The sequence below is a fragment of the Triticum aestivum genome, chromosome 4B (assembly GCF_018294505.1).
Source record: "Triticum aestivum cultivar Chinese Spring chromosome 4B, IWGSC CS RefSeq v2.1, whole genome shotgun sequence".
NCBI lineage: Eukaryota > Viridiplantae > Streptophyta > Magnoliopsida > Poales > Poaceae > Triticum > Triticum aestivum.
Window position 1 is genome coordinate 538,426,150 of NC_057804.1, and position 72,089 is coordinate 538,498,238.

Below are 72,089 nucleotides of genomic sequence, written 5' to 3' on the forward strand. Positions count from 1 at the left end.
ATGGGCCTCCTTTTATATGTTCAAGGGGTCACCGACAGGTGGCAACGCAGAGAAGGGTAAAAATGGAAAAGGGGTTGCGGTTGGTACAACCACCTACACAGTGCATCCTACCTAACCCTGACGGCAGGGGACAAAGGCATTAAATGCCCGTCTGTGTCGCCCAAACAATGCAGAAAAGGGACCGTCAGGGGTGCCACCACTCGCCATGATGGCAGTCTTGTCAGCTTCGCATGCCACCGCACACCGCTGGCTGCACAGCCTCTCGCCACGCGCGCCTGGAAAGGCCCCCAGAGCGACACGTTGGTGGATGTGCTGGAGTGTGGGTACAGAGTGGTAGCCTGCCGCGGCAAGCGTCTTGCCGCGGCCATTGTCTTGTCGGGTCTGGAAGCTTGTCGCTCACCGGGCCTTGCCGGGACGCACGGCGCGTCGCGGCAAGTTCCTTGAAATGCCTTGGTTGGCCTTCCCGGCAAGCTCCTCTTGCCGGGGCCTTGTCTCCTGACCTTAAATACTTTGTTCTTGAATGGCTCCAAAGGAACCACGGAGGACCTTGGCGGTCACCCGGCAAGCCTTGCCGCGGGGCGCTGCAACTGCCCGTGCACAAGTTTGGGATACTAGGGTACCCCTACTCTAGTACACCGACAGGAGCCCCCGGGCCTGGGCCACACACGGTGCCGAGGCAGGGCACGGGCACACGCGGCCTGGGTCACGCCGTATCTTGCTCCGTATCCACCGCGCCCTCCCCGAACGGCACGCGTTGAATGCGGCATCGTGGGAGAGATCGTGGGTGGTTTCTTTATTCGGAAGGGCGAAACGTCCGCCCCCTCCCTCTTTATAAGCAGGGGAAACAGGGGCAGTTTCCCCACTTCGCCAGTTGTTACTACATTCTCGAAAATATCCGCCGCTCCCCCCTTCTTCCCGAAGCTGAAAGAGAGCAGCGCTCCGCCCCCCATTGCCACCAGCACCACCAATGCCGTCGATCTCCCCCACCACTTCCGCCATGGCTCCGAAAGCCGACAAGGGGAAGGGCATGAAGTCGGCCGAGGCGCAGCGGCTCGCGGCGCTGCGAAAGGAGCGGGCCATCTTGCCCCCTCAGCTCGACGCAAAGGAGCTGAGGGAGTACTACTACCTCTTCTGGTCGACGGAGACACTAGCGCATCCGCGCACGAAGGTACTCCCGGCTACCGCTTCGAGACTGGCTCCGAACGGGTATCCCTTCTTCGTGCTGTTCTTCTACTGCGGGCTATGCCCGCCCTATTCTGAATTTTTCTGTGACATCATGAACACCTACGGGTTCCGCCTCCTTGACTTCACCCCTAATGTTGTCCTGACCATGGCAGTTTTCGCACATCTGTGCAAGATCTTTGTCGGAGTCCATCCAAACGTAGCCCTCTTCCGCCACTTATTTATGCCCCGGGTTGAGAGAGGAGAGCCCCTTGCCGGCGGAATCGCTTGGATCTCGAGAGTCGGCAAGAAGGAAGCCTATCTGGAGGGAGAGCTCCGTAGCAAGTGGGATGAATGGAGAGCAGAGTGGTGCTGGGTCGTCGAGGAGAACCCGCAGCCATTCACTGCCCTGTGCCAAGCCCCAATAGTACGCGACAACAATTGGAGCAACGTGGCCCCGGAAGACGACAGGCTGAAGATCGCCGTCACCCGGATCCTACGCCTCAGGCTTGCCGGGCTCACTGTAGGCGCAGTTGGCGCAGATTTCCTTCGCCGCTGCATCGCCCCCCTGTAGGAGAGGAGGAGACCCGCCTAGGAGTTCTAGAACTCGGCGGATATCATGAGGCTGCACCCGGGCCTGAACTTTAACTTCACTGTTCTGGAGCTGGACGCGATGCTCCTGGAGCTGTTCAAGCGCGATCCCCAGCATCCGTTCATGTTGCCGCGGGATGTCGTTCCGCTGTGCAACAATTCTTCGCTTGACCGCATCCGTGCAATGATGCCGTTGTGTGACTCTCATGGAATCGTTCCAACCTGGCAAGAGCCGGTAGACGCCATCGTGCAGGAGTTCTTCGACGGCCTGGTAGAGGTGCCGGTCCGCGCCGATGAGTAGAAGAGCCTCACCCGCAACACCAACCCAATGCGGAGATGCAGCGCATCGCCACCAGGCTGGAAGAGGCGGCAGCAGCCGCTGCCGCGGGCGTGTTTGGGTTCACCGTGGAGGAGGCAGAGGCAGCAGAGGCGGCAAGCCTTGCCGAGCGAGAGGAGTTCACCGGCGAGGAAGGGCTTGCCGGGCCTGAAGCTGAGCCGAGCGAGCCCGGCGAGGAAGAGCTTATCGGGCCCGAGCCTTCAGACAGTTTGCCGCAGGCGGAGCCCCCGACCCCATCAAGAAGGCGTCTCCGCAAGGCCGCGGACGTAGTGGGGCGGCAGACGGGTCAACAGCCGCCGAGCCGCGCGACACGCTCTACCGCGGCAAGCACCGTTGCCGCGGGAGCGCCTCACGCCGCTGCGGCAACTGGAGCGGGGTCTTCCCAGTCCACCGCCACTGCTCCTGCCAAGCGGGCGAGGGAGTCTACTCCTCCGCCTCGTCGCACCGGAGGCGAGCCGGACTTCGATCTCTCCGCGCTCAGCTCCGACGAGGAAGAAGAAGAGTAAGATCCCTTGCTGTTCTTGTTGTTCTTCAATCTTTGTAGTTTTGTCTTGTGACTGATTTGCTTTACTCTGAACCTGTTCCTTTCCAGAACTCTGGCCCAGAGAGCCGCGAAGAGAGCCAAGGCCCCGGTGATTGTTATCGAGGACGACCCCACCACGACGGCAGAGGACATGTCCGAGACCACCTTGTCGGACCCAGCAACCATTCCTCAAAGCAGCCCCCAGCGCAGCCCCCCACGTAAGTATATGGTTTACTTCATGCTGCCAGGCACGCATGGGTGCTCTTCTTTTGCTGATATCTGTCTGTTGGTTTGTGTAGGAGCAGAGCAGCCTCACCAGGAGGACCCGGAGGCCGCTCCCGAAGTGCTATCTGCTTCGACTACACCGCCAAGGGAGGCTTCCCCGGCAAGGGAGCGTTCTCCGGCAAGGGACAACTCTCCGGCAAGGGGCACTTCTCCGGCAAGGGACAGCGCCAGTGATCCTCCGGTGGTTGAGACCACGACTGTGGATCCTAGCACAGGTGACCCTTTTGCCCGAAAACTTCCCTTGGGTTCTTCTTCTTCTGATTTTCTTTTTGAGTGTTTGCTTGACCTTTCTGCCTTCTTCGGTCGTCAGATCCACCTGCCACGGAGCCGAAGGAAACCGAGGCCGCCGGCGAGGAGAACGTGCGTGGCAACAACGACGACGCCGCCGCCACCGAAGAAGAGGCTGGTGCTGATGATCCCGCCGGCGAAGAGGCCGCCAAGGCTGCCGCCGCAGAAGCAGGCGAGGGATCCAGCGATCGCACTGACGGCCCCGAGGTCGCAGGAGCGCCAGGCGCTACGCCGACCGCCGATCCCTCCGCCGATGCTGCAGCGCCAGGCTCCGAAGAGCCTCAGTCCGGCGCCTACTTGAAGGCCGGCGACGGTATCTTCATCAAGCTCCCCAGGGCGTCAAGCTCCAGGGCGCCGGTCGAAGGAGAAATTTTGGACGGAAAAGTGCTCGCCTCCGCCGGGCTGACGCTGGTCGACGCGCCAAGCAGCAGCAGCAACGAGTCCGAGGAGGAGCGGCTGCTACGGAAGCTGCTGTCGCTCTACCGTGCCCGACAAGCCAAGCTGGCGTCCCGAGAAGCACTTGTCGCGAGGGCGGGAGTGGATATTGAGAAGCGCGCCGAGGAGCTCCGGGGTCTCAGGCAGGAAACTCTCCGGTCTCTGGCGGAGGAGCGGGAGCAACTTCTCGAGGAGCGGAAAGCCTTCCTCCTCGCGAAGGCTGAAGTTGAAGAGAAGCAACGGCTTGTCGCCGAAAATCTATTTGTGTAGGACGGAGAGTTGGCGCAGCGCAAGGTCAACCTTGACAGCCACGAGGAGGAGCTTGTCACGCGCGAGCAAGCAATTGGCGGGGCTCTCAAGGAAGCAAGGGATGCTGCCGAAGCTGCTGAGGCCGCCAAGAAGGAGCTGGAGATGAAGGTGGCGCAGCTGGAAGCCGATCTCAGGGCGAGCGGCGAGGAGCTTGCTGCGCTCAAGCGTGAGCGCGAGAAGGACGCTACCGCTCATGGTGAGATGCAGGGTCTTCTCGCTGAGAGGAGCAAGGAGCTCAGCGCCGCCAAGGATTCCAATGCGTATCTCGAGTTGAAGTTGGCTACTTTGGCTGAAACGCTGGACGGCACCAAGGAGCGGGAGGTGGCCTTGTCGGAGAAGATCAAGGCCGACGAGGCGCTGCTGGCGAATGCTGCTGCCGCCCACGACGCCTTCAGGGAGACTGTGGAGCACTAGACTGAGGGTCTTGTGAATGTTGCCGCAGCCATCGACGGGGAGCTGGCGCAGCTGGGGATGGAGGATCTCGGGTACTCCTCCGACGAGCACCTCCAACCCAGCGCCAAGCTCAGCTTGTTCTTCAAAGGTGTGGCGACGGCCCTCCAGCGACTCCGGGAGAAGATCCCAAAGCAGCTGGCCGACGAGTCGCGCAAGATCTGCACGGGGGTTCTTCAGAAGGTGCTGGTGAAGGTGGCCTTCCGCAATCCAGGCCTCAACCTCACCGACGTCCTCAAATCCTTGCCGCCGGATGCTGATCTGGATGCGCTCAAGGCCCTTGTCGCACCCATTGTGGACAAGGTGAGCGAGATCAAGAGGGTTGAGGGCAATCGCGTAGATTAGGCCGCCCGTTTTTTTTCTTTTTCTTGTCGCTGCTGGCCGTGTCATGAGAACAATCTGTTAGAGCTGCGACAAGCTATCTTGTAATATAACTCTATTTTGGGTAGAGATTGCTATGTTATTCCCTTTACTTGATTCCTTCCTTTGTATGTTTTTGCCCTACGCTTTTAGGGAACTTGCCGGCGCAGGCACCTTAGCCGCGAGTGCTGAGTGCAGGACGTCAGCAGCCTGCTGGCGGTGCCGCTACCGACAAGAAACCTTGTCGCAACTAGTCACAGCTCACTTAAGTTGTTGAGCGGACTCGAAACAAAGTAAGGGCGCAACTAGCTACGAGTTGGTTCCTCCGCGCACAGGTTTTCCATACAAAGTACGGTCGTTCAAGGAATATAACTTAAAAATTTAAAAACTGATTGCTCAAACTTTGGCAACTTAGCTTTTCTGTCGTTTGCTTTCCGGCAAGGCGAAACTTGCTTGAACGATGCCTGGTCCACATCATAATGTTCTCCTTTCCCCCGGCAAACTTGTGTGCGAGGGAACCTTGCTTTCCTTTATTAGAAAAAGAAAGAAGAGAAAATAAAGATATGGTGCCTTCTGGCTCGTTATTGCTTACCGGGGGTTGCGCTGCACAAAGTGTCAGATAATGCATGCAAATATAAGGTAGAAAGCATGAAATTGACAAGATGTGCGGAGCACATGAGTTTTACTTATGCACGGGATCTGCGCCCGGCTTTGTACAAAGGATTACATGCAACATCGACAAGACTTGTACAAAAGGTGGTTGCCTGAACTGGTTCCGGCAATAGCGCCCTACGGGTAAAACTTACGAAGATGCTCAATGTTCCAGGAGTTGCTCACCGGAGTGCCATCTTCGGTCTCAAGGCGGACTGCGCCAGGCCTAGTGACTCGTTTCACCCGGAAAGGGCCTTCCCACTTCGGCGTCAACTTGTTGGAATTCTTGGCGGACTGAACGCGCCGAAGAACAAGGTCACCTTCCTCGAAGCTTCTGGCATTAACTTTGCGGCTATGGTAGCGGCGCAAAGCTTGCTGGTATCGAGCAGCTCGTACAGCAGCCTGAAGACGGTCCTCCTCAAGGAGCAGCGCATCGTCTTGTCGCAGCTGCTCTTGCTCAAGCTCATCATAGGCGAGCACTCAAGGTGATCCGTATACGAGTTCCGTGGGGAGAACTGCCTCTGCTCTATAGACTAGAGCGAAAGGTGTCTGCCCAGTGGCTTGATTTGGCGTCGTCCTGATCGACCAAAGAACCACCGGCAGCTCCTCGATCCAGTTCCTTCCGCACTTGCGCAGCCTGTCGAAAGTCCTGGTCTTGAGCCCGCGCAACACTTCAGCATTTTCCCTCTCCGCTTGACCGTTGCTTCTCGGATGAGCAACAGAAGCGAAGCAGACCTTGGAGCCAAGATCTTGGACGTATTGCATGAAGGTCCGGCTCGTGAATTGCGTGCTGTTGTCGGTGATGATCCTGTTAGGGATCCCGAAACGGCAAACAATCGACCTGAAGAACTTGACTGCTGACTGTGCTGTCACCTTCCTCACTGGTTCCACTTCTGGCCACTTTGTGAACTTGTCGATTGTGACGTACAAGTACTCAAAGCCCCCGACAGCTCGGGGAAAGGGGCCAAGGATATCGAGCCCCCAGACCGAAAATGGCCAGGATAAAGGGATCGTTTGGAGAGCTTGAGCTGGCTGGTGTATCTGCTTGGAATGGAACTGGCACGCTTCACACTTAGTTACTTGTGCAGTTGCATCCTGGAGGGCTGTCGGCCAAAAGAAACCTTGCCGGAACGCTTTGTCGGCAAGTGCTCTTGCGCCAATGTGGTGACCACATATGCCTCCATGTATCTCTGCCAACAGCTTTTGTCCGTCTTCCCGGTGAATACACTTCAATTTCACACCATTGAGTCTTCTTATGTACAGTGTGTTGTCGACAAACTGGTACATACTTAACTGTCGGGCTACTCTTTCCGCTTCTTCTTGCTCTTCGGGAAGTTCTCCTATCTGAAGGAAACGGACAATCTGTTGTGCCCATGCTGGAGCTTGCGGCTCGACAACAAGGACTAAAGGCACATCTGGTGCTGCGGGAACATCCGCTTCTACGGCGAGAACCTGTGGCTCTGCCGGAGCTTGGTGTTCCCCGGCAAGCTTGCCGGAGAAAAACTTGTCGGGAGCGTCTGCTTCAACGGAACAAACCCTAAGGCTTGTTGGAGCAGACTGCTCCTCAGCATCCTTGGTGTTGATCTTGGGGACCTTCTTGGCGGCGGCTTTGGGGAGCTCCGCCGGAAAGTAGTCACCAGAAATCAACTTCCTCTTCTTGCTCTGTCCATTGGATGGTGTTACAGACGGTTGAGCCAGCTTGAGCACAAAGATCCCTGGTTCCACAGGTAACTTCAGTGCGGCGCACTTTGGCAGGCCATCGGCAATGTCGTTCTGAGCTCTTGGAACATGTTCCATCTGCAGGCCGTCAAAGTGCTCTTCTAGCTTTCTCACTTCATCAACATATGCTTCCATCAACAGACTCTGATAGTTCTTGTTCACTTGGCGGACGACAAGCTGTGAGTCACCACTGACAATGAGCTTCTTGATCCCAAGGTCTGCTGCGATCCTGAGACCGGCAAGCAATCCTTCATACTCGGCGGTATTGTTCGTTGCTTGCTCCTTGGGAAAGTGCATCTGGACTACGTACTTGAGGTGCTCTCCGGTGGGTGCAACAAGTAGTATGCCCGCACCGGCGCCTTGCAGCGAGAAGGCACCATCAAAGTACATCAGCCACTCTCTGCTCGCTTCCTTGACGGGGATGCTCGTCTCTGGAATTTCTTCATCTTGTGTTGGCGTCCACTCTGCTATGAACACTGCCAATGCTCTGCTTTGGATAGTTGAAGCGCTTTCAAACTTGAGGCCAAAGCTTGACAGTTCCAGCGCCCACTCGACAATCCTGCCTGTCGCTTCTGGATTTTGCAGTATCCTCTTCAGCGGAAAACGAGTGACGATTGTGATCTCATGTGCTTGGAAGTAATGGCGCAGCTTTCTCGAGGCCATGAGGAGGCTGAAAAGCAATTTCTGCACACTAGAGTACCTTGACCTAGCCCCCTGCAGAAGGGAGCTGACAAAGTAAACTGGGCACTGCACCATTCTCTTCTGCATCTTCTCATGCTCCTGCGCAGATCCGTCCTTGTCGGGACCGGAGCTTGCCGGTGAAGTCCTCTGCTTGTCGCTGGATGTGTCTGCCGTGGTTGGTGGCTCATCATCCGCCTCCCTCTCCGCTACTAACGCAGCACTAACCACTTGATTGGTCGCCGCTATATATAGCAGCAACTTCTCTTGTGGCTTAGGTGCGACAAGTGTTGGAGTGGAGGACAAGTATCTCTTCAAGTCCTGCAGCGCAGCCTCCGCTTCCGGAGTACATTTCATTGGACCTGCCTTTTTCAATATTTTGAAAAATGGCAGGGTGCGCTCAGCAGACCTAGAGATAAACCTGCTGAGAGCAGCCACGGAACCGGCAAGTCTTCGTACATCCTTGACGCGCTTTGGCGCTTCAATCTGCTCAATGGCCTTGATCTTGTCGGGATTGGCCTCGATTCCGCGTTGAGACACAAAGAACCCGAGAAGCTTGCCGGAGGGGACTCCAAACACGCACTTCTCGGGGTTAAGCTTGAGGTTGATCTTGCGCAGATTTGCAAAGGTTTCATCTAAATCTTGAATCAGAGTCGCTCTGTCCTTGCTCTTGACCACTATGTCATCCATGTAGGCTTCCACATTTCTGTGCATTTGCGGTTCAAAAGCGTCATGGACTACACTTGCAAATGTTGAACCAGCATTCTTCAAACCGAAAGGCATCCGCACGAAACAATATGTGCCACATGGGGTAATGAATGAGGTCTTCTCTTCATCCTCTTATGCCATGAAGATCTGATGATATCCTGAGTATGCATCAAGAAATGAAAGCAAGTCACATCCGGCCGTGGAGTCAACAATCTGGTCGATGCGCGGCAAGGGAAATGGGTCTTTGGGGCAAGCTTTATTAACATTGGTAAAGTCAATACAAAGCCTCCATTTCCCGTTTGCCTTGCGCATGACTACAGGATTGGCCAACCACGTAGGATGGAGCACTCCTCTGACAAGGCCTGCTGCTTCCAATTTCTTGATCTCTTCTACAATAAATTCTTGGCGCTCCAATGCCTGTTTCCTGACTTTCTGCTTGACGGGCCGCGCATGAGGGCAGACGGTGAGATGGTGCTTGATTACTTTCCTGGGAACACCGGGGATGTCAGACGGTTGCCATGCAAACACGTCGACGTTCGCCCGCAGGAAAGCAATGAGCGCGCTTTCCTATTTAGGGTCGAGAGTGGCACTGATGGTGAAGGTACCACCAGTGCCGTCCTCCTTGGCGGACACCTTCTTGGTTTCTGGTGGAGCTGCCATTGTCTTCTTACACTTGCCGGTGGAGCTCGATGGTGCATCCTCGATGGTAGCGCAGCACTCCGAAGAGGTGCGCTTGCCGGAGTGGGCATCAGAACTCTTGCCGGACTTGGTCTTCTTCTTCGCCCCGGGAGCTTCAGAGGCAAGTGACTTGCGGTCTGTTGCGGCTGCTGCTTCCCGGTAGATCTTGTCGGCGCAGATAAGGGCATCCTTCTTGTCGCCAGGGACAGAGATGACACTTATCGGGCCTGGCATCTTCAGTATGTCGTATGCATAGTGAGAGGCCGCCATGAACTTGGCCAGTGCTGGACGGCCAAGTATCCCATTGTAAGGCAATGGAAAGTCAGCAACGTCAAAAGTCACCCTCTTAGTCCTGAAGTTCAGCTTGCTGCCAAATGTCACTGGCAATGTGATCTTTCCCTTTGGCTTGCTCCTTCCCGGATTGATTCCTTGAAATGTGCCAGTCTCTTCGAGTTCGCCATCAGGGATCTAGAGTTTCTGGAGTACCACGGAGGAGATCAAGTTCAAGCCGGCCCCGCCATCAACTAGCATCTTGGTGACCTTGAGGTTGCGGATAGTTGGTGAAACCAACATCGGCAAGCACCCGACCGCAGTTATGCGATCAGGGTGATACTCAATATCAAAGATGATAGGCGTGCTGGACCATTTCAGAGGCTTGCGTGACTCGATGGGTGGTTCTGCTGCATTGACTTCCCGCACCCACTGCTTGAGCTGGCGGTGTGAAGTATGCAGAGAAGCACCACCGTCAACGCACAGGACCTTTGTGGCTTTCTGGAACTCCTGCTCACCGGTCTCATCTTCATCCATATCTTCATCGTCGTCGTCATCTTCATCCTTGTCGCGGCCGTGGGGAGGTCTGTCTCCTTGCCGCTGCTTGGCCTTGCCGCAGCGTCCTCCTCGGCCGGGACGTTTCTTGCCGGCTCCTCCAGCACCCTCCTGGGCTTTCTCCTTGTCGCGTCGCTCGTATTCAGCCTTTTGCTGCTCAACAAGCTGCTCGACCTTCTTGCAGCTCTGGAGGTCATGGCCCTTGGTGCGGTGGATCTTGCAATACTGCTTGTTGGTGCCGTCCTGCTTGTCGGCGACCGCCAAAGCTGCGGCAACCTCCTTGCCAGAGCTACCAGCTTCAGCTTTCTTGCCGGACTGCTCAACAACTAGCACATCTTTGCCTTTCTTCTTCCTGTTGTTCCGCCGCCGGTTCTTCCTTGCCGGGGCAGTCTCCTCACTATCAGATCCTCCTGCTCCTGTATTCTCTTCGGGGAGTTTCCTCCCTTCCTCAACACGTGCACACTTGTCGGCCAGGGCATATAGCTCACTGACATCTCTGATCGTGCACATTGCCATCTCCTCCCGCATCCTGCGGTTCCGCATGTTCTGACGGAACGCGCTGATTACCGCGGCAGGGTGGACATCTGGGATGTTGTGCTGTACGCGGCTGAATCTCTGAATATACTTGCGCAGGGGCTCTCCTTCCTTCTGGGCGAGCAGATGAAGGTCGCTCTCTTGGCCATGAGGCTTGTGGCCGCCTGTAAAGGCGCCGACAAACTGATGGCACAGGTCAGCCCAGGAGGATATGGAGTTGTCCGGCAAGTGCATGAGCCAGGATCTGACATTGGGCTTGAGCACCAGCGGGAAGTAGTTGGCAAGGATCTTGTCTTCCCGCCCCCCAGCAGCTTGCACCGCGATGGTGTAGATGCTGAGGAACTCCGAAGGATGCGACTTGCCGTCGTACTTCTCTGGTACATCTGGCTTGAAATTCTTCGTGCTGGGCCACTGGACTTGCCGCAGCTCACGAGTGAACGCAGGGCAACCTACCGCGTACGGCAAGTCGCCTGGTTACCCTGGCGCATGCATGTCAACAAAGGGCCCAGCGTGCTTGTCGGATTGACGTCGCGCTTCTCTTCGGCGCTCGATGCGAGTACGAGTGTCTTCTTGCTGTCTCTCATGAAGAACTTGGCGCTGATCGCGACGAGCTCATGGATCCGATGACGCGGTGGAGTCGTTGTCGAGGTGGATCCGGCGAGTCGGCGATCTTGGCCTTCGGGGTGGAGAGTGCATGGTGGTTGCACCCCCACCGGTTTCGTCGCCACCGGCTCGTGCCTGGCAGTCCTGCCGCGGCCGCGATGCACTTGGCTGTCGCGGAGTGTCGCTGTTGGCAAAGCCGATGAGACTCTGAATGGTGGCCCTCCATTGGTCGATCTTGTCGTCTGCTGGAGGGTAATCCAGGAGCAGTTGAGCTCGCGCCAAAGCTTCTGCTAGAGTGGTGGGCGGCAGTGGCGAACGGTGCGAGGAGCGGGATATGCTCAGACTTCTAACTATGTTAGAAGGAGCAGTATCCCGTCCAGGCGACCGCGTTTCGCTCGTGCCAGCACGTTGGCGTGCATGCTGGTCTTGAGCACCCCGAGATCCAGCAGCTCGATCTTGTCCCAACGAACGTATGGTACTGCGAATAACATGACGCTGTCGGTCCTGCGCCTCCTGAGATGGGTGCGGTACATGTACGAACGCCGAGGTCTGTGCAGCCTTGTCCTTGGACCTGGCAGCATCGTGGGCTTCCTCGTCGACGTCCGTTCTTCCGCCAGCGTCTACTCCACCACCTGTTTGCTCCGGTGGTGGTGGAAGTGACGTGGACGGAGCAGCTGCCGCCGAAGTTTTCTTCTTCGGTGGCATGTCGATGAAGGAAATGAAGATCTAGCTCGTGTGGACGCTGGATCAGGTTCACACAACCTCGACTTCCCCTACCTGGCGCGCCAAAGATGTCGGGGAAACTGATCCACGAACACCTATGGGGCCGGCGGACCGGGCCCCTTTCGGTTCGGCGGGGGGCGGAGATCGCACGAAGAGCAGATCGAGGCAAAACACACGAGCAGTTTACCCAGCTTCGGAGCTCTTCGGAGAGATAATACTCCTACTGCTGCTTGTCTTATTGTATTGTGTTCTTGCTCGGGAGTGCTGAGTGCTACAGTACACACGAGACCGAGCGTGAGTGTTCTCTGGTTCCCAACCAAAGCGAACCCCCCTCTCCGTTGCGCATGGGCCTCCTTTTATATGTTCAAGGGGTCACCGACTGGTGGCAACGCAGAGAAGGGTAAAAATGGAAAAGGGGTTGCGGTTGGTACAACCACCTACACAGTGCATCCTACCTAACCCTGACGGCAAGGGACAAAGGCATTAAATGCCCGTCTGTGCCGCCCAAACAGTGCAGAAAAGGGACCGTCAGGGGCGCCACCGCTCGCCACGATGGCAGTCTTGTCAGCTTCGCATGCCACCGCGCACCACTGGCTGCACAGCCTCTTGCCACACGCGCCTGGAAAGGCCCCCAGAACGACACGTTGGTGGATGTGCTGGAGCGTGGGTACAGAGTGGTAGCCTGCCGCGGCAAGCGTCTTGCCGCGGCCATTGTCTTGTCGGGTCCGGAAGCTTGTCGCTCACCGGGCCTTGCCGGGACGCGCGGCGCGTCGCGGCAAGTTCCTTGAAATGCCTTGGTTGGCCTTCCCGGCAAGCTCCTCTTGCCGGGGCCTTGTCTCCTGAGCTTAAATACTTTGTTCTTGAATGGCTCCAAAGGAACCACAGAGGACCTTGGCGGTCACCAGGCAAGCCTTGCCGCGGGGCGCTGCAACTGCCCGTGCACAAGTTCGGGATACTAGGGTACCCCTACTCTAGTACACCGACAACATCGATAAACTTTCTATTTTGAAACAACAACTGATATACTTGCAAAATAAGCATGGCAATGACTATACTTGACATTTTTATTGAAATAAAAGATGCAAAACATTATTTTAAATAAAATCAAGCAAATCTTAGCAAAATAAAATGACGCTCCAAGCAAAACTCATATCATGTGATGAATAAAAATATAACCTCAAGTAATGTTACCAATAATGTTGGAGACGAAAGATGGGATGCCTTCCGGGGCATCCCCAAGCTTGGTTGCTTGGATCTTCCTTGGATATAAACTTTGGGTGCCTTGGGAATCCCCAAGCTTAGGGTCTCGTCACTCCTTATTCTCCTCATATCGACAACTCACCCAAAACTTGAAAACTTCAATCACACAAAACTTAACGGAACTTCGTGAGATAGGTTAGTATGATAAAGAGCAAACCGTTTCACTTTGGTACTGTCAAACACAAGATTCATAATTGTTTCCACACAATTCCTACTGTGTCATATCATTTCCATAATTTATATTGAGCAATATAAGCTATAGAAACTAGGAAACAAGCAAAGAATGCATTGAAAACCGAATCTGTCAAAAACAGAATAGTCTGTAGTAATATGTACTCCAACCATACTTATGCTACTACAAAAATTAAAATTAGGACAACATAGAGAATTTGTATATCTATCACCTATAAAAAATTCAGATCAAAAGCACGCTCTAGTGAATTTTCAGAATTCCTGGACTGAGCACAAAAGTTTCTGTTTTTGCACAGATTCAAGTCAACTATCATCCACACTATCCCAAAGGCTTTACTTGGCACTTTATTGAAACAAAAGCAATAAAACATGATTACTATAATAGAATAATCATGTGAACACACAAACAAATAGGTAAAAGTGTTGGGTTGTGTCCCAAAAAGCGCTTTTCTTCAATGCATTTTAGCTACGCATGATAATTTCAATGATGCTCACATAAAATATAAGAATTGAAACATAAAGAGAGCATCATGAAACACATGGCAAGCACATTTAAGCCTAACCCACTTACTATGCACAGGAATTTTGTGAGCAAGCAATTTATGGGAACAATAATCAACTAGCATAGGAAGGCAAACAAGCAAAACTTCAAGATTTTCAACACATAGAGAGGAAACTTGGTATTATTGAGATATGTGGAAGCACATGTTCCTCTCCCATGATGATTTTCAGTAGCATCACGAATGAATTCAACAATATATCCATCACAGAAATCATTATTTTCATGATCCATAAGCATAGAAAACTTATGACTCTCCACATAAGCAAATTTCTTCTCATCAATAGTAGTGGGAGCAAAGTCAACAAAATAACTATCATGAGAGTGAAAATTAAAATCATGATGACAAGTTTCATGGTTATCATTATTCTTTATAGCATACATGTCATTACCATAATCATCATAAATAGCAACTTTGTTATCATAGTCAATTGAAGCCTCATCCAAAATAGTGGATTCATCACTAAATAAAGTCATGACCTCTCCAAATCTACTTTCATCATTATAATCATCATAAATAGGAGGCATGCAACCATTATAACAAATTTGCACATCAACTCTTGGGGGACTAAAAATATCATGTTCGTCAAATATAGCATCCCCAAGCTTATAGCTTTGCATATTATTAACATCATGGATATTCAAAGAATTCATACTAACAACATTGCAATCATGCTCATCATTCAAAGGTTTTTTGTCAAACATTTTATAGAATTCTTCTTCTATCAATTGAGCACAATTTTCCTTTCCATCATTTTCACGGAAGACATTATAAAGATGAATAATATGATGCAACCTCAATTCCATTTTTTTTAGTTTTCTTTTATAAAGCAAAGTAGTGATAAACAAGAAACTAAAAGATTCGATTGAAAGATCTAAAGATATACCTTCAAGCACTCACCTCCCCGGCAACGGCGTCAGAAAAGAGCTTCGTTGACATGATGTGAGTGCCGCTTACCTAGCCTCCTCGGCAACAGAGCCAAAAAAGAGCTTGATGTCTACTGCGCAACTTTATTCTTGTAGACTCGTGTTGGACGTCCAAGCACAGAGTTTTGTAGGACAGTAGCAATTTTCCCTGAAGTGGTTTGTCAATCCGTGGAAGGCATAGGCTGAAGATGGTATCTCTCAAACAACCCTGCAACCAAATACAAGAAATCTCTTGTGTCCCTAACAAACCCAATACAATGGCAAATTGTATAGGTGCACTAGTTTGGCAAAGAGATGGTGATAGAACTGTAATATGGGTTGTAGAAATATATTTTTATAATCTGAATAAATAAAAACAACAAGGTAGCAAGTAACAAAAGTGAGCACAAACGGTATTGCAATGCTTGAAAATGAGGCCTCGGGTCCGTAATTTTGCTAGTGCAATCTCTCAACAATGCTAATTTAATGTGATCATATAACCATCCCTCAACATGCAATGAAGAATCACTCTAGAGTTCCTATCCAGTGGAGAACATAAGACGAAATTGTTTGTAGGGTACGAAACCACCTCAAAGCTATTCTTTCCGTTTGATCTATTCAAGAGTTCGTACTAAAATAACACAAAGCTATTCTTTTTGTTGGATCTATCCTAGAGTTCATACTTAGATAACACCAAAGCAAATTTAGATTCATAATACTCAATCCAACACAAAGAACTTCCAAGAGTGCTCAAGATTTCTACCGAAGAAACAAAGACAAGAACATGCATCAACCCCAATGCATAGATTTCCCCAATGTCACCTCGAGAATCTGCGAGTTGAGTGCCAAAACATACATCAAGTGAATCAATATGATACCCCATTGTCACCATGAGTATCCATTTGCAAGACATATATCAAGTGCTCTCAAATCCATAAAAGTATTCAATCGGATACAAAATCTCAAAGGGAAAACTCAATTCATCACAACAAGATAGAGAGGGGAAAACACCATATGATATGACTATATTAACAAAGCCCACTATACATCAAGATCGTGACATCTCAAGAACACGAGAGAGAGAAAGATTAAATACATAGGTACTGGTACAAACCCTCAGCCCCGAGGGTGGACTACTCCCTCCTTGTCATGGTGGCCGCCGGGATGATGAAGATGGCCACCGATGATGATGTCCCCCTCCGGCAGGGTGCCGGAACGGGGTCTAGATTGGATCTCATGGATACAGAGGCCTTGCGGTGGCGGAACTTCTGATCTAGGGCTACCCTCAAGGGTTTTGGAATATTTGGTGATTTATAGGGCAAATAGGGGGGTGCGGGAGGCCACCAAGGTGGGCACAACCCACCTGGGCACGCTTGAGCCCCCAGGCGCGCCCTAGTTAGTTGTTCCCCCCTTGGGGCACTCCCAGGTGCTTCTCTGGCCCACTAGATGTCTTCTGGTCCATAAAAAATCCACAAGAAATACTGCCTACATGTTTGGATGGATAGCAATGAGATGGTGCAAATTGCTTTGCATGCCAGGAAGGATTTCAATAAGCCATTATTCACTGAAGTGGTTTTTGTTTTGCATGGTGGATTATTTGGAAAGTCAGGAATGATCGGGCTTTTAGACATATTAGGCCAACTTCCAGGTAATGGAGGAACGGTTTCATCCATGACATTACCCTCCTCACCCATAGTATCAAAAGAAGATACAGAGATGCACTGCTTAAGTGAATTGACTTCCTGCCACCTTGATGAGGCTCCTGGTTTTAGTCTTTAGGTATAGCACCCCCCTTTTCTATTCAGCTTTGTATATTTCTTTTTTCTCTAGTTCCTCATCTTGAGGAACTTTTTGTAATTTGTCCTCTCAAGTTTAATAAAATGATGTGTGGTGTAAGCCCTGCATTCTTCAAGGTCAAAAACAAAAGAACTATACAAGTATACATTACATCCGAAAGATTATTATATCAATAAAATAGAGCCTCAATTTGCAGAAACATAAGTTCACACCACATACTGATAAGTTATACCATGCTTAGGCAAACCAAACCGACTGTCGAAGTTGAGTTCAAATACATTAGTCTCTCTTTACAATGCATGTCTTAGTATCATAATGAAAATTATGATATCCGGATTTCAATGTTTAAACCAATGCACAATTTTTAATTTGGTAAACATGTAGGCATCTCATTTGCACAAAATTAAACCAAGTGAGTCCGGATGAGCGTGTTAGTTAACTGAATCATGCGTAAAAGTATAATCAACAACATTTTTGGTTCTTCGAATTATTAAACCCAACATGCAAGCCACATTTTCTATTCCCTAGAAGTTTCCATGAATATGAGTGCCTAATATACACTAGAATCGCTATAAAAATATTTGTTGGTGTGTCTATAATTTATAAATCTCTACCATAATATTCACTATAATATTAAAAGACATATGAATACACACATGTACATGCAAATGTGTCTACACTACATTGTTTATGAAATATTAGAAAATTAAATATGAAAGATTGTCTTAACAATAAAGAAAATTTTTGGTCCATCATAATTTTTTTCATTTTGTAGAATTAAAATTTTCAATTATATACATTACAGTTGCATACCAATGAATAATATACCTATAATTTGAAATCATTTTATGTGGCTCAGTGATAACAATAAATTAATTGCAACTCTAATATGGCACACTTAGTTTAAAATAAATATAAAAGTTTAATATGAAAACAATTGTTTTACATCGCCACGGGCCCAAAAATACTTTGGACCGGTTCTGCGAGTTGGACCCAAACGCAAAGGAGTTTATCTCGAGTTGGTCGGACACAAGGCCACCGCTCGCGTGCAGGAGCCCTCCCTCCTGCATCCAGCAGCAGTAGTACTCACTTTTCACCCCATAGATGCCAACTGTGAATTTCTTTCTTTTTCAACAAGCAAGTCGAATGATACTACTACATGCACAGTGAATTACCCCTAAAAACCCTGCACAGTGAACTGGAACAAGTGGTGGACGTAACAAACATTAACAGAAAAGGATGCCACTTGGGCTCTCCCTGATTCGGTGAATCCCCCAATCCGGTGCATCCCACGCCTATATAAATACACATTGCACACCGTCGGTTCATCCGGATCCCATCTCCACCGCACCAACAATCCAAAACCCAGCAACCCCTCCCCAAGGACAAACAGCATGGAGTCCATGGCGGCAATACTCGCTGCACTACCAAGCAACAAAGAGCTCATGGCGGTGATAGCACAGCAGCAGCGCCACGACGGGAGCGGCATCTCCCTCGGCGGCGGCCTCATCTCCATGACCGGTGCGTCAGCCAACAACCATATCACCCCGACCTCGAGTGACTCATCTCAGAACCTCCTTCTGGTGGATGTGGATCTCCCCGTCACCGAGGAAGCGGGAGGGGAGGCAGAGGTACACGATCCTGCAGCATACGCTGAAGCTGTGGTCGTAGACCACTACCGGCGAGTGGAGGTCGCAGAGTTGTTCGCACTGAAGCTCCACCAGGGGAGCGACAGATCCGTCGCCACAGCCACGCGCATCACCGCCTCCAAGCTGGCCGGGCAAAAGGGGTGACTGCCCCGGGCCCCAAGAGGGGAGGGGCCCAACTAAAACTTACACTAGTAAGAACTATACAAGTATACGTTACATCTGAACGATTATTAAATCGATAAAATAAAGCCTCAATTTGCATAAACATAAGTTCACACCACATACTGATAAGTTATACCATGCTTAGGCAAACCAATCCAACTAGGAAAGTTGAGTTCAAATACATTAGTCTCTCTTTACAATTCATGTCTTAGTACCATAATGAAAGTTATGATATCTGGATTTCAATGTTTAAACCAATGCACGATTTTTAATTCGATAAACGTGTAGGCATCTCATTTGCACCAAATCAAACCAAGCAAATCTGGATGAGCATGTTAGGTAATCGAATCATGCATAAAAGTATAATCAACAACATTTTTTTGGTTCTTTGAATTATTAAACCCAACATGCAAGCCCTAGAAGTTTCCATGAATATGACTGCCTAATGTACACTAGAAATCACTATAAAAATATTTGTTAGTGTGTCTATAATTTATAAATCTCTATCATAATATTCAATTTAATATTAAAATATATATGAACCCACGCATATATATGCAAATGTGTATACACTACATCGTTTATGCAATATTAGAAAAATAAATATGAACGATTGTCTTAATAATAAATAATTTTTTGGTCCATCATAAATTTTTTCCATTTTGTAGAATTAAAATTTTCAATTATATACATTACAGTTGCATACCGATGAATAATATAATTGTTATTTGAAAATATTTAATGTGGCTAAGTGATAAAAATATATTAATTACAACTGTAATATGGTACACTTATAAAAGTTTAAAATAAATATAAAAGTTTAATATGAAAAACAATTCTTTTACATCGCCTCGGGCCCAAAAATACTTTGGACCGGTTCTGCGAGTTGGACCCGAACGCCAATGACTTTATGTCGAGTTGGATGATTCAACCAAAGCTGCTCGGTGATCCGACCTATATATCTACAGTCGGCCATGTCCTCGCGGTCGTCGAAGCACGTGGCCGACCTGCCCGGGATGGGTGACGAGGAGGTGCGCAAGATCGTGCTCGCCGGAGTCACGCCTAACGCCCGCTTGTTCATGGAGACCTTGGATGGGGCCAAGGTGTTCGTCGTGCTGCTGGGCCTCCCCAAGCTACATCACGGCGATCTCGAGAACATCCTCAACGCCTCCTTATGAGGGTTGCAATAGTTCCACAACGTGAACTTGTACATTGCTAATTCGATGCTTCCAGTTCCTCGGCTTGATCAAGAAATCATTCACCATCTATATGCCCAAGTTGGACCGCATCTAGTCTATGTTGTTCGTTGATCGTACGTGCGTACTGCTGTGATTCTGTCATCAAATCATACTGAACAAAGTGTCATTGTAATTACCTTTGTTGCATGCATCTGCATGGTGCAGGGTGACTTCTCTGGAGGCGCTCATCATGGCGGTGGCCCAGCGTGGATCGCCTTACCTACACATGCGGCTCCTATGCTACCTCCAGGATGAAGGCGTGATGAACCGCGCCGGAGGGGGGCAAGTGCTCGCGCACTGCTTGGCCATGATGCCTTACGAGGAGGCCAAGGTGAGATCACTGGGAATGTGTGATCAGCGATGTAGAACTATATGTAATTATGGATACAACTACCATTCCATCATCATACTACTCCTTGATAAAATGTGTATTTTCTGGAGTTACTTTCTTGGGTTCCAGGTTCCGATCCGGCACGCCCTGGACACCATCAATAAGAATCTATAGTCAGAGTTCGGGTTGAGGTGCCTATCAGTATGCTTCAGGCACACACGAGCCGATGAGCTCCAAGATTTCAGGAAGGTGGTCTGTGAAGGCGCCATCGGAATGTCCAGGGGGCAATACATGTTAGTTCTAAATCCTCACCTTAACCTGTTGGATGATTCTAAACTTTCGTTCGACTACCATCCCACTGTGTGGTCTAAACTCTGAAATCTGACTGAATGGAAATCTAGAACTGACAAAGTTCTCTTTTCTCGATACCCGGCAGCAACTACTTTTTTTGAAAAGGAGGATGTACCTCCGGCCTCTGCATCTGAGCGATGCATGCAACCATTATATTAATTAACCCGGCAGCAACTACTTGATCCAGGAGGTAGCTCGGCTATGGCCTATGGAGGTATACAGTACGCCGTCGTGGACAAGCTGATGAGGGACGTCACCAGCCTGTCCCTCCACCAGTATGAGCACCGCGTCCTCGAGTCATGCTTCCTCAAGACTCGCGAGTCCCGGGTGAAGGAAATATGCCCTAGAGGCAATAATAAACTTGTTATTTTATATTTCCATATTCATGATAAAGGTTTATTATTCATCCTTTATATTGATCAGAAACCTTAATACATAAACAAAGATGGTTAAAGTTTCCTAACCATTGACATGAGTTGTCATTTGATAACGGGATCACATCATTAGGACAATGATGTGATGGACAAGACCCATCCGTTAGCTTTGCATAATGATCATCCAGTTTTTATTGTTATTGCTTTCTTCATGTCAAATACATATTCCTTTGACTATGAGATTATGCAACTCCCGGGTACTGGAGGAATACCTTGTGTGCTATCAAAGTCACAACATAACTGGGTGATTATCAAGATGCTCTATAGGTATCTCCAAAGGTGTTAGTTGAGTTGGCATAAATCAAGATTTGGATTTGTCACTATGAGTATCGGAGAGGTATCTCTGGTCCCTCTCGGTAATACACATCATAAGAATCCTTGCAAGCAAAGTGACTAATGAGTTAGTTGCAGGATGATGTATTACGGAGCGAGTAAAGAGACTTTCCGATAACGAGATTGAACTAGTTGTGAAGATACTGACGATCGAATCTCGGGCAAGTAACATACCGATATACAAAGGGAATTACGTATGTTTTTATAAGGTTCCATCAATAAATATCTTCATAGAATATGTAGGAGCCAATATGGGCATCCAGGTTCCTCTATTGGTTATTGACCAGAGAGGTGTCTCGCTCATGTCTACATAGTTCTCGTACCCGTTGGGTCCGAACACTTAACGTTCGATGATGATATAGTATTATATGAGTTATGTGATTTGGTGATGGAATGTTGTTCGGAGTCTCGGATGAGATCACGGACATGATGAGGAGTCTTGAAATGGTTGAGAGGTAAATATTGATATATAGGACGATAGTATTCGGACACCGGAAGTCTTTCGGGGGTAGCAGGTACTTCTCGGGTCACTGGAAAGGAGTTTCGGTCACCCCCGGCAAAGATATGGGCCTTATCTCTTGGGGCACCCTAGGGGCTGCCTCCTCCCCTCCCACCTATATATACATGGGTAGGGGGCGCCACCCCGGTACACACAACATTGTTTTAGCCATGTACGGCGCCCACATCCACCATTTACTCCCTCGGTCATATTTTCGTAGTGCTTCAGCGAAGCCCTGCAAGGATCACTTCACCATCACCATCACCATGCTGTCATGCTGATGGAACTCATCCACTACCTTGACGTCTTGCTGGATCAAGAAGGCGAGGGACGTCACCGAGTTAAACGTGTGTAGAACGCGGAGGTGTTGTGTGTTCGGTACTTGATCGGTTAAAGTGCGAAGAAGTTTGACTACATCAACCGCATTGAGAAACACTTTCGCTTACAGTCTACGAGGGTACGTAGACAACTCTCCCCCTTGTTGTTGTGCATCTCCATGGATAGATCATTGCGTGTGCATAGAAAATTGTTTGTTTTCCATGCAGCGATTCCCAACAGTGGTATCAAAGCTAGGTCTATGCGTAGATGATATGCACGAGTAGAACACAAAGAGTTATGGGCGGTGATAGCCATACTGCTTACCACCACATTATTTCGATTCGACGGTATTGTGGGATGTAGCGGCCGGGACCAACCTTACATGCCCACACACATGAAACTGGTTCCACCGACTGACATGCAACTAGTTTTGCATAAAGGTGGCTGGCGGGTGTCCGTTTCTCCTACTTTAGTTGAATCAAATTTGACTACAGCCGGTCCTTGAAGAAGGTTAAAACAACAAACTTGATGAATCACGGTTGTGGGTTTTTCCGTAGGTAAGAACGGTTCTTGGTAGAAACCTGTAGCAGCCACATAGAACTTGCAACAACAAAGTAGAGGACGTCTAACTTGTTTTTGTAGGGTGTGTTGTGATGTGATATGGTCAAGACGTGATGTGATATACGTTATTGTATGAGATGATCAGGTTTTGGAAATTATTGGCTGCCAACAAAAGCCTTATGGTTGTCTCGTTATTGTATGAAATGTAAGCGCCATGTAATTGCTTTACTTTATTACTAAGCATTAGTGATAGTTCTAGAAGCAATAGTTGGTGAGCTGACCATGACGCAACGATGGAGATCAAAGTGTCAAGCCGATGACGATGGAGATCATGATGATGCTTTGGATATGGAGATAAAAACCACGAGATGATGATGGCCGTATCATGTCACATATTTTGATTGCATGTGATGTTTATCTTTTATGCATGTTATTTTGCTTAGTACGGCGGTAGCATTATAAGATGACCCCTTCACTAAATTTCAAGATAAAAGTGTTCTCCCTGAGTATGCACCGTTGCTACAGTTCGTCGTGTTGAGACACCACGTGATGATCGGGTGTGATAGACTCTACGTTCACATACAACGGGTGCAAGACAGTTTTGCACATGCGGAATACTTAGGTTAAACTTGACGAGCCTAGCATGTACAGACATGGCCTCTGAACACTAGAGACCTAAAGGTCGAACGTGAATCATCACTACAAAAAAAGACAGATCCGTGACATTTTGGGCCAAACAAAAAAAATTATGCCATACTTATGACACTTCTGTGATGATAATTGTGACAAAACCCGGTATCATCATAGACGTGGTGGGCTCCTATTTCTATGACAAAAAATCATGACAGAAAATGGGCTTTTCGTCCGGGGCAAGCCGGAGACGCAACTGCATGGCATTCTTTGCCATCCATGATGGGAAAAAACGTGGTAGAAGCGAGGGTGAGGAAAATATCGGGGTGTTCCCGGTTATGGTGGGTGGTCGGGGCCGAGCGATGCACGGAGGTTTGCGCGTTTCTCTCGTACACGCACGTGCGTGGGTGCGAGGCGTTGGGCTCTAATTGAACCCGAGCAAGGCGTTCGCCTACTGAACCTGAGCGATTGCACTGCAGGCTACGCGTTACTGAACCCGAGCGATCGATCGATGGCTGTTAACTGAACCCGATCGAGCGATTCCTTTGCGACTGCTGCTAACTAAAGACGGTTGATGCTACCTCTGGATGAACAGTGTTGTTGTTGGGGGGGTGAATGAACAGTTCCCGGTAGGGGTTGGATGAATAGGACCCCGTGGTGTTGCCGCTGGATGAACAGGACCCTGATCGATCGAGCCGGTTGGGCGTAGATGAACAGGACCCCATGGAGGGCTGGATGAACAGGACCCCATGGAGGGAAGGTTGAATAGTAGCCGGTGGAGGGCTGGTTGAATAGTAGCCGGTGGAGGGCTGGATGAACAGTAGCCCGTGGAGGGGTGGTTGAACAGGACCCCGTGGAGAGGGCTGGTTGAACAGTAGCCGGTGGAGGAGCACGTGGTGGAGGCTGGATGAACAGGAGCCTGTGGATGAACAGTCGCATGTGGAGGCTGGAGGGCGGTGGATGAACAGTAGCCCATGGAGGCTGGAGGAGGTCGACGGTCCAGATGAACAGTATCCCGTGGAGTCCCGTTTTGCGGTACACCACATCCCTCTCGATGAACAGGACCACTGTTTCGACCATAGCGCTCCAACGCAAGTCCATTTCCTTCGTTTTGTGGTACGCCACACCCCTCCCGATCAACAAGACCCCGTTTCGACCGTAGGAGGTCCAACAGAAGTCCGTTTCCTCCGTTTTGCGGTACGCCAGACCCCTCTCGATGAACAAGATTCCATTTCGACCGTGGCCGGTCGAACACAAGGCCGTTTCCTCCTTTCTGCTATACGCTATGCCTTGTTTCCATCGGTTGTTCCGTCCAAGCCCTCCCGATGAACACGACGATGCAGTTTCTCCGTTTCGACCATGCCATGTACACGAGCCCTAGCCGTATGTATGAGCGAGTAGGCATTCGAGACCCTGCCCGTATGTATGTATGTGGCCGTATTTACTTTCTTGCACCCTGGCTGCTGTACGTACGTGTACATGCTATGTGTGTGCCTCTACTACGACACGTGCATGCCTCTACTACGACACGTGCACGCCTCTACATCGACCAGTATGTACATACACGTTTGCGACCAGAATGACAATGCTACGTATGCTTCGACCAGGTGGGTCCCGACTGTCAGCACTTCCTTGTTTGCGAAGATGTAGCTGGTGGGTCCCAGCAGTCAGGGGGCGGATCGTTTTTTTGTAATATGGATGTACTTCCTTGCGTGTGAAGATGTAGCTGGTGGGTCCCAGCAGTCATGGGGGAAACGTTTTTTTCACGAAATACGATGGCCCGTCTGGTGGGTCCCGGCTGGTAGGTGGAGGAATTATTGTTTTGCGCATAATAAGGAGGCACTTCCTTGCTGCTGCCGTGGGCCTAGCTGTCAGCCTCTCCACGTACAGTACTCTTCCAATGGAAGTCGTTCCTTGACCACCTTGACCACACCGTGCCGAGAGCACCAGGGCGGTGGACGACGGCAAGGCCTAGGAAGGGGACAACACGGAGCCGGGGAAGACGCAGTAGTGGAAGACCACATGGAGAGGAGTACGAGGGTTCACTGGTCCGAATGTAGTGTGAGGCTGCCGTCGCCGCAGAATAACAGGGGGTGTGGGTGAGTGGATGGCCTGGCCAACGGTGGGAGTAGTAGGGGGTGGTGAGGCCTCCGCGGCATCACAGGCCGTCATGGGAGGCAGGAGCACACGACACGACCGACGCTGGTTTGGGCGGCTAGAGCAAGAAGACCAATGGTTGAAGAAGCACTACAGCCGTTGGATGGACATCGTACGGTCACTGGAGCTAGAATCGTTCATATTGACTAAGTTGACAAACCCCTCCGTCTTCGTCAACTTAGTAGGCCCACAAGTCAGCCTCCCACTATGGTGGGTCCCAGCTAGCAGGGGTATTCATTTTTTTGTGCGTAATAAGGAGGCAGTTCCTTGCATGCGAAGATATAGCTGGTGGGTCCGACCTGTTTGTGGGGGGGATGTTTTTTTCACAAAATACAGAGGCACTTCCGGTGGGTCCTAGCTGTCAGGTGGAGGAATCATTATTTTGCGCATAATAAGGAGGCATTTCCTTGTGTGCGGCCGTGGACCCAGCTGTCAGCCTCTCCATGTACAGTCCACTTCCGATGGATGTCGTTCATTGACCACGTTGACCACACCGCGATGAGAGCACCAGGGTAGTGGATGACGGCGAGGCCTAGGAAGGTAACGACAGGGAGCCAGGGAAGACTCGATAGTTGTTTCCCACACGGAGGGGAGTACGAGGGTTTACTGGTTCGTCTGCCGTCGCCGGAGAATAAAAACAGGTGTGGGTGAGTAGAGCGATGGCTAGGCCAGCAATGGGAGTACGGTGGGGCGGTGAAGCCTGCGCGGCAGCATAGCCGGCCGCGCGGGAGCAGGCAGTCCCGCTGGCGCTTGTTTGAGCGGCTGGAGAAGGAAAAGCAGAGATTGAAGAAGCACGACGGTCGTTGGATGGATATCCAACAGTCACTGCTCTCGTGTGTTGACTAAGTTGGCACGGCGTTGCATGTGCGTCAACCTTTTTTTTAGGAAAACATACGCGTCAACCTGTAGTAGGCGCACAAGTTAGCCGCAAATCTGTGGAAAATAGCATCCAACCCATTTGCCATTATTTCTCATAATTTACTCCCTCCATTTTTATTTACTTTGTATATAAGAGTTGACCGAAGTCAAACTTAGTAAACTTTGACCAAGTTTATGGAAAACAATATAAACATTTATCATAATAAATATATACGATGTAAAAGTACATTCAACAATAAATCTAATGTTGTTGGTTTGTTATTGTATATCTTAATATTTTTGTTAATAAACTTGGTCAAAGTTTGTAAAGCTTGACTTTGACCAAAGATAATATGCGAACTAAATTAAAACGGAGGGAGTACAACCCATTTGCTAATTCTTAAGAATTTTTTTGGAGCCCATCTTCTTTTTGTTAGCATTACACCCCATATTGTGGCCATGGTTAAAACTTATACGAAATTTTGCATATTTTGGTGCGGTCAACTGTTTTTAATCACGAAATATCGAGTCACATTCAAACTATTTTGAAAAAATAATTTATATAAATATAAAATTCAAATAATTGTCCATGCATAAAAATTAATGGAATTTAAAATCTTGTAATGAAAAAAATTGAAACTAATTCCCGATTTGATGTGTTTTAAAAATGTACAACCCATTTCTGGGCAAACCGAATGAAACTCTCCTCGTCTTGAAAGATTTGTAGCCCAGCAGGGCTGATAAAGCAAGTAGGCCTCGTTTGGGTATTTCTTTTAAAAAAATAGAACTAGGCTAGCCATTTTTAGCAAGAAAAAAAACAACTGGGCTCATGATGTGGTAAACATAAATAAAACCCTGGCTAGACGGGTCACAGCCCCGTTGTTACCCTGATCCATCGCTAAAACTAGTATAAATAACAACTTCTTGTTCCTAAAAAATGCGCGACCTGCTGGGTCCCTGGTGTCAGCCGCTCGTAATGTAATTCTCTCGTTTATTGACTATGTTGACAATGGTGTGAGCCCCAGATGTCCAACCATTAGGAGGAACCATTTTTTGGGCTTGTAATAAGGAGGCATTTGCTTGCGTACTGCCATGACGCTGGTGGGTCCCTACTGTCATCCTCTCCATGTGCAGTCATCTCCTTTTTCCTCTCGGTTGTTGACGATGTTGACAAGGCAAGAGGGCGGCGCACCATGCACAACGAGCAAACCAAGGCAGAGGACGATGGCGAGGCCTCAAACAGAACGAACAGGAGCCGTGGAATATGCGCTAGTCTAGTCGCAGGCGGAGGGGAGTACGAGGGTTGATTGGTTCGGGTGCGGGTGTGTGTTGGGGCTGACGTCACCGGAGAATAACAGGACGTGTGGGGGAATAGAGGGAGGGACTGGCCAACGTTGGAGGGCACGGTAGGGCGGCAGAGGCGTAGCCAGCCATGGGAGGCGGGAGCAGGCAGAGCCGACAGGGTGGTTTGGTTTGGGCGGCTGGAGGAAGAAGACAAGAGATAGAAGATACATGACAGATGTTGAATGTCAATCCAACGGCTGGTAGGCAGAATCGTTTGTTAACTGGCTAGTAAGTCGACACGACCTTGGATAGGCTATTTCCTCGTGGGTCCCAAATGCCAGAATCCACATATGTCATGGTCATGCAGCCTTTCCTATGAAAATTTACAGCCCATTTGATGTGCTAGTTCGAAATAAGTGTGTGTGTGCTGGTGGGGGCTAATCACTTGGCTTCTGTAATGCACAGTGAGCTCAAGTAGCCGGCGAAAGTGATGTTATTTCCCTTGGTTGGGATTTTTACAATATTTCACTCTAAATTAAACGAATGGCAAGCCATTTGCCTTGTTTCAAAGAAAATATGCCAGTTACATCTGAGTTGAAAAGGGCAAGAACATCTAACTCCAGCTTACAAACTGTACAAAAGCATGAGGGTTAATTGTTCATCAGGTTTAGAAAAAACCCAGGTTGAAAAGGACAACAACATCTAACTCCAGCACTGTTTTCGGCAGTCATAGTCAAATGGATCAGTCAGGTTCATAGAATGAACATCCTGGGTCGTAAAATTAACTTGATTATGACCACAATATGTTGTAAATAGAAGCCCGGCACGTTCTGAAGCTCTTTTGCCCACCTGAAACTCCTTTTTTCTCTTCGACATACTCATCCGTCAAAACCATGCTGCTGATAAACTTAAGCCTGATGGACAATAGTAACCTCGCATTTAGGAGGAAGAATGCGACAAATCTAGTGTTTGAATGGTTGGCTACATATCGTTTTATCGTTATTGTCTTCAGTCGAATGTCATGAGAAGTGAGAAAATCCCGGTGCTTACGAATCCACTGGCTGGTTATAACTTTCTTAAACCATCCTATTGCCTAAATAGACATGAAGATTGAAAACAGTTAAGGTCTAAAAAAAGAGTGTCGAAAGAGCAGCATCTGAATGGTTAATTCTAGTACACTATATGCAGGCTTCTAATGTGCGTGAAATTATCACCTTTACATACAACTTCTCCAGACGTGGAAAGCATTGCAGCAAGCCAATAATCTTGTTCAGATCAAAACTATTCATTTGGATATATAAGATTATAGACAGAATCCAGCACCATTGATAGGCCATCCATGGAGAAACTCTTCATTGAGCATAGAACATAATATTAGTGCAAAATGTGTAGTCCAATATGATATATAACTTATGCGCAGAAATTTAAAATGCAACTTATGGTTACAAGTGTAGATGATAATATAAAGTACCTGAAGAACTATGGAGCCAAACACCATATTGAAATGAGCACATAGATCATGTATTATACCCAAGGTCTCCAGTTTAGGTGCAAAGATGATGGTTATTTGCAACGGTGAATAACTAGAATCAAGGATCAACCTTTGAAGTGAAGGGGCATCTTGGATGATGAGCTGCCTTCCGTCACAAGAAATTCCAATTCTTACAAGGTTAGGCGACTTTATTTGGAGGCAAACGATTCTAACTGTGAAAACAAGCACCAAGCACTCCAGGGCAGGGTAACTGGAGTGGATGACGCTACGCAATTAGGCCTCCGATATACGAATCCGCACAAGTGAAAGTTTCTTGAGAAATGGGAGTCGAAGATTTAGTGCCAGATTGTCTGGTAGGTAGCACAGCGCAAAGGTGGCAGTGTGGAGAAAGGAGGAAAACCGCGATATGGACATCGATGCTAAGGGCACAAGTACATGGTGTTCGGTATCTGGTAGGTGACTTCTAGGGGAATAGTAGAACTCAAGCAGCTGTAGTTCTGTGAATTCAGGGGATTTCAGCCAGACGTCCACCATGCAGGGCATGGTATGCGTGCTTTAGCATGACAGGATGCAGAGGCTTTGAATGGAGCCCTGGTGGGAGGAGATGATGGCTCTGGGGATTTCAAAATCATTGAAGAGAGATAGCTGACAACTGTCGAGATTAAGGGGCACGACACGCCATAGAGGGGTGCCACCGAATTGAGAGGACTTGGGTGCGGCAACATGTAACACCCCGGGTACAACTTTCCATATTCATAACTCCAACTCTTGCCTTTTCCGGAGATGCTATATGATATTTCCTCCATGGTTGGGTTTTTGTCTTTTGTTTTGCTTTTTGTTCATGGCGTGCATCTCGTCTCATGTCATCATCTGCAACTCATCTGCATGTTTTTCAAAACTTGCATCCATTCGGGTTCCGCGGTTCTCTCCGTTGTCCATTCTGAGCCCGACCACACTCGCACGCGCCCGTGGCACCTCCGAGATATTATTTTATAAGTGGCATAAAAATGTTCTCGGAATGGGTTGCAACTTGTCGTGCGGTCTTTTTATAGTGTAGACAGAGCGCCTGCCAAGTTTCATCGCATTCAGAGTCCATTTGATAGCCCAACCGTTAAATATAGCGGTACCGTTGCCGGTACCTTCGTCGGATGTTTCGGTCTTCGAAACCTGCCGCTGGGCCTCTCTCTCTCTCTTCTCTCCACTCAGCCCAACCTCTCTTCACAGCCCACCTAGGCCTGCCAACCCCCCCTCGCGATCAGATCCGTCGGATTACGATCGGAGGGCTCCGAAAGCCCCCAATTTCCCCTAACCTAGCCCCTCCTACCTATAAATGGACACCCCCACGTCCATTTTCGGGCTAAACCTACCCCTAGCCTCCTCCCCTAACCTCCCAGCCGTCGGCGCCTCGTTTTCTGTGCCCGGCCACCTCCCGTCCGCCACTTGGTGCCGTCCCACTCGCCAGCGCCGCCGCTCCAGTCGCCTCCCAGCCAACGGGAGAGCGCCACGCGCCCCGCAGCCTTCCTCCCACCTCCCGCGGCCCTGCAGGCCCAGGCGCAGCTCGCCCAGGCCCGAGCCGCCGCCGCCCTAGCCCGCAGGCACTCGCCCGCGCCCAGCGCCCGCTCCCCTCATCCCCGAGCAGGAGGGCTCGGCCGTGCCTGATCTGCCCGACGCCGGCAACCGCTGCCGCCTCCCGTCGGCGAGCACCCTCGTCGGAGCACCCGTGCCGCCCTGCCAGGCCAGCGCCGCCCGCCCCTTCTCCTCCTTCCCTCTCCTTCCCTCTCCCTCACCGGCTCGCTCTCTCCCTCTTTCCAGGAAGCGCCGCCACCCACGGAGCCGCCGCCGGAGTGCTGCGCCTCCCGGAGCTCCGCCCACCGTCGCCGTTGCCCGGATCCGGCACCGGCCGACCGGATCCGCCTGTTCCCGCAACCCTGGCCTCCTCCTAGCCTCCCCGCCGGCCAGCGCAGCCGCCGCCCTGCGCCATGGCCGCACCGGAATGCGTGCTCTCGTGTGCGTGCGAGCACACGCACTGCCACCGCGTGTGGGCTGCACGTGGGCCGCGCCCCCCCGCTGGCCTATCTCCTCCGGCCTGCTTCGGCCATCTCCACCGACCGGGCCAAGGCCCATGGTGAGCTGCCTCCCCCAGCCCCTCTTTATTGGCCCAGTCCGCCCAGATTCGGCCCGCATAGGTTTTTTTCCTGCGCTACGAATTTGTCTATTTATCCAGTAATTACAGATTTACAGAAAAACCCCTAAACCTCATGCATGTAATAACTAATTAACCGTGCATCGGATTTAAACAAACTTTATATGCAAAATGCTCAGAAAATTGTGTAGATTAATAATATGCCATTTTCATCTATGTTTAAAATGTTTAAATTGCTGTTTGCATTAATTTGCTTATATGCCATGTTAAAATGATTTATTTCATAACTAAATAACCGTAGCTCCGTTTTAAGTAAACTTTAGATGTAAATGGGGTGGAAAAATGCCTAGTTTAACATGGTCCACTTTATTTTCCTATTTAACAACTCTAAAATCATGTAATAGTCAGAACAGTACCGAATCTAAAATATGCATATGGAGATTTTCCGGAATTGTTGTTTTGTGGTTCCGGCCTCATTTAAACTTGCTTAGATAGGTAGTTTTATTATGCTTCACCCCCTTGCCATGTTTAACAACATTTAATATTGTTGGGTACAAAACCGAGAGAGAACTAAATAATTGATGTGGTGTTTTGTCAATATGCAACTCGTTGCATATTGAGCTCCACTTAATTTGTACTATTGTGTGTTGCAGCTTGCCATGCCATGCCACATTAAACCGGACATGCATCATACTTGTTTGCGCATCATGCCATGTTTATGCTTGTGCATTTACCATGTTGTTTGTTTCTTTCCGGTGTTGCTTCTTAGTTCCGGTAACGTTACGATTGTGAGGATTCGTTCAACTACGTCCGTTCGTCTTCTTCATGGACTCGTTCTTCTTCCGTGCGGGATCTCAGGCAAGATGACCGCTACCCTGGATCTCAATACTATCATTGCTATGCTAGTTGATTCGTTCTATCGCTATGCTGCGCTACCTATCACTTGTTCTTCAAGCCATCCCAAATTGCCATGAACCTCTGACCTTTGACACCCTTCCTAGCAAACCGTTTCTTGGCTATGTTACCGCTTTGCTTAGCCCTCTTATAGCGTTGCTAGTTGCAGGTGAAGTTGAAGATTGCTCCATGGTGGACAGGATTTTGGTTGGGATATCACAATATCTCTTATATTATTAATGCATCTATATACTTGGTAAAGGGTGGAAGACTCGGCCTTATGCCTGGTGTTCTGTTCCACTCTTGCCGCCCTAGTTTCCGTCATACTGGTGTTATGTTCCCAGATTTTGCGTTCCTTACGCGGTCGGGTGATTTATGGGACCTCCTTGATAGTTCGCTTTGAATAAAACTCCTCCAGCAAGGCCCAACATTGACTTTTACCATTTGCCTCACCACCACCTACTTTTCCCTTGGGAGTCGCTCTCTCGAGGGTCATCTTTATTATAGCCCCCCCCCCGGGCCAGTGCTTGTCTAAGTGTTGGTCCGAACTAGAGCCCTTTGCAGCGCCCCCTCAGGGAAACTTGAGGTCTGGTTTTAGTTGTACGGATTGCTCATCCGGTGTTGCCCTGAGAACGAGATATGTGCAGCTCCTATTGGGATTTGTCGGCACAGCGGGAGGCTTTGCTGGTCTTGTTTTACCATTGTCAAAATGTCTTGTAAACCAGGATTCCAAGTCTGATCGGGTCTTCCTGGGAGAAGGTCTATTCCTTCATTGATCGCGAGAGCTTGTCATGGGCAAAGTTGGGACACCCCTGCAGGGTATAATCTTTCGAAAGCCGTGCCTGCGATTATAGGCAGATGGGAATTTCTTAATGTCCGGTTGTAGATAACTTGACACCAGATCCGAATTAAAACGCATCAACCGCGTGTGTAGCCGTGATGGTCTCTTCTCGGCGGAGTCCGGGAAGTGAACACGGTTTCTGGGTTATGTTTGATGTAAGTAGGAGTTCAGGATCACTTCTTGATCATTACTAGTTGACGACCGTTCTGCTTGCTCTCTTCTCGCTCTTATTTGCGTATGTTAGCCACCATATATGCTTAGTCGCTGTTGCAGCCTCACCACTTTACCCCTTCCTTTCCTTTAAGCTTTGCTAGTCTTGATACCCATGGTAATGGGATTGCTGAGTCCTCGTGGCTCACATATTTCTACAACAACAGTTGCAGGTACAGGTTGTGCGATGATCATGACGCGAGAGCGATGCTTGCTTGCGTTGAGTTCTTCTTTTGCTTCTTCGATCAGGGGATAGGTTCCAGGTCGGCAGCCTGGGCTAGCAGGGTGGATGTCGTTTGATTTTCTGTTTGTGATTCATCCGTAGTCGGATGATGCTCTTATGTATGGTGATGTTGTATTCATGTGGCATTGTATGCCTTATGTATGTATCCCCATGTATTATGTAATGTTGATGTAATGATATCCACCTTGCAAAAGTGTTTCAATATGTGGGTCTATCCTTGGTGGGACCTTCGAGTTCCTTCTGGATAGGGTCACATATTGGGCGTGACAAGTTGGTATCAGAGCCTCGACCGACCATAGGAGCCCCCTTGATTGTTGGCCATTGTTGAGTCTAGAAGAAAACTATTTTGAGTCTTAGGATTATATATATCGGAGAGTAGGATTCTTTTTACTCCTCAACCCCTTCGTCGCTCTGGTGAGGTCTCCTGACGTAGATGTTTTGTCTTTCCTCTCCTCAAAAATTTCACTAAATTTTTTTTAGGATCACGCAGGTATCTTGGAATCGTTCCAATGGTTTTGTGATGAGAACATTGTTCTTGGTGCCTCCTGTCTATTTATGTGGCTTTGACCCGGGGAGTCGAGCTCTGAGGTGTTGTCGTCACAATTTTATCGTTGCAGTTCTGGAATACCTGAGATTTGCCGACATAGAAAATCTCTTTTATGCAGTTGTTGGTGAGATAACCCCGATAACCCAGTACTGGGGCGAGCTCGGGAGTATTGCCATAACTCGTATAACGGGTGCTTTTCGAAGGTTGAGGTACACGATTTCTAGAGTTTTCTTGGTTATGTGTTGACGGATGGATACAGCTGGATGTAGGTATTGTTAGTTTGGGTGAGATATATTGCTTCCCCTGTATCCCCATCTATTATGTAATGTCGATGTAATGATATCCACCTTGCAAAGCGTTTCAATATGCGGGTCTATCCTTGGTGGGACCTTCGAGTTCCTTTTGGATAGGGTCGCATATTGGGCGTGACACAACAATCCTTGGTGGGGAGAAGCGAGATGATCTCCCCAACGATGGCGTCCGGGAGATTGCTGCTATGGTCCACCCAAGATTCTACGGGTTCCTGGGATCCGGTGGGGGAGGGGTCGTAGCTTCTCCCCGTGCTACCGAGTGCAGGGTCTATAACAGGCGTCGCCACTGGCGGGAGCCTCATCTTCTTGGTGCTGGGGTGAGCCGACTCCATTTTCCTCGAGGGCATCGCGTCGCGCTCATGTATTTGAGTAGAGTAATGAATGACGAGGCTAGTTGTAGTGCGAGTGAAGAAGAAGGGGAGCTTGGGTGTTTCTGTAGTAGTGAGGAAGAAGGGGAACTGGGGTTTTCTGTAGGAGCGAGGTGAGGAATTTGGGGGTATGAGTGGAGCGAGCTGACGTGAGGTGGGTGGGAGTGAGGAGGAAGAAGAGCACCCAGGTGTTTTTGGGGGACGGTGTGCTGGCTGTGGGTAGCGCCTCTCATTAAGTAAATATATGTGCTTTGTAATTGATTTTACTATTTACTGGGGTGGATGGGCTGTTTTGTCTTGGGCTCAGAGAAACAATTACTACTAGTACAATGGAGACACTCTACAGCTACCCAAAAAATAATTACTACTAGTACAGTGGATACACTACCGCTTTTGGCTCCTCCTAGGTCATAGAAATGTCTCCCTCTACTGAATGCCATTTGTTCACCGACATGCGGGCCATGCAGCGCGCCGGCCCAAATGCCATCCACCAAATTAGAAGGCAGTACGCAGGCGGAGAGTCACCCCGGTCGTAGCGCGGCAGTAACGAGTCGTTGTATCACAAAACCCCACCTCCCCGCAGTATAAGTTTGATGGATGAAGCAACCATCATTTCACTCTTTGCTGAATCCCCTTCTCCCTCACCGTCTTCAAGAAAGGCAACACTCGCATCTGCCACTGTTCTTCTCTCCCAATGAAGGGAAGGTAAGCGGATCTGTGATGTTTGTATATTTTCGTTCAGTGAAAAAAGAACTTTTGCAAAGCAGTAACCAATTCTCACTCTCTTTTTTATTTCATTGTCATTGTGATTGTGTTTCCTTTTAGTGGTCTCCTAGTATTCGTCATTTTCATGATGGACCATGGAGAACCAGTCAAAGATCTGCCTATATTGGAGCAGACGTGAGAGGCTGATCCCCACAAGACAGAGAGCTCCAAGAAGATGGAGGCAGCCACCGAGCCGACCCCAGATGCGCTAACGGCCACTACTGAGATTGTCAACACCCTGTTTGAGGTTACAGGCCCCGTGGCACTTCAGGAGCAGTTTTCCCCATTCGAGGATGTGTCCCCCCTGCTAAGCTGCCCAAGGTGATTTTCTTCTTTGTCGATCTCAATTGTGGTTTTTCATCTAAGTATGTGGTGATGAATAATGCAAAATTTTATTAGCTTTGATGCCATGCTATACATAGTGGCTTAAATAACTTATGTTTCTTATACTGGAAAGTAATTCAGAATTTGTTTCTGTTTCAGTTAGAGCCCTGATGCAGACAAGGATTGTGTGGTTGTACACGCTACCGCAGAATGCTGCTAACGCGACACTATGATCAGAGACCCTTTGAGAAACTGTGTGCAATGCAATAATTGCAAACGTTGGTGTCAGAGAACCGTCAAAAATGTCTAAAATGTTTGCGATGACAGATGTATCACAAATTGTTTAGATTTTAGTTGCGTGTGCGATGCAGAGCATACGGTTCATTTCAATTAACTGTTTGCGAAGAGGTGGAACAAAAGAAATGGGCAGCCAGATGAAGGCGTGTGCGATACACAACATACGGTTCACTAGGATGAACTATTTGTAGTTAGGCAACACAAAAGAAACGGTCAGGCAGATCAAGGTGTGTGCGATATACGACATGTGGTTCACTCGGATGAACTGTTTGCGTTGAGACAAGAGAATAGAAACGGTTCAATATAACAAGATGTGTGTGATACGTGGCAAACAGGTCTGTAATCAGAAATTTGTGCGAAGACTAATAATAACACAGACGATTGCTTCTAATAAGACGTATGTGGTATTGGCCATTGGGGGACGGGCGGTCATCCGGATACGCCATAAGGATGTGAAGAGGCATCCTATATCATCAAGGACTAGCCGTTGCACCAGTAGCTCATCTAAGAGAACTCTCAAGTTAATTGTGCTTAGGCTGGATCAGCCATGCGATGGGTGACTGGATGGGAAGTTGTGTTGATGTTAAATTAACTGATAGGATGGGTCATATTGGTCAAATGACCAAAATGACCCATTTCCTCAGCTAATTTAACCTCGAGGTCCTTGTTTTTAGTTTTATTTCATTTTTTAACATATGTTAAAGAAGGTCTACCGCATTACTTTTTGACAATGTGTATACGTGGCATACAGTTGATCCATCTGACCTGTTTGTCATGGAGTAAGCCGTGTGTGTTGTGGGCAGACACTTGCTAGTGTTCAACCATTTGCGATTGATGAATTCATCACGGACGGGTTCCCTAGTGTGGTCCGTGTTCATCTCATCATTATCTACTTCTTGTGCTAGCTCGATGTTCCTTTATATTGTAAGTTTCCTTTAATTGATGGCATTCTATGAACACGCCACGGTTTCCCACCATTTCCTCACTTGTTTCCCGCCACCCAGCGATATTGCACATAAACCTAGGCGCGGTGCGATGCACGGAGGCAACAAGCACAGCTTGTAGCACATCCACCTTTTTCCAAGCATGCCAACGCACAAGAGCGCCGCCCTCTGCCATCAACCTCGTCGACGATGAAAACTAGATGGCGCCACGGCCCGTCGAGGCTATGGCGCTCCCCAGCAACGCGATGGACAACGACGTGATGCGCATCATCGCCAGGGTTGAGCAGACCTTTGGCGCATGGCGCTTCAGCGCCGCGGATCAAGATAGGCATGTCAGCGCCAAGAGGTTGTAGCTCACCGCACAACATGATCGATGGCATGCCATAGAGCAAGCAAGGCGCGTCCACGCCGATAGGCTGCAGCTCGCCGCACGGCGAGAGCATTGGAGCACCATAGAGCGAGAGGCGTGGCACGCCACATAGCAAGAGCGGATCCATCGGCGCTTGCCTCCTGTCGACAGGGCGTCGCAGCTGGGTACACATCCTGTCAGTACCCCCATTCATTGCCAGGAGTGGGCACAGGCCCTCTGCGCCATACTTGCACCAGAGGGCGGCCGCGCCATACTTGCACCGAACGCCCGTCGCACCGTTCACATGGGTCGTGCCATTCGCCTTGTCTGCGGCCCGCTCGATGCGAACGCACTGGTCAGTAGGCTCGACCGCCTCCTTGGCCCAGGTGTCCACCTAGATGCAGTAGAGGAACATGGTCGTCCTGTCCTCGAGGTGGTGATCTTCGATGAAATATCCAACTTGGAGCTCGAGATCGCACTCCAGATGTACCGCGGGCATGTTGACCGCTTGGACGAACGCCTGCACGAGTTCAGACAGAGCCAAGAGCTACCGTAGGCAAGGGCTGCTGGTCATGGTCTCATGGATGCATTTTATTTTGTTGAGTCGTTTCAACGTGGATAACTATGTATTCGCAGCAATCATACTATTGCTCTATTTATTGCTTTGTTTCAATGTGTGTACTTTGTTATCCGTTCTTATATGTTCTGTTTCAATGTGTGTTTATACGCTTTCCATTCTGTATATGTGGATGATAACAGATAGATTCAAATCAGTATACAAAAAATAGATAGGAAATGGAATTCATAATATATATAATATTAATTGTTCATTAGTTCATCAAAGAATATATATAATATCATCACATATACGTGATGATACTTAACTACTAGGTACAATGCATAAAATTGAAAACGAACAATACTAAAACCAATAATCCCTCCTGGGGCTAGTATTCCGGCAGACCCTAGCCAGCATCTCCCTGGTGTGCGATGTCTTCGTAGAGCGGAGGCAGTACTCCGCCTCCTCCGCCTCGTAGCGCTTGACGCGTCGATCTGCCTCTTGCAGGTGGACAAGCGCGAACGATCTTGCCATTTCGTTGGGCGCCCACGGGACCTCCTCGTCGGTGGCACGCTGGAGCATATCGGCCCAGCTCCATGCAGCGACGAGGCGCCTAGCGCCTTTGGCCTTCCTTGTGAAGTACCCGTCTTCGTACACCTCCTCCGCACGACGACGTGCCCGCCCCCAAATCTCCGCCGCCTCCTTTCTCCAGGTGGCATCACGGGCTTCATAGGCCGCCTGGTACCTGGCATCCTCCTCCGACATCTCCTTCTTGAAAGCCACTTTCCTGGCTTTCTCAGCCAGCGGCAGTGACTTCCAAAGACAAAGACCATACTGGCCCGAAAACCAATCAAAAGTTGGGGGCTCTGGCGCAACCTCGTCCGGCGGCGCGTAGGTGTCCTCATCGCTGCTCTTCGAGTGAGCCTCCTCAGGGGGTGGCGACTCCTCATCGGCTCGTGGGCAGACCGGCGACACCATGGCAGAGATTTGAGATAGATAGATATAGAGATAGTGATAGATAGATAGAGAGAGAGAGAGAGGGTGAGCAAGGGCAGGATCTAGATGAGAATGCAGGCGGGACGACGTGAGCAAGGTAGTATTTATTGGCAGCCGGAATCTAGATCATCGGGAACAGTACACGTGCCGGTCGCCAGAATTTACGAGTACTGTAGTGTGAATTACACACGATTCCTGCAGCAAAATCCGTGTGTGAACATAATAGCTGACGGTTCCCAATGCAGAACCGTGTCTGATTAATAAAGCCCGCCACCCACCTTCCAAAACTTGAGGCGTGAAATAGAGTGCTAATTGTGTGGGGCTGGTTGTCGTGCCAGATTTAGATTTTCTTTTTTGAACACCAGATATTTACATCGTCTGATGTTTTTGGAACTTGCACACAAGTACACAAATATGATTTTTGAAAACGTTATGGTTAGTTGTTGCATGTAGATGTAGTTCAAATTTGAATTACGATCATTAAATGGCTAGGAAATTACTTAAATGTCTTCAAAAGGTCAAATGACCCCTGAAATTTTCCAAATTTTCACATGATAGTTAGTATCGATGCACATTACACGTAGAAAAATTTTGAAGGCCGTAAGAGGAAGCTATCTGCCATTCGTCATCAAATATGCATTGTTCCCTCTCGGAACCACGAGCCTTCTAGTGACTTGCTCCAGTTTGTGAGGGGTGTGTGTCCAAACTTTCGTCAAGCAAGCCAATTTTTGTACCACATCATCTTGGTGGCATGACATTACATCTAGCAAGGTTTCATGTTTTTCTGATCATTTTTTTAATTTTTTGGAATAAAAATGCCATGGTACTCCATGCATGTACATGCGTCCATGCCGTGAGACCAATATGTTTGAAAATTCCTTCTACTTTACTGCACATGGAATTAACTCGCACACAAGTACACAAATATGATTTTTCAAACTGTCATGTTTAGCCATTGCATGTACATCTACTTCAAATTTGAATTACGTACGGTCATTAAATGGCTTGGAAATTACTTAAATGTCTTCAAAAGGTCAAATGACCCTAGAAATTTTCCAAATTTTCACATGACAGTTAGTATCAGTGCACATTACACGTAGAAAATTTTTGAAGGCCGTAAGTGGAAGCTATCCACCATTCGTCATCAAACATCCATTGTTCCCTCTCGGAACCATGAGCCTTGTTGGGGATATAACTACTGAGTATAAACCGCCCAGGTGGGGCCGGGTTATACTTGTAACGAGTCATCCGTATTGAAGCCCATGAAGACAAGGAGTGTGGTGCTTGACTGAAGAGACATAGAGGCCGAGGGCCCAAAGGCGGATTAGGGCCCGTAGACATAAACCGCCATATACTGTGTAACTTGTGTTGTAAGATAGGAAAGGGTAGAAACCGAGCCGGACACATGTATGAGCCGGCCGGGATTCTGTAAACTGCTGGGCGTCAACCTGTGTATATAAAGGGACAACCCGGTGGCGGTTCAAGGACAAGAAACAACAACTCGAGAGCTAGGCTAGAGATCTCCTTCAAACGGCTATGGTTCAGCAGCAGGCTTATTCGTATAGTCGAGACAGAATTCATTTAACTCCTCGCCCGAGCCGGAGTTACAGTAGGCATATTGATGAACCGGCTGTGTCGAGTAGTGCGCGGAACCGTAAGGCCCCTCGAGGGCCTAACTTGGCGGGCGGTGGTGCAAATGCTCAGGACATGGTGGATAACGGTAGAGCGCGTCGAGAAGTTGAGTTAGCAGCGCAGTACGTGGACCGTCAGCTTACTCCGGTTCGTCTGACAACTTCAGTGGAACCTGGTGTTTGCTTTCAGCTCTTAGGGGGTGTCGTGTCTCACCCCGGCTCTACGCAATGTGCGCTACCCAAGGATTTCAAGGGTCCGCTTAAAGTGCCCAATTACACTGCTGACTTACCCCCTGAGTCATGGGTCGGAAGCTATGAGATGGCAATGGAGATGCTGGATGTAGATGAGGCGGCATGTGCTAAGTACTTCACCATGATGTTGGATGGAACGGCTCGCACTTGGCTAAAAAATTTGCCAGCTAATTCCATTGGGTCATGGGCCGAGTTAAAGGCCCGGTTTATACTTAATTTCAAGGATGAATTCAAGCAACCCATGTCAATTGTGGATCTAGCCGCCTATGTCGAAGAAGAAGGTGAATCGACAACCCATTAGGTGCGCCGGGTTTCAAAGATGTTGCATTCGTCGGACCGCATCAACGCCGATTCAGCAGTCATAACGTTGGAGGGCAATTGCCTGTTTAAGCCTCTAAAGTTGAAGTTGGGACGGATCAAGCGTCACTGCAATGACATGGGAACACTTATGGCAGCTATGGTTAAGTATGCCGACTCTGATAGTACCAAGGACCCCGAGTCTGACGATGAAAAGCCGGGGAAGTGAAAGAAGAGCGGCAGCGCCAAAGGGCAGCAACATAACCTGGCGGGCCATGGAAACAATGGTAAGCGTAAAGCGGGTAATTGTTCAGATTGTGTGGCTAACACTAATGCGCGGGACAATGGTCAGCGTCATATGGGTAAACTGCCCCCGTAGAGTGGAAGATCAGGTGTCAACCTTGAGCGCATGTTAAATCAGCCTTGCCCGAGGCACGGGACGCGAGAAAAGCCAGCTACTCACCTCTGGAAGGATTGCTTTATTATGCAGGAGTTCAAAAACTCGGATCTTTTCTGATATGATCATGGACCGTCCAGCGGTTCAGGACCTGGGTCTCATGGGCCGGGTTATGGTGGAGGTAATTTTGGCTCAGGATTTCAAGGTAATCAGGGAAGACATGGCAATCAAGGCAATCAGGGCAACCATGGTGGTTTTAATCAACAGGGGAATCAGCAACAACAACAGTCAGGTTACCAGAGCCACCCGAAGCAGTTGAATAGTGGGCAGTATCATGTCTTCACCACTAGCCTGTGCAAGCACGATCAAAAGCTTCATAAAAGGGTAGTGAACTCCGTTGAACCGGCGGTGCCCCGTTACTTGCGCTGGGCTGAACAACCTATTGTGTGGAGTCGAGAGGATCATCCGCCCCGGGTTGATAATCCGGGTCATCTGGCGTTGGTGGAGGAACCTCAGGTTGGAGGTTATAAGTTCACCAAGGTGCTCATGGATGGAGGGAGCAGTATCAACATCTTGTATTATGAAACCTTCCGTCGCATGGGGTTAACAGATAAGAATCTTAAACCGTCAAACACCGTTTTCCATGGTGTGGTGCCTGGTAAATCGGCTTATCCAGTCGGTAAGATAGCTGTGGAGGTTGCTTTTGGAGATGACCATGATTCAAGATTAGAGACGTTGATTATTGAAGTGGTGAAAATCAGGAGCCTGTACCATGCCCTGTTTGGACGGACGGCTTATGCTAAGTTCATGGCAAGGCCCTGTTATGTTTATCTGCAGCTCAAAATGTCGGGTCATAAGGGGACCATCATCGTACATGGAAGCCGGAAGATCACTTTGGAATGTGAGGAAGGTGATGCGGCCTATGTTGAGTCGGTTTGTGCAACAGAGGAGTTGAAGTTCTACAAAGACAATGTTGATCCGGCGGATATGACTTCTTTGAAAAAACCAACTACAGAGCATGATTCGGCTTTGAAGTTTAAATCGGCTGATGAGACTAAGCTGGTTGATTTTGTTCCTGGCGATTCATCCAAGCAGTTTAGCATCAGCGCTAACCTGGATCCGAAATAGGATAGCGCGCTCATCGAGTTCATCCGTGAGAACCGGGACATCTTTGCATGGAAACCTTCTGACATGCCAGATGTACCAAGGGAACTCGCTCAGCACACTCTTAATATCGATCCCAAGTTTAAACCAGTCAAGCAATTTCTCCGTCATTTTAATGAGGAAAGACGCAAAGCCATCGGTGAGGAGGTAGCCCGGCTCTTGGCAGCGGGGTTTATTGTGGAGGTTTTTCACCCTGAGTGGTTAGCTAACCCGGTGCTGGTACTTAAGAAGAACGACACTTGTCGTATGTGTGTGGATTACACAGATTTGAACAAGGCTTGTCCAGCTGATCCCTTTGCTCTCCCTCACATTGATCAGATTATTGATGCTACGGCAGGTTGTGAGCGTTTGAGCTTTCTGGATGCTTATTCAGGTTATCATCAGATCAAAATGGCAGTTAAGGACTAGGAGAAGACAACTTTTATAACTCCCTTTGGAGCCTTCTGCTATGTGTCTATGCCTTTTGGTCTCAAGAGTGCCCAGGCGACTTATCAGCGATGTGTGCAGAACTTTCTTCATAATCAGATTGGGCGCAATGTTCATGCTTATGTGGATGATATCGTGGTGAAATCTAGGAAAGCGGAGACGTTAATAGATGATTTAAAGGAAACTTTTGATAATCTCCGGGTTTATATGATGATGCTTAATCCGGCCAAATGTGTTTTTGGTGTACCGACAGGCAAGCTCTTGGGTTTTCTGGTTTCTAAGAGGGGCATTGAAGCTAATCCGGAAAAGACCAAATCTATTACGTCTCTTGCTAAACCGACGTGTGTCAACGATGTTCAACATCCGGCGAGTCGTATTGCAGCGTTAAGCCGATTTATCAGCCGGTTGGGAGAGAAGGCCATCCCTCTATATCAGATGATGAAAAAGACAGACAACTTTGTCTGGAATGACACTGCTAATGCGGCGTTTGAGGATCTGAAGAAGCAGTTAGCTGAGCCGCCTGTTCTTGCTGCCCCCATTGATAAAGAACCATTGCTGTTATATGTGGCTGCTAACGCTTGGGCTATCAGCATGGCTATTGTGGTGGAGCACAAGGAGGCAGGTAAGGAGTATCCGGTTCAACGGCCGGTTTATTATATCAGTGAGGTGCTTATTGAATCGAAGCAGTGATATCCACATTGGCAGAAGCTTGTGTATGGAGTTTTTATGGCGAGCCAGAAGCTTAAGCAATACTTTGAGGGCCATCCCATCACTATGGTCAGTTCCGCTCCTTTGGGAGATATCCAGAATAGGGAAGCAACTGGCCGGGTTGCTAAGTGGGCTATCGAGCTTGGACCTCACGGGTTAAAATATATGCCTTGTACGGCCATCAAGTCCCAAGCGCTCGTGGATTTCGTCAATGACTGGACAGAATTGCAGGCGCCGGAGGATAAACGGAATAACACATACTAGACTATTCACTTTGACGGGTCCAGACAATTGGAGGGCTCGGGGGCTGGAGTGGTTCTTACTTCCCCTCAAGGTGAAAAATTTTGTTATGTTCTCCGCTTGATGTTTCCTTGTACTAACAATGCAGCTAAGTATGAGGCCTTGCTCCACGGTCTTCGGATGGCTATGGAAATGAACTTAATCCAGGTACGCTTCTTTGGGGACTCCGATTTAGTAGCTCAACAAGTCTCTGGTACTTAGGATTCTAAGGATCCGCTCATGGCGGCTTATCGGCGTGAGGTGGATGTCATTGCTGGTCACTTCAAGGGTTACCAGGTCGAGCACATTGATCAGCGCAAGAATGAAGTGGCGGGCGCTTTAAGTTGGCTCGGGTCTCAGCGTAAACCGGTGCCGCCCAATGTCTTTCTTGACGTTTTGCATAACTCGTCGGTCAAACTACCGACGGAGGAGGATCTGGCTGTTCCCGACCCGGAGGCTCAATTAGTGGCGGTTCTTCATGCTATCCCAGATTGGACGGTGCCATACCTAGCGTATATGATGTTTTGGCCAGACAGATAATTCGGCAGTCCAAGTCCATGACTATTGTCAATGGCGAGTTACATCACTGCAGTGTCTCGGGGGTGTTTCAGCGTTGCATTTCTCCTGAAAAAGGCCGTGAGATTTTGCGTGAAATCCATGAAGGGGATTGTGGTCATCATGCCGGTTCAAAATCCCTCGTGGCTAAAGCTTTCCGACATGGTTTTTACTAGCTAACGGTTCATGCTAATGCTGAGGATTTGGTCAGGAAGTGTGATGGTTGTCAGTAGTTCTCACGCCGAGCCCATGTTCCGTCTCAGGAGTTGAGGATGATTCCAATCACCTGGCCGTTTGCAACTTGGGGGATGGATATGGTTGGGCCTTTTAAGAGGTCCAAGGATAAGAAGACCCACCTTCTGGTGTCGGTTGATAAGTTCACTAAGTGGTTGGAGGCAGAGCCAGTCAGCAAGTGTGATGCAGCCACGGTGGTTCAATTCATGAAGAAGGTGATTTTTCCGTTTTGGTTTTCCACACAGCATCATAACAGATAATGGTACGAACCTCTCCAAGGGGGCTATGGAAGACTTTTGTCAACGGGAGCACATCCGGCTTGATGTGTCATCAGTGGCTCACCCCCAGTCTAATGGTCAAGCTGAGAGAGCTAATCAAGAAATCCTGAAAGGCATCAATCCCTGGCTTATGGTTCCTTTGTAGAGGATGCCGGGTTGTTGGGTGGATGAGTTGCCTTTCGTATTATGGAGCATTAATACCACCCCAATATATCTACGGGTTATACACTATTCTTCATGGTTTATGGAGCAGAAGCAGTTCTCCCAAGTGACATTCGCCATGACTCGCCTCAGGTGGCAGCTTATGTTGAAGCGGACAACGAACAAGCACCCCAAGATGCATTGGACCTGTTAGATGAAAAACGGGATATAGCGGCAGCTCGTTCGGTGATTTATCAGCAAGACCTGCGACGTTATCACAGCCGACGGGTTAGAACCAGAGCTTTTCAAGAAGGTGACTTAGTGCTCTGGCTTATCCAGGATCAGACCGACATGCACAAGTTATCCCCACCTTGGGAAGGGCCCTTTGTGGTCAGCAAGAATCTGAATAACGGGTCGTACTACCTTATCGATGTTCGAGAGCACAAAGACTCACGCAAATCGGAGGAGGAGACCCGCCGGCCGTGGAATATTGCTCATCTTCGACCTTACTACACCTAAGACATAGGCTCCTATTATGTACATATTATTGACAATGTATATATTATGATCAATTTAATAAACTGGCATCCTTGCTAAAGCGGGCCCTCTGCCGTTCTCCCTTAAAAGTTTTTCTTGGTTACATGGGGGCTTCTGCTTATAAAGCGGAGTTCTGATTGTCCATTAATTCGGCTTATAAAGCTACAAAAAAAGAGCTTGGGGGCTTCATACCCAACATCATAAGGAGCCAAAGAGAGTTTATTGCAAAGCACAACTCAAACATAGGTGCCCACTGAGCACAACTCAAAATATTGCTTGGGGGCTCTTTGCTTCTACAAGCACAAAGAGTCTACAACATTGCAATAGGCTATAAAAGCCAGGCTTGGACACCAGGTGTATTCACCTAAAACCCCGGGTTATCCTGCCTTTTTAAGTAAGTCACTCCGTCCAGGTAATCCTGGTAAGACCCGTCGAACGTTTGACTGACAATCTTATAAAGACCGTGAACTTGTCATAGTTAAATTGATGATTGGTTAATGTGAGGTCCATCTTATAAGGCTTTGTAAAATGGTTTAACTCAGTGGCCTGGCAGCCCATGAAAAGCCTCGCCTTTTTACATATTTTTCTTCGCAAGTCTTTCTTTTTGATGTTTATTTTGATGAGGTTTATATTAAATCCGGTGCTTATTAACCCGGTCTGGTTTTTGAGTTGCCAAGTACAAACTTACAAGATGACCGATATCAATTGGCCCGGCTTGTGAGGGGTGTGTGTCCAAACTTTCGTCAAGCAAGCAAATTTTCGTACCACATCATCTTCGTGGCATGATATTACATCAAGCAAGGTTTCATGTTTTTTCTGATCATTTTTTAATTTTTCGGAATAACAATGCCATGGCACTCCATGCATGTACAAGCATGTGTCCATGCCATGAGACCAATATGTTGCAAAATTCCTTCTAATTTACTACACATGAAATTAACTCGCACGCAAGTACACAAATATGATTTTTCAAACTATTATGGTTAGTCGTTGCATGTACATCTAGTACAAATTTGAATTAATTACGATCATTATATGGGTAGGAAATCACTTAAATCTCTTTAAAAGGTCAAATGACCCCGGAAATTTTCCAAATTTTCACATGATAGTTAGTATCAGTGCACATTATACATAGAAAGATTTTGAAGGCCGTAAGAGGAAGCTATCCGCCGTTCGTCATCAAACATGCATTGTTCCCTCTCGGAACCACGAGCCTTCTAGTGAGTTTCTCTGGTTTGTGAAGGGTGTGTCTCCAAACTTTTGTCAAGGAAGCCAATTTTTGTACCACATCATCTTGATGGCATGACATTACATCAAGCAAGGTTTCATGTCTTTCTGATCATTTTTTAACTTTTTGGAATAACAATGCCATGGCACTCCATGCATGTACATGCATGTGTCCATGCCGCGAGACCAATATGTTTGAAAATTCCTTCTAATTTACTGCACATGGAATTAACTCGCACACAAGTACACAAATATGATTTTCCAAACCATTCTGGTTAGCCGTTGCATGTACATCTAGTTCAAATTTGAATTACGTACGGTCATTAAATGGCTAGGAAATCACTTAAATCTCTTTAAAAGGTCAAATGACCCCTGAAATTTTCCAAATTTTCACATGACTGTTAGTATCAGTGCACATTACACGTAGAAAATTTAAGAAGGCCGTAAGAGGAAGCTATCCGCCTTTCGTCATCAAACATGCATTGTTCCCTATCGGAACCACGAGCCTTCTAGTGAGTTGCTCCGGTCTGTGAGGGGTGCGTGTCCAAACTTTCGTCAAGCAAGCCAATTTTTGTACCACATCATCTTGGTGGCATGACATTACATCAAGCAAGGTTTCATGTTTTTCTTATCATTTTTTAATTTTTTGGAATATGAATGCCATGGCACTCCATGCATGTCCATGTAGTGAGACCAATATGTTTGAAAATTATTTCTAATTTACTGGACATGGAATTAACTCGCACACAAGTACACAAATATGATTTTTCAAACCTTTATGGTTAGCCGTTGCATGTACATCTAGTTCAAATTTGAATTACGTACGGTCATTAAATGGCTAGGAAATCACTTAAATCTCTTTAAAAGGTTAAATGACCTCTGAAATTTTCCAAATTTTCACATGACAGTTAGTATCAATGCACGTTACACGCAAAAAAATTTGAAGGCCGTAAGAGGAAGCTATCTATCGTTCGTCAGCAAACATGCATTGTTCCCTCCCGGAACCACGAGCCTTCTAGTGAGTTGCTCTGATTTGTGAGGGGTGTGTGTCCAAACTTTCGTCAAACAGGCAAATTTTTGTACCACATCATCATCTTGGTGGTATGACATTACCTCAAGCACGGTTTCATGTTTTCAGTTTTTTTGAAATTAAATGCCATGGCACTCCATGCTTAATTGTGTCATAGCTGTTAGACCAATATGTTTGAAAATTCCTTCCAATTTACTGCATGTGGAATTAAATCGCACACAAGTACACAAAATATGACTTTTCAAACCATTTTGGTTAGCTGCTGCATGTACATGTAGTTCAAATTTTAAATTATGGTCATTAAATTGCTAGAAAATCACTTAAATGTCTTAAAAGGTCAAATGACCCCTAAAATTTTCCACAATTTGACATGACAGTTGTATTAGTACTACAAATTTTCTCATACATTTAAAACACCATATGTTGCCACTTTACTCCAAATTCGTCTTTCACAGCTAATAAAAAATATCTACAACATCACACATAGTTGTTTTGTAGGAATCGTTTGGGATAAAAAATTCCGGGTCTATTTAAGTCTTCCTCCTTAAGCTTCGCCAGATCGTCTGCTCCAGTGCCGGCAACCCCCGAATCCACAAATCTCGATCCACATTCCCGCACCTCCTTCTTGCAAAGATGACGCCGTGGAAACGCTTCGTGAAGGCCTATACGATGGCCACGTCCCACCCAAGCGCCGCCGCTTGTGCCGAGAGCGCGGTCACCTACACCGAGAGTGCCGCCGCATCCGCATTGAGCATGGCCGCTTCCACCGAGAGGGCGTCTGCGGCAGCCGAGACGGCTGCAGCTGCTGCTGTAACAGCGACTGCAAATGCCAAGAGCGCTTGAGCTGCCATCCGTGCCGCTAATGTCGCCCTGGCCTGGGTCGAGGCCATCCACTCCAAGATATTCCAGGCCACCTCGGAATCCAGCATGCAACCCACGTCCGAAAAGCCGGCTGTGGCCATGGAGCACATGCTTCCTCATGAGGTCGTCAAGCGGGAGCTGGAGATGCAGGAGGCGGCAGAGATTGAGGAGCACCGGGAGAAGCAGTTGCGCATGGCCCTGGTCGAGGTAGAGAAGAGTTTGTCCGTCAAGGAATCGGCGGAGTACCAATGCGAGCTCTGGGCAGCCACTACTACGAGTACTACAACGTTGAGGGCGGCGCTGACGACGAGGACGAGGATGCGGTCGACTTCAGCAGGGGGGACGCGGAGTCCACCAACAGCGGCATGTCGACAGGACAAGTCATCGACATCTCATCTCACACCGGCGATGCATAGGCTGGCGCAGTGGCGGATTTGTTAAAATTATTCGTACTTAGGCTTTGTTTTTAATGCTGGTCTTTTGTTAGAGCAATGTTTACGTGAACTGTCTTTGTTTAATTACTAAAATTGCTCGATTCAGTAAGTCTGGTCTGTGTGTTGTATGCTCTTTTGTGTGCCCATATTGGCAAGCGATGTTAAATTATGCAATGACGTACGCGGGGAAATTTCCACAAAAATTTCAATTTTCAAACTCGTGCCATGCGCGTTAAGCAGAAGAATTGTTTGCGATGCACACTATCATTCAAAGTGAATGGTGTTCAGTGGCACCGCGCGCAAAGTTTTCCTCCACATTTCAAAAAATTTGGCCTACCGCCGAAATATCTACCCTCCCGCTCCCCCTCCCCTTTTCTCCCCGACCACAAATCACATTTCCCCTATTTCCCCCTTCCTTCCTAAGCTATAGCCGCTTCCTAGCTTACTTCCTCGCTCTTGCCATCTCGTATCCTACCGCCAGGGTCGCCATGGTCATCTTCAAAGACCTCTCCAGCGGTTCCTCCGACGACGACGACTCCACCACCCGGGTATGCCTCTCTTCTCTCTCTCAGGCTATGACTTTGAATGAAGGATTTTTACCCGGCGGTCGATTTGAGTCATTTCTTCCTCTTGTAGTTCCCTAGGACCTTCAGTTGCAACGAATGAAGCGGGGTGGCTAAAGATCTGTCTGCTTGTTGTCACCATCAATCTCCATCCGTGAAGCTAGATGCGTTTGAATCTGTGGACAGTGGGAGGAAGTTTTTGGCATGTGCAGAGAAGGTTAGATCCTCTTTCGTTGTTACAAATCTTTTGTTAGATGTGATTGAGATACTGTCACGGTCCCAACCCATTCATACCACACCTTCAACCACACGCATCCTAAGACAGTGTCACAGTTTGTACCTAGTATCTAAAAATATTGCCATCTCATCAGCGGTGCCATTAGAAAATTATTTGGCACCACTTCAGCAGTTTGTGGAGCCAACTTGTCCACACATCCGAGCAGCCAAAGCAGTAAAATACTAAGTCTTTATGCCACAAAGGAACTAGGCGTCGGAGCAACTATGTGCTCTGGAGTTCGGGTCCCTGATTTTTTTCCGCTGCATCGGCTCGCTAGTGCAGGGCACCGGTGCGAGATGTAGCAACAGTTGTATTTACACCGGTTTTGGCATACATAGTGGACGCCTTAGTTCTATTAGTTCTATGTTACTAAATTTGTCCATGTACACACATGTTAGTATCAATTTGTTATCATCCAAACGTTGTTGCTCTGCTGTTGCAGTTATATTTACCTTCCTCATAAAATGTCCAGTTTGTTATTTATAGTACATGAGTAAGAACTTGTAGCGTTGTTGTAGTTAATTATAGCTTCTGATGTTTCAGAATTTGGTTGTTGTCTCAGTAGCAATTAATTCATTTGCACATTGATCTTCTTGAGAAGATATGTCATAATTAACCTGTTTCTTCAATTTTTCAAAATAAGTATTTGGTGATTTTCTATGGTGCTATCAACACATTTCCCCTATAATTGTTACTGATCTAGTTTTAAATATTATAGGATGAACGGAAGTGTTCTTACTTGGAGTGGGTTGATCAAGATTGGCCACAGTCTTTGTAGATGTGCCCTGTAAAGCTCTGGAGCATGTATGAGGAAGATAACAAGTGTTGTCATTGAAGATGGGGCATAAAAAGAGGAAGGTGGAGAATGAGCTGAGATTTTTTCAATCAGACTTTGCTCAGATAGTGTTGGCGAAGGAGGAGGCACTTTCCCAGTTGGCCAGTGCAAAACATGTTCTTACTGAACTCAAAGCAGAGGTGGATAAGATGATCCTGGATGATCTCGGTTAGGGAAATGAATATATTTTTCTAATATGTTTATTATGAAGCTGAAATAGCTATATGTTGTATTGTGCTGTTTTCAGGTACCTATTATAGCGTGATATTAAAATATATTTATGTGTCTGATATGAAATTGACAAACAGTTGTTCAATATGAAATGTGAATTTGCGAAATACTGGAATTATTAATTGTAAACTAATAAACCTGCTAAATGGGTCATGGAACTTTCCAGACGGCTCTAGCAGTAAAAACGCTTGTGATGGATAGCCCAATGCCACACAGTTTTCTTCATCAAATCGTGTGTGATGTAGTTGATAAAAGCAAACGGTTAACCAAGGCAGATCGTGGGTGATAGTTACACGTATCACACACGAGCCTATACATAAACCTGTGTGGGATGTACATATGAACGGAAACGTTTTCCCTGGATTAACTGTGTGGGATATACATAAGAACGGAAACGTATTCCTTGGATTAATTGTGTGTGATATACATACCTACAGAAATGTTTTTCTGGGATTCACCGTGTGGGATGTACATACCTACGGAAATGTTTTCTGGGATTCACCGTGTGGGATGTACATACCTACAGAAATGTTTTCTGGGTTACACCGTGTGGGATGTATATACCTATGGAAATGATTGGGTTTCCATGGGTCACCCTATTGCAGACAAACTCATTTGGTGTCCCAGGAGGGCCTATCCCTGACGGTTTCTGGGTCGTGTGGTAAGGACCCCCTAATCGCCCACACTCCTAGGTGACGGTTCCATATGCCGTCGTGGAAAGGGGTTTAAAACCGTTTGTATAGCACAGACGCGTACCAGTGACATGTCACTCGCTATGAGGCGGATGACCTAAATATACGCACTGGAAAAATAGAGTTCTTAGGCTATTAGATCCTGGAAGCCATTTGCGCTTATACCGATGTCGAGTTGTATTCCATCCTCACTGTTGTCAGGCGTGTTGTCCAGGGTGTACTGAAGCACAAGAAGTTCAAAGCTACTCCTTCATTTGTGAGGCATACTGTTCTTGTCAAGCTTATGCAGGAAGATGGCATGGCATGCCTCCACAAAGAAGTTTATGAGTGGCAAGGCCACAAGGTTATCTTCATGAAGGTTCACAGGATTGAGCTGCTACCGGACGTCCTCGATGATGTTCATGGCAAGGTCCGTCTTGTGTCCCGCGCAAATTAGATCGAGGCATGAAATATTTTCCCCAGCTAGTGTTTAATAGTAGTTTGGATTGTGTCTAATTATCCAAACCTTGCTTGTTATTGAGCCCTCTGGGGCTAGTACTCTGTTTAAATCCGTCTATGGGAAGTGCTGCTACTTTTGTGTGCCCGTGAATCATGTGAGAACCATCATAATTGTTGCCGAAACAGATGCGTCCTCACTAGTTTTTTCATGAATATGGCATGGTAAGACATAAGTTGTCATGGTTTATCATACGAGCAGTGTGTGTTTGATGAAATAGAGTACTCGTTTGAGAACTGTGCGCCGACGTATACATAAGTACTTGTAGACACTGTTGGTGCTACCCCACTTGTAAGAAGTTGTGCATAACATGGCACATTGGCTCAACTTGCTTCAACACTAGGCTATCGACCAACTAACAATCAACAATCTGATGTATGACATATAAGCAACTATGTATCTTGTTACAGTGGTTCATGCAGTGAACTAAGGCCACAATGTAAATTCCAAATGTTCACACGCTAGTCCAGCGTTCATGTGGAACACTCACATTAAACTCGGCTTCATAAAAAACTTGAAAAACATATACTAGTTCACAACAAAAGACAAAGTTGTGAGAAGGTTTAAAAATCAGGAAAAAACAAGCAAGGCTTCTTTGAGCAAAGGGCCTCCCGGCAGGCTTAAATTTCCTGGAGTTCACTCTAGTTTTTTCTTGTTGCCACCATCCAGGGTTAGGTTCTCTCATTCCAAAATAACCAATTATAATTGTGTTCTTAGCTAGAATGCTGAACTGAACCATGCAATGTACTGATCAGCTGAAATTCTTGTGCATTCCACTAAAATTAAGCACCGCTATTTGCAGCAATAAGCAGACCACAATGCCTCTTGTCCGCGCACCTGTCCAAAAAAACCGTCGTGCAGCCGTGCCAGCTAGTCCTCAGTCCATGGATGAACTAGTAGAAAGTTCATTCTAAACTAGGATGCAGTTGTTTTTGCTCGTCCCTGCACTGCAATCAGGAAGTAAAATGTATGAATAAGCTTCTTTTAGATTGCGTTGGTCATTCTACCTAGTTACTACCATTGTAGGAATACCTGGAACACTGGTGGTTAGAGGACCATCTCATTTTGTGCAGTTGTACTAAAACTGACGTGTGTACTTTTGATTGCGCATATAGAAACGATATGGAGATAGACATCCCTATTTGTGCAAATACAAAATACGGTTATTTAAACAGTGACAGATATTTGCTGTGGCGTATGATTAACAACAGCATCTATTATGTTATAATTGGCACTAGATTGACAGTATGAAAGTGCCCTTAAGTAAGTAGCATCACATCACATCAACTTATCCTACAGAACAATAGCATTAGTATTACTGTCATGAGAGTAGCACATGGTCAGTAAATGTGCTAGTCCTCGGTCCACTATATTAACATGCAGAACAATAGCATTAGTATTACTGTCATGAGAGTAGCACATGGTCAGTAAATGTGCAATCAAATTTGTGCTGTTCCACTGGGATGAAGAAATGTTAGCAGTGTGAGATTTAAGTATAACTGCAAAAACACAATTCATGGGAAATAAAGGAAGACGTAAGCACTTCATAAAATGGTGGTGGCATTGCTTCAACTTATCGATGGAACTATACCATTACTTATAGTGACACTAGGTGGCATTGCTTAATGCTTCATGTGATTTTAAATTAACGGTAGCGATATGGGCATAGGGATAGCAGGGGCATAAAATGGTGAGGCAAATGTGGTTGCCGAGAGCGGCAAGCACTCAGGCAGCATGTCTGCATTTGTCCCATTTTTTATCTCCTCGGTGACAGTTTCCTATGTGAGCACACGAAATCTAGACCTGCTCATTCTCATTTGCGTTGTCCACCAACACCCCTCACTTTATTTCCTTTTTCAACCAAGAGACAGGTCCACTTACCCCCACCCTTCGCCATCCACCATGCTTTCTTCGCCTTTTGAACCAAGAGACCGGTTGGGTGGCCAGTATCTACTACTTTCCCCTGTTTCCTCTTAGAACCAAGTCCTAGATTCATGTTATAGCTTTCCCACTTTCTTCCCTATTTGAACCAACTCTTGGAGTTGACTGTATGAACTAGCTTTACCTCTAATAATAGTAAAAGTCTAGGTGGCTTTGGAACAGCGGACAGAAGTAGAAAAAGATAGACACGCAGCAAGGTGGGTAGCTGGGGCAGTAGAGCAAGGCAGGTTTCGAAGGAATATATACCTGAGGGTCGTCGGCATATGGCAAAGACGGCGTCGGGGGGCTGCATCTTGGCCATAATACCGCAGGAAGTAAGAAGGGGTCGGAGGCCCTCCCGAGAAGGCGCTCTCTTGGAGAGAATGGCACAGCCGCCGATCAGGACGCGCTGGCAGCCGTTGATCTCCTCCGTCGATGCTGACGACAGCGCGAACGATGCACCTACACCCCTGCCCTGGTCGAGGTGGTCTGGCCGGATTTGTGACCAGCCATGAGCAGAGAGAGTGTGTGGCCACCTATGTCTTGCTTAGATCTGGAGAGCATGAGAGAGTGAAAGAGAGGAACCCTAGTAAAGCAAGCGCTAAGGCTCCTGCTTATATATATTGTGGAGTGATTTTGTTGTACCAGCTTCAAAAAATGCGCTCCTATGTGTACCTGCGAATGGGTGTGAGAGAACTAGTGCATGCATGCACCTCTTATCTTCGTGACAGTACAATATACTATGCCCAAAGAACATTCTCCACAAGAGTAATAGTATAAGTGTGTGGCGTGTGAGCTAAAATAAAATGTGTTCGACGTCTTTTGTTTTCTAGAAGTTCAGAGGGTAGCGTGTGAAGAGCACATATTTGTGTGACGTCTACCTGCAGATAGACGGTGGGTGCGAGAGGACTCGGGAGAGTCGTGACTCGTGAGGGTGAGTGTGTGCGTGAGAGAGAGGGGGCATGTATCAATACAATGCATGTGTCCGTAAATCATTATCCGACAAACGTTCGCCACAAGCCTTTTCCTGATGAACGTCGTCAGAACCGTTAGATCAGTATCCGACAGTGTCAGTTTTGCCAGGTCATTTAACAGAACAGCCACTCCTCCTACACACAAATCTTCCACGTGTGTGTTCCTTCCATTCCAAAATGCAGTGCATATAGCTTTATTGACAATTCGAACCTCTCAAACTTTTACCGATTTTTCGTGTACCAAAATGCACATATAGAATACCCAGTATATATCATTTCATTCATCTTTGAGAGGTAACCATAAAGATGGGGGAGGAGTCTACAAAGAAATACCATCGTATCACCTACAGCAATTTCAACCATCCTTTGGTGTGGAGGAATATCATAGGAACTCTATTTGATATGATTTTTATAGGATTTTTCCTTTAGAGCCAATTGGTTCATAGGAATAGATTCATATACTCCACATTTCAAAGGAAATAAACATGACATCATTTTTATAGATTTAGAGCCACTTGGTTCATATGAATGGATTCCTATACTCCCATAATTTCAAAGGAAAATAAACATTAGTGTATATTCAATAGAAAGGTTCCTATGATGTGAACCAAATGACATCTCTTTCCTAATCCCTCCTCATAGGAATTGAGATACATGTCATCTCTAGATTCAATAGAAAAGTTCCTATGATGTGAACCAAATGACATGTCTTTTCCAATCCCTACTCTTAGGAATTGAGATACTCCATGTCATCTCTTTCCCTACAACTTCCATGTATACATCTTCTATTCCTAAATAGCTAGTACAACCCACTAGTAGCTTTTTTCCAAGACATGCAACTATGGCACAAGAACTATATAGTGTGCGAATAACTTTGAAACATGGTCACTGGATGAAGCTAATCAAATAGTGCAGAGATGGCAAATATGAGCACTACTGGCCGTTGGATATCATCAACATTCCACCAGATTCTGCCACATATACAATTTAGAAGACTCCATGGTTGAACTTAAGCATAATGCACTAACCTCAAAACACAAGCACTTCTCCTTTGTTCTAGAATCTTCCATATCATAATTGCCCAAACTTTTTCTTCTAAATGAATTGCCATTATTTGTTTTTTACTTTATGCTTTACAATGCACAACCCCATGAATCTTAACATTTTTATAAAACTAATTGATTTTGAATGAGATGAACTATAAGAACTAAACGAACATCTACATCATGCATATATGACTCAAAGCTTTACATGCTATAGTGTGTATTTATTCATCATTTGGTTTCCAAATCTCATGCGTTCAATGCATGTGTACCTTACTAGTTTTGAGTAGAGTAAAAAATTTCACACGGCCACGGGTATACAAAATGCAGGGCCCATGCATCATTGACTTTCGGTCGAACGTATGTCCACAATTTTTTGTACGTATATCTCCACTGGTCCCCGAACCCAAAATGTTGCCTCGTTCCCATAAAACCAAGCGGCCCACACATATTAAGGCGTCGAATCGAACTCAATCCCTCTCCCGTTTACTACGACGTGTCCCCGCATGCTGTAGTACTCCTACAAACCCTATCATCGCATGCATCATCGGTTTTCTTCAAGAGGACGAGGGAGAAGCGGATTTGTAGTGGAGGCGCTTTAAAAAAGGATTTTTAGTGGAGGCCCCTACCCTATGGTGCCCTAGGTAGCTGCCACACGCATCATTGGTTTTCTCTTTTCTTTATGCTCTTGCACCCTAGAGTGAAATGATGGTTGCTTCGTCCATCCAGCTTAATGCGGGGAAGGTGGGGCTTTGTGATTTGACCCCTCATCGCTCATTTACTACTACTGCGGCGCTACAACCGGGGTGCCTCCAATTCCAACTACTGCTCTGAACTTTAATTTGGTGCATCGCACATGGAACAAGATAGTGGATGGGCCACATGTCGTCCAAAGGGGTCCTGTTAAGTGTGTCGCCATTTTGTGTGTGGACTGACCCTGCTTGAGTTTCTACGCCAACACGACAGGAGTAGCCTACCACTTGGTTTTGCTCCTTGGTGAATCCCAACTATATTGATCTAAAAAGATACGTACTGTACTACCCTCTCCGTCTTGGTTTATAGGGCGTGCACTTAGTTCTAGGTCATCCATTTGACTAACTAAATATGAGTTACTATGTCACAAAAAGTATATCATTGGATTCTTAAGAGGATGTAGTTTCTAAACATATAATGTTCATCACATATATAGCTAGTTAAATTCTCAACCTAGAACGACGTGCATGCCATATAAACCGATACGGAGTAAGTAGTAAAAATGAGGTGATTTTACCGAGCGATGGGCGGGGCAGATTGGCCTGTCATGCGGTCCCACGTGTCATGATGTACCAAGGCAATGCGCATGTCCCTCTTGAGGCAGAACAATGGCAGAAGCAATAATACGTGGTTTTCTTCAAGGATTTGATGGCGAACCGAAGTGTGAAATAATGGTTGCTTCGTCCGTCTGGGAAGGTGCGGCATTATGATTTGACGTCTCATTGCTCATTACTACTACTGGGGCGGTATGACTGGGGTGCGCCCCCTGCTATTCTGCACTGTTATTTGGTGCATGACATGTCGAACCGGTTGCTATATGTCCCACATGTCAGCGAGAGGAAGTACAAAATTCATGAAAGCGAGCATCGACAAAGGAGTACAAGACACAACGTGGTTTTTGATGCTTCGTGTGATCCATCGATACAAACCCAGACTAAAAAAGGGCGAGAGTGGGTATTTTCCCACGCGGCAGGCAGGGGAGTTTGGCATAGTCTGTTCGAGGCAAGGAGGCAGGAATGGAAACAAGCAAATAAAGCTTGAGAGACTTAGTTTTGGCAAAATCTAATTTTACGGAGTACGTACCCACTATGGAGGTAGTACTACTTACTACTCCCTCCTTTCCGGTTTCAGCGCTGCTATACACACGACGCCGTGCGGACGACTTGTGCATGATAGCACATATCAATCCATTCATGCATACTATCCAGCACATATCAGTGGCTGGACTGCCCATCATCCCAGAGTCATGCACACATCCATCGTCTACGTAGCACTTTCGTTCCGGTTTATAGGGCTCATGTAAAAAAAATCGTTTTTCCGTTTTATAAGCCTCAATTCTACTACTAGTAGTAGTACCATCACATGTTGGATTTAGAGGTGCGTTCAATCACCCGATGCAAGCAGTGCCAAGAGAAAACTCACCAATGCATGTAGAAGTTCATGGAAATTTAGTGGTCATGCATGCATTCGTTCTAATTAATGCCTCGGTAAACATAACTTCTTGAGAAAAAACGAGTGTACTAATTACTTGTGCAAACAACGAAATTAATTCCACCACTCACTGTCTACCTTGGTTGGAGAGATTTTGAAATTGAGCCATAAACTGGAAAGGAGGGAGTAGTAACTTTTGTCTCGATTACTATTTGTGGCCTTGTATAGATGCAAAATGTATTTTTTTATGGTGGCCTTGTATAAGTAAATGGAGGGAGTACTAAAGGACATATATTCCAAACAATATGGTAATCTCTCCAACCAAGGTAGGGACAAGGAGTAAACGGAGGGAGTAGTAAAATTTTCTCCTCGTCCTGCAAGCCACCACGCGCGTGGGTGAGGGAGCGGGCGTAAGGCGTACTAGTAAGCAAGCTTCACCTCATCCTGCGACCCACAACCCCTGTGGGCGGGGGAGACAACGTACTAAGCGAGCTTCTCCTCGTTTGCGAGTTGACAGGACACATCAAAAGTACTCCAGTGTATAGAGTCGTGCCTCTAAGGTAGGCCCCACATGGTTTGCCTCTTTTTTAACATAACATGTCAAGTCGCAATTTGTTTGTTCACCCGTGGTGGACGATCCTCCCTCCATCAAGTGGACAACCAGTACACGTGTCAAATTACCATGTGGGCTACCTTTTGGTACAGAAATGAGCTACACCATGTACTCGCGCGGGTGTGGTTGGAAAAGAGACGGGAGTACGTGCGCCGTGTGTGCACCTCTTTTCTTCATGCACGTCCCCCACCTACATGTGTGTGTGAGAGAGAGAGATACAAACCTAGACATAATGCGCCGTCCATCCCCATGCCTCCGCCCAGTCCGACCACCAGTCACCACCACGCCCCACTCCTCCTCACCTTATCTCTCATCTTTCTCCCTCCATTTTTATATACAAGGCCACTATCAAAATTACAATTTGCAGACATACAAGGACACTAACACTAGTTGATGCAATATTAATGGTGTTTGCCTCATAGTACTAGCAAAGGAGGACATTAATTATCCCTTGCATGCATGCGGGAGTGTGAGCATTTTCTTGATGTGCATGAACGAGAAGAATACACATTAATTTACACGGCAAACAAGGAAACAAGGTGGCTTGCAACATTGACTTAGAAGACATTGATTTTTGCCTTGGTACCAGTGATATGTGTGGCCTTGTATACAAAAATGGAGGGAGTACGAATCTCGAGATACCATTTTTCCGATAAAATTCTCGAGATATCATTAGTTTTTACACATGGGATTACTCCTGCATGGGTCAATCACAGCAGGTGTTTTCTAAAAAATGCATCTTGATGTTCCATGCAATGCACGAGCATCTTGCTAGTCCATGAAAACAACACATGGAAAAATTTCATGGTGAACGAGGGATTTGAATCTGCTGGGAGGGGCTATTTGGATCTTACCCAGGGTAGCCAAAATATTGGCGACTGATAACCCACAAGTGTAGGGGATCGCAACAGCTTTCGAGGGTAAAGTATTCAACCCAAATTTATTGATTCGACACAAGGGGAGCCAAAGAATATTCTTGAGTATTAGCAGTTGAGTTGTCAATTCAACCACACCTGGATAACTTAGTATCGGCAGCAAAGTATTTAGTAGCAAAAGTGGTATGATAATAATGGTAACGGTAGCAAAAGTAAAGATAAATGTTTTTGGGTTTTTGTAGTAGTTGTAACAGTAGCAACGGAAAAGTAAATAAGCGAAGAACAATATGTGAAAAGCTCGTAGGCAATGGATCAATGATGGATAATTATGCCGGATGTGATTCCTCATGTAATAGCTATAACATAGGGTGACACAGAACTAGCTCCAGTTCATCAATGTAATGTTGGCATGTATTCCATAAATAGTCATACATGCTTATGGAGAAGAACTTGCATGGCATATTTTGTCCTACCCTCCCGTGGCAGCGGGGTTCTAACGGAAACTAAGGGATATTAAGGCCTCCTTTTAATAGAGAACCGGAACAAAGCATTAGCACATAGTGAATACATGAACTCCTCAAACTACGGTCATCACCGAGAAGTATCCCCATTATTATCACTTCGGGGTTGTCGGATCATAACACATAATAGGTGACTATAGACTTGCAAGATAGGATCAAGAACACACATATATTCATGAAAACATAATAGGTTCAGATCTGAAATCATGGCACTCGGGCCCTAGTGACAAGCATTAAGCATAGCAAAGTCATAGCAACATCAATCTTAGAACATAGTGGATACTAGGGATCAAACCCTAACAAAACTAACTTGATTACATGGTAAATCTCATCCAACCCATCACCGTCCAGCAAGCCTACGATGGAATTACTCACGCACGGCGGTGAGCATCATGAAATTGGTGATGGAGGATGGTTGATGATGACGACGGCGACGAATCCCCCTCTCCGGAGCCCCGAATGGACTCCAGATTAGCCCTCTTGAGAAAGATTAAGGCTTGGCGGCGGCTCCGTGTCGTAAAACGCGATGAAACTTTTTCTCTGATTTTTTTCTCCCCGAAATTGAATATATGGAGTTGGAGTTGAGGTCGTTGGAGGTCCAGGGGGCCCACGAGATAGGGGGTGCGCCCTATAGGGGGGCGCGCCCCCCTGTCTCGTGGACAGGCCCTGGCCCCCTGGTGTATTTCTTTCGCCCAGAAATTCTTATTAATTCCAAAAAGTGCCTCCGTGGATTTTCAGGACATTCCGAGAACTTTTCTTTTCTACACATAAAACAACATCATGGCAGTTCTGTTGAAAACATCGTCAGTCCAGGTTAGTTTCGTTCAAATCATGCAAGTCAGAGTCCAAAACATGGGCAAAAGTGTTTGGAAAAGTAGATACGTTGGAGACGTATCAACTCCCCCAAGCTTAAACCTTTGCTTATCCTCAAGCAATTCAGTTGATAAACTGAAAGTGATAAAGAAAAACTTTTACAAACTCTATTTGCTCTTGTTGTTGTAAACATGAAAAGCCAGCATTCAAATTTCAGCAAATATTATGAACTAACCATACTCACAATAACACTTAGGTCTCACAATTACTCATATCAATAACATAATAAGCTAGCGAGCCATAATAATAAACCTCGGATGACAACACTTTCTCAAAAATAATTATAACATGATATACCAAAATGGTATCTCGCTAGCCCTTTCTGAGACCGCAAAACATAAATGGAGAGCACCTTTAAAGATCAAGGACTGACTAAACATTGTAATTCATGGTAAAAGAGATCCAGTCAAGTCATACCCAATATAAACCAATAGTAATGAATGTAAATGACAGTGTGCTCTCCAGCGGGTGCTTTTAATAAGAAGGGTGATGACTCAACATAAAAGTAAATAGATAGGCCCTTCGCAGAGGGAAGCAGGGATTTGTAGAGGTACCAGAGCTCGATTTTAAAATAGAGATTGAATAACATTTTGAGTGGCATACTTTCGTTGTCAACGCAACAACTATGAGATGGTTGTATCTTCCATACTACATGCATTATAGGTAGTTCCCAAATAGAAAGGTAAAGGTTTATACTCCCCCAACCACCAACAAGCATCAATCCATGGCTTGCTCGAAACAACGAGTGCCTCCAACTAACAACAGCCCTGGGGGAGTTTTGTTTAATTATTTTGATTTCCTTTATCTTTTTGGATCATGGGACTGGGCATCCCAGTTACCGGCCCTTTCTTGTGAATGAGGAGCGGAGTCCACTCCTCGTGAGAATAACCCACCTAGCATGGAAGATATAGGCAGCCCTAGTTGTAACATGAGCTGCTCGAGCATACAAAATAGAATTTCATTTGAAGGTTTGGAGTTTGGCACATACAAATTTACTGGGAACGGCAGGTAAATACCGCATATAGGTAGGTATAGTGGACTCATATGGAACAACTTTGGGGTTTAAGGAGTTTGGATGCACAAGCAGTATTCCCGCTTAGTACAGGTGAAGGTTAGCAAAAGACTGGGAAGCGACCAACTGAGAGAGCGACAACAGTCATAAACATGAATTAAAATTAATTCACACCGAATACAAGCATGAGGAGGATATAATCCACCATGAACATAAATATCATGAAGGTTATGTTGATTTGATTCAACTACATGCGTGAACATGTGCCAAGTCGAGTCACTCAATTCATTCAAAGGAGGATACCATCCGATCATACCACATCATAATCATTCTAATAGCATGTTGGCATGCAAGGTAAACCATTATATCTCATAGCTAATCAAGCATGGCACAAGCAACTATAATCTCTAAATGTCATTGCAAATATTTTTACTTCATAATAGCTGACTCAGAAACGATGAACTCATCATATTTACAAAAACAAGAGAGGTCGAGTCCATACCAGCTTTTCTCATCCCAATAAGTCCATCATATATCGTCATTATTGCCTTTCACTTGCACGACCGAACGATGTGTATAATAATAAGAGTGCACGTGCATTGGACTAAGCTGGAATCTGCAAGCATTCAACTCAAGAGAGAAGACAGGATAAAATGGGCTCTAAATTAATTAAACAATCATGCATATAAGAGCCACTAAGCATTTTCAATATAGTCTTCTCGACCCCCAAAAGAAAGAAAAGGAAATAAAACTATTTACACGGGAAAGCTCACAACAAGTAAGAAGAAGAACTAGAAATCTTTTTGGGTTTTCATTTTAATTTCTACTACAAGCATGGAAATTAAACTAACTAATTTTTTTGGTTTTTCTCAAGGTTTATCAAACACACAAGGAGAAAACTAGAAAAAGAAATTTAAACTAGCATGGATAATACACTGAAAGAGTATGAGCACCGACGACTAGTGTGTGAACATGAATGTAAAGTCGGTGAGAAATACGTACTCCCCCAAGCTTAGGCTTTTGGCCTAAGTTGGTCTAGTACCAAGGATCGCCTGGCTGATATCCATAAGTGAAACCAGGGTTGTACTGAGATGCAGCGGCAACCGCCTCCTGAGCTGCAGCGTGTTGGCGAGCTGCCTCCACTCCCCTCTCGTATTCAACTGCTTCCTCCCTGGTGACAACATATCTTCCTTTTGCCTGATAATCAAAAAGGTAGGGAGTAGGAAGAGTAACAGGGACGACTTTGCGTTTGTGATAGATTAGTCGATAATAGAGGAATTGTTCATTCCTCTCAAGAAAATGATGATTGAACATAGCTTCTTTATCCAAATAAACAGGAGGTAAAATCATATCCCCCTCTCGTGGGGCTATAATAAGAAAATTAGCTACACGGGTTGCATAAATTCCTCCAAATAAATCCCCCTTTCTACTATTATTCTGCAACCTACGTGCAACTATTGCCCCCAAGTTATAACCTTTATAACCTGAAACAACACTCTTGAGGACACACAGATCAGGGACACACATGTGACAAGCTTCGTCTTTACCGTTAATGCATCTACCAATAAAGAGAGCAAAATAATGTATAGCAGGAAAATGAATGCTCCCTATGGTAGCTTGTGCTATGTCCCTAGATTCTCCCACAATAATACTAGCAAGAAAATCTCTAAATTCAGATTTGCGAGGATCATTAATATTACCCCACTGCGGGAGTTTGCAAGCAGTTGTGAAATCCTCTAAATCCATGGTATAAGATGTATCATAAATATCAAACATGACACTAGGAGAATTACGTGTACAGTTATATTGGAACCTCCACACAAAGGAATCAGTCAATTGATAGTACTGAGGACACTTATCTTGTAAGAAGTCCTCCAGCTCGGCATTACGCACATACGCGTCAAATTCCTCCTTGAAGCCTGCTGCGACCATAAAATCATCGGATGGCCACTCACAAGCCCGTACATTTGCGTCCCTCGGCAATTCAACATCTTGCTCACGTATAGCAATCCTTGGCCCTTTCTTGGCCGAGGAACCACCTTGGTACATTCTTCTAAGCATAATTCTTTTTCTAAAAATTTCTGAAATTTTAGTAACTTCAAAATAAAAGTGAATAAAACTAAAAAAGATTGATAGCAACTACTCCTACAAGTGCCTAGAGCCTATATCATGCATTGGAATTGCTTGGGACCTCAAAAATTTAACATGCAAGCTCAAGAACATGGTCACCTATGCAGCAAAAATTTGCAATGAATAAAGCACTAGAACAAAAACTAATTGGACCAATGGAGGAGTCACATACCAAGCAACAATCTCCCAAAGCAGTTTTGTGAATGGAGCTTTGAGCTAAGAGATCGATAATCGCAGCAAAACGAGCTAGAACTCGTGCTTGAGCTGGATGGGGATTTTTTTGGGTAGAAGATGAAGTGTGTCGTTGCTGGCATAAGTGGAGGGGGGCCACCAGGGGCCCACGAGACAGGGAGAGCGCCCTCCACTCTCGTGGCCTGGTGCTTGCCCCTCCTGCAGTGATTTCAGTGCCTAAAATCCTCAAATATTCCAAAAAAAATCATACTAAATTTGCAGGGCATTTGGAGCACTTTTATTTTCGAACTATTTTTTAATGCACGGATAATTCAGAAAACAGACGGGTAATACTATTTTTGCTTTATTTAATCTAAATAACAGAGAGTAAAAAGAGGGTACAGAAGGTTGTGCCTTCTAGTTTCATCCATCTCGTGATCATCAAAATGAATCCACTAACAAGGTTGATCAAGTCTTGTTAACAAACTCATTTCGAATAACATGGAACCGGAGAAATTTCGAATAACACTAAGTTACCTCAACGGGGATATGAAAATCCCCAACAATAAGAATATCATACTTTTTCTTGATAGTAGGGAGAGGAAATTCAAAACCTCCAATAATAATAGTTGGAACTTGTCCAATAGAATTGATGCTATGAACTTGAGATTGTTTCCTCGGAAAGTGTACCGTATGCTCATTACCATTAACATGAAAAGTGAAATTGCCTTTGTTGCAATCAATAACAGCCCCTACAGTATTAAGAAAAGGTCTACCAAGGATAATAGACATACTATCGTCCTCAGGAATATCAAGAATAACAAAGTCCATTAAAATAGTGACATTTGCAGCCACAACAGGCACATCCTCACAAATACCGACAGGTATAGCAGCTGATTTATCAGCCATTTGCAAAGATATTTCAGTAGGTGTCAACTTATTCAATTCAAGTCTACGATATAAAGAGAGAGGCATAACACTAACACCGGCTCCAAGATCACATAAAGTAGTTCTAACGTAATTTCTTTTAATAGAGCATGGTATAGTTGGCACACCCGGATCTCCAAGTTTCTTTGGTATTCCACCCTTAAAAGTGTAATTAGCAAGCATGGTGGAAATTTCAGCTTCCGGTATCTTTCTTTTGTTTGTAATGATATCCTTCATATACTTAGCATAAGGATTTACTTTGAGCATATCAGTTAAGCGCATACGTAAGAAAATAGGTCTAATCATTTCAGCAAAGCGCTCAAAATCCTCATCATCCTTCGACTTGGATGGTTTACGAGGAAAGGGCATGGGTTTCTGAACCCATGGTTCTCTTTCTTTACCGTGCTTCCTAGCAACAAAATCTCTCTTATCATAATGTTGATTCTTTGATTGTGGGTTATTAAGATCAACAACAGGTTCAGTCTCTACATCATTGTTTTTGCTAGGTTGAGCATCAACATGAACATTATCATTAGCATTATCACTAGGTTCATGTTCACAACCTGATTGAGTTTCAGCATCATAAATAGAAATATCATTGGGATTCTTAGGTGTGTCTACAGTAGGTTCACTAGAAGCATGCAAGGTTCTATCGTCTTTCTTTTTCTTCTTCTTAGAAGAACTAGGTGCCTCTAAATTATTTCTCTGGGAATCTTGCACGATTATCTTATGGTGGCCTTCAGGATACAAAGGTTCTCGAGTCATTCTACCAGTTCTAGTAGCCACTCTAACAGCAAAGTCATTTTTATTATTTAATTCATCAAGCAAATCATTTTGAGCTTTAAGTACTTGCTCAGCTTGAGTAGCAACCATAGAAGCATATTTGCTAACGAGGTGAAGTTCATCTTTAACTCTAGCCAGATTATTGCTTACACGTCCTATCTCGAAAGCATTAGTCTTTAACTCTCTACCAACATAAGCATTAAAACTTTCTTGTCTAGCCATAAAGTCATGAAATTCATCTAAGCATTGGCTATGAAATTTAGTAGAGGGTATTTCAACTTTATCATATCTATAGAGAGAATTTACCTTTACTACCTGTGTCAGGTTATCAAGACAATGTGGTTCTTCAGGCGGTATATTAAGACCATGTATTTCTTCAATAGGAGGTAAATTCTTAACATCTTCAGCTTTAATACCTTTTTCTTTCATTGATTTCTTTGCCTCTTGCATATCTTCAGGACTGAGAAATAAAACACCCCTCTTCTTCGGAGTGGGTTTTGGGAATAGGCTCAGGAGTTGGCTCAATTGGTTCAGGAATTACTTCAGGAACTGGCTCAGGAAGAGTCCAATTATTTTCATTAGTCAACATAATATTCAATAGTAATTCTGCTTCGTTGACTGTTCTTTCCCTAAAAACACAACCAGCACAACTATCCAAGTAGTCTTTGGAAGCATCAGTTAGTCCATTATAAAAGATATCGAGTACTTCATTTTTCTTAAGAGGATGATCGGGCAAAGCATTAAGTAACCGGAGAAGCCTCCCCCAAGCTTGTGGGAGACTCTCTTCTTTGATTTGCACAAAACTATATATTTCTCGCAAGGCAACTTGTTTCTTATGAGCAGGGAAATATTTAGCAGAGAAGTAATAAATCATATCCTGGGGACTATGCAAACAACCAGGAGCAAGAGAATTATACCAAGTCTTAGCATCACCCTTTAATGAGAACGGAAATATCTTAAGGATATAATAATAGCGAGACTTCTCATCATTAGTAAACAGGGTGGCTATAGCATTCAACTTGGTAAGATGTGCCACAACAGTTTCAGATTCAAGGCCATAAAAAGGATCAGATTCAACTAAGGTAATAATTTCACGATCAACAAAGAATTCATAATCCTTATCAGTAACACAGATAGGTGAAGTAGCAAAAGTAGGATCGGGTTTCATTCTAGCATTAAGAGACTGCTGCTTCCATTTAGCTAATAATTTCTTAAGATCATATCTATCATTGCAAGCAAAGATTTCCCTAGCAGTTTCTTCATTCATAACATAACCCTTAGGAACAACAGGTAATACATAATCATTGGGAGAACCTTCATCATCACTATCATCAGTAATAGGATACTCGGTAATTTCATTCCCCTAACTCTAGCAAGTTGTTCATCAAGAAATTCACCTAATGGCAAAGTAGTATCACGCATAGAAGTAGTTTCATCATGCATAGCAGAAGTGGCATCATCAATAACATGCGACATATCAGAATTCATAGCAGTAGCAGGTTTAGGTGTCGCAAGCTTACTAATAACGGAAGGAGAATCTAGTGCAGAGCTAGATGGAAGTTCCTTACCTCCCCTCGTAGTTGAGGGCAAAATCTTGGTTTTAGCGTCTTTCAAGTTCTTCATAGTGATCAACAGATATAAATCCTAAGTAACTCAGAGAATAGAGCTATGCTCCCCGGCAACGGCGCCAGAAATTAGTCTTGATAACCCACAAGTGTAGGGGATCGAAACAGCTTTCGAGGGTAAAGTATTCAACCCAAATTTATTGATTCGACACAAGGGGAGCCAAAGAATATTCTTGAGTATTAGCAGTTGAGTTGTCAATTCAACCACACCTGGATAACTTAGTATCTGCAGCAAAGTATTTAGTAGCAAAAGTGGTATGATAATAATGGTAACGGTAGCAAAAGTAAAGATAAATGTTTTTGGGTTTTTGTAGTAGTTGTAACAGTAGCAACGGAAAAGTAAATAAGCGAAGAACAATATGTGAAAAGCTCGTAGGCAACGGATCAGTGATGGATAATTGTGCCGGATGTGATTCCTCATGTAATAGATAACATAGGGTGACACAGAACTAGCTCCAGTTCATCAATGTAATGTAGGCATGTATTCCGTAAATAGTCATACGTGCTTATGGAAAAGAACTTGCATGACATCTTTTGTCCTACCCTCCCGTGGCGGCGGGGTCCTAACGGAAACTAAGGGATATTAAGGCCTCCTTTTAATAGAGAACCATGTCACATCTCTAGTTCTGGTATGCTCGAGGCTAGCTAGTCATGTGTGCATCATGTTTTAATTCCATTTAAATTTGAAATGAGGAGTTGTGAAACCCTCAGAATCATTTTTAGAAATGACCCAAATAGAAATTGCTCCAAAAAGGTCCAAGAAAATGCTCATGTTGCTCTCTGAAAATATTGGACAGGGATAAAATTCAAACCAATATTTTTAAGAGCTCATAAGTATTTATTTTGGGCATTTGCAATTAGTCCAATAATTAATTGCTTTGGATATATATTTGTTATGTATATAATATATGTCCAAGAATTCTGTTAATTTGTGAGAAGTTTTGGAGCAATCCAATTAGTTCCTACAAAAATTGACAGAAGTAAATAAAATGATTTAGTATTATTATTAAATCAAAACAAATGTTAGAAAAATAGAAAAGAAAAGGAATGGAAAATCTTACCTGCGGCCAGCTCCTGTGCGGGCCCAGCACTGTGCGGCCTGGCCGGCCCATTTGGCCAGCCCAGCCCACGTGTCCCCCCTACCCTGTCGTCTTCCTCCTTCTAGGGGGACGGGTGTGTGCCCGACGTGCGCACGGCTGCGCCGCGCCACCTCCTCCCTCCCTGCCTGCTTGTCCCTCCGCTGATGCGTCTGGACGACACCACGCGCCCCCCGGACCCTCTCACTCTCCCCTAGTTCTCTCCTCTCCTCTCCCTCGCTTTCCCTCTCATGGCCGAGCGCCACCGTCGCCACCGGACACCGTTGGCGTAGCCACCCCCTCCCCCTCACCTCTCCGACATGCGTAGGAGATCTGCCTGCTTGTTCTGAAGCTCTCCGCCGAGCCACACAAGCCAGAGCACCCTGGAACACCGTCAACATCGTCATCTTCGCCTCCGGCCACCAGAGATCGTCCTCGCCGCCACGCCGCCGTCTGGCCTTCCCCGAGCTTGCTGACGACGCCATCTAAACCGCTATGAGCCCCGCCGTCGATTTCCCCTACTTCCCTGCCCTTCTGCGCCCTCCAGCACCTCTGCCGCTCGAGCCCGAGCTCCGGCCACAGCCGCGAGCTCTGCTCCGGCGACCTCCAGCCACCCTGCGTCCTCCCGTGTCCACCGCTGGATGTGGACGAGCCCAGGCTACACCCCGGTGCTCTCAGCCGCCGTTCCTGTGCACTCTAGCGCTACGCCCGCCCTAGGCCGTGCTCCGGCTGCCGCCGTGAGCCTCGGTCCAGTGAGTTACAGCACCCCTGCATCCTCCCGCTTGCTCCAAACGACGCGGACGAGCTCCAGCTCCTCGTCCGTGGTCTCCGCCGCCTAAATTGTCGCCGGAGGGCGAGTCTCGAGCCCCTCCGCCGCGTCTGGCCTCGCCGGCGTCGAGTCACCGGCGGGTTTGACCCCACTGACCAGGGATTTGACCTTTTACCTCGCCGTACTGACAAGTGGGCCAGGCCCCTGCTAATTTTAGTTAGATGTTAATTAAACTTAATTAGCCTGCTGATACTGACATGTGGGCCTGAGGCCACTAACTAAACTAGATTAGTTAGGTTAGACACTGACATATGGGTCCCACTGGTCAGGTTTGACCTGGACCGACCCGTTGACCTGCTGACGTCACTCAAATGTCATGCTGATGCAGTTATTCATTTTCTGGATTTAAACTTAATCAGGAAATTCCAGAAAATGATTCAAACTTCAAAAAAATCATAGAAATTCAACCGTAACTCAGATTGAAATAATTTATATATGAAAAATTATCAGAAAAATGCAATCTATCCATTTGTACTAGTTTCATGCATGACAAACCAACTTATACCTACTGTATAAGTGAAACACTAGAATGGCTTATATAAAGAGCTTATTTTGGAGTTGCATTTGAACCAAAGGTTCAAATGGACTTCAACCTAATGAATGCTAGTTGCATTAGCTCAAACAACATCACATCTTCATGCCATGTTCATGCATCATATTATTGCATATGATTGTGTATTGATTGTTGGCACCGTTCCTTCTCGATAGGTCTTGCTCCGGAGACCATTCCAGAGTACCTGTCTGTGAAGTAGTGCCTCCTTTGTTGATCTACCAGGCAAGCAAACCCCCTTGTTCATTCCGATACAATCCTACTCTCTCACTCGTGCTCTCAGTTATTACATTAGGACAACAACGTTTCAACTGCTACTTTGTGCTGCGGTAGTTGAACCCATTCCTCTGCAGGACCTGTCATTGCCACAGTAAATAGTTGAAACCCACTAGCATGTGTAGGAGTTGATTGAGCCATGTTGTGTTCCTACCATGCCATGCCTGCTATTGCTTAGAGTTGTGTCAGGTCTGATTCATTGGGAATGAATTGGAGTGTTAGGATATGTTCTGATGCTGAGAGTGAAGTGTGTGAACACGATTTGGTAAAGGTAGCGGTGAGAGGCCATGTAGGAGTACATGGTGGGTTGTCCCACTGGAACCGTCCTTAAGCACTGAGTTCTATGTATGTTGTCCAATGACTCGATACTACCACACATTGGGTTTCGGTAACTCGACCCCTCTCAACTTATTAACCAACTTGATCTCTGTCCAGGAGTCGAAACTAGTTTCTGGTGTTTGTAGGTAGTGTTAGTGGTCTACCAAGTGGCACCCGGCCAGGTGGGCTTGGGACAGACTAGGCATAGTGGCACGGTGTACCAAGTGGCACCCGGATGGTGGGCTTGGGAACCCTGCTCACATCTTTTGGGGTCGTGAGAGACACCCCGGCTGGATCTCCTTGCGGATGGAACCCGAATAGGCGATAAACCTGGACTAGAGTCTTGTGTGGTTAGTCAGGTCGTGGACGACACCCTCGCCAGGCTTCCGCTTGAAGGTTGCCGAGATACATGACGTGTACATGGCGGTAAGTGGCGAGAGCGTGTGTGAAGAAGTACACCCCTATAGGGTTAACATGATCTATTCGAATAGCCAGGTCCGCGGTTATGGACTTCTTGGATGCTTACATGGTACATAGACAACTTGAAGTGGATACCATAAAATGCTCAAGACAAGTGTGAGTGCTATGGATGGCCTTCTCGTAGGGAGACGGGGATGATTCCATAGTAGCATTTTGTGTGGTGATTAGTGGACTCGTGTGCGCCATCTCACCTCAAAGAAGTCTCTTGTAGTCGCAGAATAGGGTAGCCACTGAGTCAAAGTTGGCTTGCTGCAACTAAACCCCACATTACCCTCTTGATACAAATGCATGTATGATAGGATCTGATGTAAGTCTTGCTGGGTACCTTTGTACTCATGTTGCTTTATTTACATTTTTGCAGCGGAGACTTCGGTCTTACTAGTGTTCTCGTGGACTTCGACAAGTAGCTTGTCCCTCAGCTACGATCTTGATCGAATGTTGTAGATAGTCAGGCTCTTCAGCCTTTTTCATTTGTAGATGTATGTACTCAGACATGTAATGCTTCCGCTTGTTGCTTGTTTGCTCTGAATGTTGGGTCATGTGACCCCTACATGTAATAAATGTTATGATGGCTCTTTGAGCCTTATCTATATGAGTTGTTGAGTTATGTTGTGATGCCATGTTGTACAGCACATACTTGCATGTTATGCGTACGTGTAATATGTATTTCTATGTGTGGGATCTGACTATCTAGTTGTTTATC